Here is a 62170-nt window from a genome sequence, read left to right as displayed (position 1 = left end):
TTAAAGAAGCAACTGCTGAGAATCGGAAATTGGCTGAAGCAGCCAATTTAAATGCTGATCAAGCAAATCAGAAAGTTGAGGCCATAAAAGGGGAGGTAAGGCCACTCCACAAGCACATCAGTGACCAACAGGCCTACCTGTCTATGGTGGAATTGAGAAATCGGGAAAATAATTTGAGACTAAGATCTATCCCAGAGCTCGAAAAAGAAGATTTGATTGGCTACCTGACAATAGAATTTTCTAAGTTCTGGGGCATAGAAGCAGACAAAGATTTTAAAATAACAACTGCGTTTAGACTGGGAAGAGCTGCAAGGAGGGACAGGCCCAGAGACTGTTTGATTATTCTGAGATCTAAACAGGAGAGAGACAAAATATTAGACCTCCATTTCAAGAAATCATTGGATATTCAAGATAAAAGGGCGGAAATCTACAAAGATATACCAAAACAACTTTTGGACCTTAGAACCGAATATACTGATCTAGCAAGACTACTGAGAGGCAACGGGATCCCTTACAGGTGGGAGTTTCCCCAAGGTTTATCTTTCAACTACAAAGGAAAGAAAGTTAAAATTAAAACAACAGAAGACAACCAGAAGTTCCTGCATGACCACGGAGAGGACTTGCAGAAGGGAATAGCAGGTCCTTGGCCACCGCCACAATCCGGAATAGTACCAACTCCTACACCTCCGGGTCCGGACGAAAAGAAGGACACCCCTTAAAGAGGAACAACAGATTGATTCAGGATGTCTCTGCAGCTGTACAGCTGGAATATTCATGGAGCAAACTCCCTGGAAAAAAGAAGAAGGATCTTCCATATTTTGAAAAAAGAACAATTGGACATTATTTGCTTGCAGGAAACACATGTGACTAGACTCCACAGGAAAGTGTTAATCAATAAAAGACTAGGCCAAGAATTTATTTCTTCAGACAGAGTTAAAAAGAGAGGCGTTGTGATCTACGCAAAGGAGAACTTGTCGCCGAAATTTTTGTTTAAAGATGAGCAAGGAAGAATCTTGGCAATTGAAATACAAACTCAAGGAGAAAAATTTTTGATATTAGGAATTTATGCACCAAATGAGGGGAAATCGGAATTTTATAAGAAGCTACATGAGACATTGCTGGATTATCTGGACTATTCCAACATCATTATGATGGGCGATATGAACGGGGTGGTCTCTACTCATATGGATAAGTCACAAAATCAAAATCTAACCAAAGATGGCAGACTACCAAAAACTTTTTTTGAATTAACTGACAATATGGATTTGATTGATATTTGGAGGACAAGGAACCCCTTAGGTAAAGAAGGAACATTCTTTTCTGAGGCCCACCTGTCATGGACAAGAATCGACCAAATTTGGACAACTAGAGGGCTGGCACCTAAGACTAGAAGAGTGGAAATCTGCCCAAAGACTTGCTCCGACCATAATGCTTTGAAAATGGAATTGAGACTTACTCCGGCCGGTTCCTTCAGATGGAAAATGAATGACAGCCTACTAAGAGATCAAGAGATTGTAAAGAAGGCCCAAAAAACCTTAAAGGACTATTTTGAAATCAATTTGAACACCTCGGTGGAAAAGAGAACAATCTGGGACGCAAGTAAAGCGGTAATGAGAGGGTTTCTGATACAACAGAATACGATCAAGAAAAAACTTGGAATGGAAAAAAGGATAAGATATTAGAGAAGATAAGAGATGGAGAGAAAAAATTGAGACCAAAACCCAAATCAAGAGATCTTAAGAGAAATTAAATTCCATCAAGCACCATATGCGAAACTGATAAATCAAGAGGTGGAATGGAAAATTAAACAAATGAAACAAAGATCATTTGAATCGGCGAATAAATGTGGAAAACTGCTAGCATGGCAGTTGAAAAAGAGACAAAAATTGAACTTTGTTACTAATTTAGAGGTTGAAGGGAGAAACATTCAGAAACCAGATGAAATTAGAAAGTGCTTCCAGAAATATTTCAAAAAACTATACACGCAAGGGCCTGAGGAAGTGTCTGAGATAGATCAATTTTTAAAAGGTAATGGCTTACCAAAACTATCTCAGGAGAAGAGATCAATATTGAACTATAAAATTACACAACAGGAAATCGAGGCAGCCATTCAGAATATGCAACTAGGCAAATCTCCAGGCCCAGATGGACTTACCTCCAAGTACTATAAGATATTAAAAGACTATTTGACACAACCATTACTGGAGGTTTGTAACCAGATTATGGAGGGAGGGAGGGCACCGGAAACGTGGAAAGAAGCTTTCATCACATTGATACCTAAATCGGAAACTGAGAAGACCCAGCTTAAGAACTACCGTCCCATCTCACTCCTAAATGTGGATTACAAAATCTTTGCGGACATTTTAGCAAGTAGACTTAAAAAGGTATTAAATGAAGTAATCCATAAGGACCAGGCAGGCTTTCTCCCAGGCAGACACTTGTTTGACAATACTAGGAATATTATTGATATTCTGGAACTTTTGCAAACCAACATTAACACTAAAGCAGTGTTAATTTTCATTGTTGCGGAGAAGGCCTTTGACAACATTTCTTGGAAGTTTATGAAGAAAAATTTGGAAGGGATGGGAGTGGGACGGGGGTTTGAAAATGGTATAGAAGCAATTTACTCAGAACAAAAAGCTAAGTTGATAGTGAACAATGTGGTGACAGAAGAGTTCAAAATTGAAAAAGGAACACGACAGGGGTGCCCCCTATCTCCCCTATTATTTATCTCAGTCCTGGAGGTGCTTTTGAATATGATTAGGGAGGACCGGCTGGTGCAAGGAGTACGGGTCGGAGTGAAACAATACAAACTGAAAGCTTTTGCAGATGACTTGGTTTTAACACTACAGGAGCCAGAACCCAGTACAAAAAGAGTTTTAGAACTGATTCATGAGTTTGGTCGGGTGGCGGGATTTAAGTTGAACAAACAAAAGACTAAAGTTTTGGGGAAAAACTTGACACCTTTAGAAACAGATGGGTTTCAGAAGGAAACAGAGTTAAATATGGTCAAAAAAGTGAAATACCTGGGGATTAACTTGTCTTCCAAAAATTTGAATTTATTTAAAGATAACTATGAAAAATGTTGGTCAGAAGTTAAAAAGGATTTGGAATCTTGGTCAAGACTGAAACTTTCCTTGTTGGGTCGAATAGCAGCTATAAAAATGAATGTGTTGCCAAAGATGTTGTTTTTGTTTCAAACCCTACAGATCGTGGACAGAGTGGAATGTTTTGGAAAGTGGCAGAAGGATATTTCAAAGTTTGTTTGGCAGGGCAAAAAGCCCCGAATAAAGTTTAAAATACTAACAGATGCAAAGGAAAGAGGGGGGTTTGCCCTGCCAGACTTAAGGTTATATTATGAAGCTGCAGCCTTCTGCTGGATGAAAGATTGGATGCTCTTAGAGAACACGGATGTCCTAGATCTGGAAGGGTTTAATAATTCGTTAGGATGGCATGCATATTTGTGGTACGACAAGGTAAAGACTCACAAAATGTTCAAAAACCATATTGTTAGAAAAGCAATATTTATGGTCAGACAAAATATAAAGACTTATTAGAGAGTAAGACCCCGAGGTGGGTATCACCAGTGGAGGCCAAGGCCTGGAAAAAACCCAATATGGAGGCCGGTTGGCCGAAATATGGGGAAATAGTAGAAAAAATTGGAGATAACTGGAGGTTACAGAGCTATGAAAAACTAAAGAATAAGATGCAAGATTGGTTTCATTATGCTCAAATTCAAGAGGTTTTTAAGTTGGACAAAAAAGCAGGATTCCAGGTGGAAAATTTGAAACTAGAGACAGAATTGTTAGAACCAAAGACTAAGGTACTTTCGAGAATGTATAACTTGCTGCTTAAATGGAACATTCAGGATGAGACAGTTAAATCAGCCATGATAAAATGGGCTCAAGACATCGGGTACAACATTATGTTTGAAGACTGGGAAAGGTTATGGACCACCGGTATGAAATTTACGGCATGTAATGCCTTGAAAGAAAACATTATGAAAATGATATACAGGTGGTACATGACCCCAGTCAAGCTTGCTAAGATATACCATTTGTCTGATAATAAATGCTGGAAATGTAAGGAGGCTGAAGGGACATTCTTTCACCTGTGGTGGACCTGTCCAAAAGTGAAGGTCTACTGGGAAATGATCTACAATGAGTTAAAAAAGGTGCTTAAGTACACCTTTCCTAAGAAACCAGAGGCCTTTCTCTTGGGCATTGTCGGCCAAAAGGTGTTAAAAAAGGATAGAACGTTTTTTATGTATGCAACTACAGCAGCAAGAATTCTTATCGCAAAACATCGGAAGATTCAAGATTTACCCACACTGGAAGAGTGGCAGACGCAATTGATGGACTATATGGAATTGGCTGAGATGACTGCCAGGATCCGAGATTTGGGAGAAGAAGCAATGGAGGAGGATTGGAAAAAATTTAAGGACTATTTGCAAAAATTTTATAAGTTATATGAACTATAAGAATCCGCATGATTTGGAAAGGTTAGCTCCAGCAAAGAGAGTGGATGATATATGAAACTAAGTTACACTAAATGAAAGGATTAATGTTTAAATGTTTAAAATAACATCATATTTGTCTTTAGAGTAAATTAGTATTAAGTAATTTAAACTTAAAATGCAATAATTGGAAAGTACAAAAGAAACGCATGAAACAAGGTTATAATTTGCTGATATTTTTATTGTTAAGAATGCACGGTGAGGGAGATGTGGGGAAGTCCGGTAGAAGATTGAAAAAAGCTTGGAAATGATATATCTTTTTTCTTTTTCTTTTCTTCTTGTTCTTGTTTCTTTGTATATCTGACTGTGTATTTATATCTGGAAAAAATGCAATTAAAAATATTAAAAAAAAACAAAAACAAATACACCTTCCTGAAGAAACCAGAGGCCTTTCTCCTGGGCATGGTCAGCCAATTGGTGCCAAAAAAGGACAGAACTTTTTTTATGTATGCAACAACAGCAGCAAGAATACTCATCACGAAGTATTGGAAGACACAAGATTTACCCACCCGGGAAGAATGGCAGATGAAGTTGATGGACTATATGGAACTGGCGGAAATGACTGGCAGAATCCGAGACCAGGGAGAAGAGTCGGTGGAAGAAGACTAGAAAAAGTTTAAAGACTATTTACAGAAATACTGTAAAATTAATGAATGTTAGAAAAATGTTGGAATGAAGTTATATGGCTTTAGTAGAAATGTTATAAGGAATTAAGTATAAATAGATAATAGAGTGTTAAAGGAAAAAATAAGGTTAGAATGTGTTAAGATAATTATAGGATAGAAAACAGAGGAAGATGGAAAGGAATTGCTGAAACAGTTAATAGAAGTGGAATACAAAAAGGGAGGTGTGAGGAGGTCGTGGAAATAAGTGAATGAAAGATAAGATATTGAAATGTGATGTGTTTTAAACTGTTTTTGTTTTCTTAGTTTAATGTGTTAATGTTATGTATTAGTATTAGTGTTATGTAGTGTTTTTGTGTTGTATTGTATTGTCCATTTTTTTTTTCTTTTTTGTAGTGTTTAAATTGTTGGAAAAGCAATAAATATTATTTTATTTTTTTTAAAAAAAGAGCTTTCTGTTCACGCTCAGGGAAACTCATGAGGCAGGACCCCTGAGGAGGGGGAGAAGGGGGAGGGAACTGGAGGGGAATATATGCTCTGTGCAAATGGCTGTGAACTCGTGCTTGTTTGTGAAGTTATCACTCTAGCTCCTTCTACCAATCCCGGATGGTAGAAATAAAGCTTTTTCTCTGAAATTATCCCTTGAGTGCCTGTTTGACTCCCCTTTCCCTCTCTCGGGTGCAGTGCTCTTCCCACCCGAGGGCAAAGCCTGAAAAGGCTACAGGAGTTGTGGTGTCCTCAGGCACAGAGGTTTTCCAGGTAGCTAGTCCCAGGGTCCACTTCTGCAGGCAGCGCACCTCCACCCGCACACAAGACAAGCCGCCTGCAGGAGTCGACTCCTGCAAAGTGGCCCAGCAAGGTGCGATCCTTCCAGCAAGGTTTCAGGGCAGACCTTCAGCCAGACCTAGTCTGTCCTGGGATCCACCCATAATGAGAAAACTAAAACAAAACTATTCACACAAAAGGCAGGCCTTACATCCAGGCTTTTACTGACCGTACATTAAAAGAACTTTTCACAAGAGATATTGAAGATAATAAAAAACAGCACCCAGAATTAGGAAGAGATAACCAGGCTGGAATAGTAGATCATGTCAGATCATTTTCCTCCATAAATTTTACAATATTCTTCCGCGGTATCCACTTCCTCCCCCCTTGGATCTACACGAGCTTGCTATTTCCAGGCCTGTCAAATATTTGGTCATCCTTCTCACTCTGAGTAAAAAGACTTCCTCATTTCAATGTTTACAAATAAAAATACCATACCAAATACTTTGAATCATTCCCAGATTCTGTCAATATCCAGGGTAATATTTCCCAATTGCTAAATTTCCAGCAATCAAAACTGGAATATCATATTCCAGTCTTAACAGATTACCTAAAAATGACAATTTCTTATCCAGAGATTCTATTTATTTTTTTAAAATAATTTTTTATTGATTTTTCCATGGATTCTACTTCTAACACTATATCTTTAACAATTTTTCATATTTCGACCCTCCTCCCCTGGACTTCCCTCGTACTCACATTTGTTTTATTTCCCTATTGTTCACCTTGCGTATTTGATGTTTCCCCAAAATTTCCTCAATACATATAGTCTTATTTTTTGTTGTAGACAAACCCTGCCAATGAGTCCATTTCTTTATGTTGCCTCTTCATATATTGTCAGAGCTGCTTGAAGATCCTAGCTCACAGAGGATCACGCTAGCCAGCGATCATTAAGTAAAAGTCTTTATTGAGTTACAGTTTCCATTCTCACGCTGCTGCGCGCAACTCTACGTCTAGTAGCTAGATCGGCGAGGCTCCGTCTGAGTCTCTGCCCCGTGTGCACCAACTTAATATCCTAGCCCGGCTCCACCTTTTCCGCCTGACTGTCCTCCTCTGGGTCCCTCTACCCCCCGGGGTCTCTTCCTTCCGGGATTCTTCTGACGCTGACCCCCCGGACCCTCCTGTCTCCTTGCGCCGGGCTTTAGGACCTGGCTCCCTTTCCGGGCTGCTTACTGCGTCACCTTCCTCTGCATTAGAACTTGGCGCGCGCGCCCAACTTTCCACTTTCCGCTTAACCGTTTCTTCACTCCCCGATGGAGGTGTGGCCACTCCTGACTCGTGCCCTCCCTCCTGTGGTGAGCTGCCAGCGCTTGCCCCCTGGCTCCCTTCCTCTTCCCTGCTCTCTGGCGGTGACGCTGGTCCCGATCTCCAACTGCTCCCCCCTGAGTCCCCTCTGGCTCTATCTTCCTGGGGTGCCCCCCTAGACTCCCCCCTTGCCCTGGCCACTGGTGCTCCTTTCTGTGAATCCTCTGATTCACTGGAAAGACTCGGAGATCTCGGGTCGTCGTCATCACTCATCTTTTCTTCTGCCTCCTCCCCTTCGCTCTCTGTTTCCTCCCTTGCCCTTGCCTCTGCTCCTAAACCCCTGACATATATGTTGTAAATGGTTCCCATTCTCTTTTAAAGTCTTTGTTGTCCTTTTCATGTAATTTTTCTGTTAGTTTTGCCGGTTCTGCATATTCCATAGGTTTCCCTTGCCATTGTTCTTTCGTGGGTATTTCTTCTGTCTTCCAAGTTTGTGCTAATAAAATTCTTGCCGCTGTTGTTGCATACATAAATAATTCCCAGTTTTCTTTTTTTACATCTTGGTCTAAAATTCCTAGAAGGAATGCTTCTGGTTTCTTAACAAAAGTCTTTTTACACAGTTTTTTCAATTCATTATATATCATTTCCCAATAATTCCTAATCTTTTTGCATCTTGCAGGATGGCTTTTTTTCTAAAAAGAAAAAATAAAAACAAGATCTATCCCTCAAATGAAGATGAGGCCCCTGCCCTACTGCCGCCATTGGCAAAGCCATCAACATCAGCCACAGAGGGCAGGAGGAAAAATCAAGTTGCACCCAAAAACAAGATCTACCCCTCAAATGAAGAGGAGGCCCCTGTCCTACTGCCAGCATTGGCAAAGCCTACTCCATCAGCGGCAGAGGCCAGGGCGGCAGAGGCCAGACCACTAGTCTTGCCAGGGCTGGTCCAGCCTCGGACCAGCAAGCAAGAGCCAAGCCAGCAGCGGCCCTCAAAAAAGAAGAGCCTTGAGGACTCTGGGTCAGCGTTCCCAGGTGAGTAGGCAGAACCAGATCCCTTTTGGGTTCCCCTTGGCCTTAGACTTGGTGTTTACCTCTACGGATGTTGGTGATCTGACACTAACTAAAAGCGAAACAAAAGAAGTGCCATGGTCAGATCACTTCCTGGCGCAACTGGACTTCTCCGCGACCCTTCCCCAATGCAGGGAGGTGGGACCGATTTGGATGGTCCGACCCGCTACTTAATGGATCCAACTGGTTTCCAGAGAGTGGTAGGGGATGTTTTATCCCAAGTTGATGGCCTCTCAGCTGATTCCCTGGTGGCCCGCTGGAATGCGGTTAACCAGGGCTATTGACTGTCTGGCTCCGAAGCGCCCTCTCCGATTGCATGGAGCCCAGACAACTCCATGGTTTTCCCCAGAGCTGAGGGCGATGAAACAATCGTTGAGACAGCTAGAGCACTGATGGCGGAAAACTCACTCTGAATCAGACTGGACACGGGCTAGAGCTCAACGTCGAGCCTACCAAGTGGCAATGGCGACGGCATCTGCAGAAAACAGCAGCAGGAGACTTTTTCAGGTGGTTCGCAATCTATCGGAACCACCTCCGTCACCGGGGCCTGGTAGGGACCCCAAGATCTCCTGCAATGCTTTTGCAAAGTTTTTTTGCAGATAAAGTCGCTCAGATTCATAAGGAGGTAGACTCCACCGTGGGAGCAGGGCCAGGGCGGAAGAGTACTAGAGTTCTGTCTGGTCCTGTTACATGGGATCAATTCCAATCTGTTACCTCCGAGGATGTGGACAGGCTGCTTGGACAAGTGAAACCGACCACCTGTCTCCTTGAATCTTGCCCATCCTGGCTGATAAAAGCGAGCCGGGAAGAGCTGGGCGATGGGCTCTGCGGGGGGTTGAATGCTTCTCTCTGTGAGGGAGCCTTCCCAGACCCGCTGAAAGAGGCGGTCATTAAACCGCTTCTTAAAAAAACACCGTTAGACCCAGCCAATTTGGCCAACTATCGCCCAGTCTCAAATCTGCCATTCTTGGGCAAGGTGATTGAGCGGGTGGGTTGCCAAACAACTCCAAGCACGCCTGGAGGATGCAGACCATTTGGGTCCCTTCGAATCGGGATTCAGGCCTCACCATGGGACTGAAACTGCCTTGGTCGCGCTGGTTGAAAATCTCCGGTGGGCTAGGGACAAAGGTGAGAGCTGTTTCCTAGTTCTGCTGGATTTCTCAGCGGCCTTTGACACCATCGACCATAACATCCTTCTGGACCGTCTAGAGGGGCTGGGAGATGGTGGCACTGTTATACGGTGGTTCCGCTCCTTTCTCCTGGGCCGTGTCCAGAAAGTGGTGTTGGGGGATGAGTGTTCAGACCCCTGGGCTCTCACTTGTGGGGTGCCTCAGGGTTCTGTCCTCTCCCCCATGCTTTTTAATATCTATATGAAGCCGCTGGGAGAGATCATCAGGGGGTTTGGGCTGGGTGTTCATCAGTATGTCGATGATATCCAGCTCTACCTCTCCTTTAAATCAGAACCAGTAAAGGCGGTGAAGGTCCTGTGTGAGTGCCTGGAGGTGGTTGGAGGATGGATGGTGGCTAACAGATTGATGTTGAATCCTGACAAGTCCTGTTTTTGGGGGACAGGGTGCGGGTGGGTGTAGGGGATTCCCTGGTCCTGAATGGGGTAGCTGTGCCCCTGAAGGTCCAGGTGCACAGCCTGGGAGTCACTTTGGACTCACAGCTGTCCATGGAGGCGCAGGTTAATTCTGTATCCAGGGCAGCTGTCTACCAGCTCCACCTGGTACGCAGGCTGAGACCCTACCTGCCTGCGGACTGTCTCACTAGAGTGGTGCATGCTCTGGTTATCTCCCGCTTGGACTATTGCAATGCGCTCTACATGGGGCTACATTTGACGGTGACCCAGAAACTGCAATTAATCCAGAATGTGGCAGCTAGGCTGGTGACTGGGAGCGGCCGCCGGGACCACATAACACTGGTTCTGAGAGATCTGCATTGGCTCCCAGTACGTTTCCGAGCACGATTCAAAGTGTTAAAGCCCCAAACAGCCTCGGTCCTGTATACCTGAAGGAGCGTCTCCACTCCCATCGTTCAGCATGGACACTGAGATCCAGCTCCGAGGGCCTTCTGGCGGTTCCCTCACTGCGAGAAGTAAGGTTACAGGGAACCAGACAGAGGGCCTTCTTGGTAGTGGCGCCCACCCTGTGGAATACCCTCCCTTCAGATGTGCAGGAAATAAGTAGCTATCCTATCTTTAAAAGACATCTGAAGGCAGCCCTGTTTAGGGAAGTTTTTAACATTTAACGCTGTATTGTTTTTAATACTTGATTGGGAGCCGCCCAGAGTGGCTGGGGAAACTCAGCCAGATGGGCGGGGTATAAGTAATAAATTATTATTATGATGATGATACAATGCCGGGGTCTCTCTTGGTTTCCTTGATGTCTGGGTGCAAGTCCCCCCCACCCCACCCCTCCTTGTTATGAGGCGTGTAACATGGAGCAGGGACTTCCGGGTGGCTGCCCCATTTCTGCATTGCTGGGGGTTGGACTAGGTGACCCCGCAGGTCCCTTCAGACGCTACAGTTCTATGATCCCTGTTCAGATATGGCATGCACCCGCTCATTGCAACAGGCGAGAAGCCCCCTGAGAAAGAACTTGCCGTCTTTTCTCGTGTATAAGACGAGGTTTTTTACCCCCCAAATCAAGTGTCAAATTGGGGCTCCACTTCTACAGGGGGAGTGCTGAGGGGGGACGGGCGCTTGGTTGTAGCTGCCAGGAGGAGATTCCCAGCCATGATTTCTTTGCTGTGGAAAGGGCTGTTGTCGACTGGCAGACGATAGGTGACTTGGTGGTTGATGCCTGCAACTGTGCAATTTGATTAATTGCTCCCTCCCCCCAAATAAAGCTCAACCACTCTGGGCAACCCCTCCCCCAAAAAGCTTAACAAGTCTTGGCAATCTGCCCCCATTTCTAAATTTTGAGTGCCCAAAAATATGGAGCGTCTTATATATGGGGGCGTGTTATACATGGAAAAATACGGTACCTTTCCCTCTCATCCGCCTCATTTACTCACCCCTCTCTCTCTTTCTTTCTGAAGAACTCTCTGATGAAAACTTCAAGTTCCTGTGGATGGGTAAGAAAATGCTGGGAGGAAGAACAATCCCAGAAGTTTTGGAGAGGATGGATGAAAGGGAGATTTTGGATACCATCCTCCAACACCTCCAGACATCTCCCCAGGTGTGTGTGATGCAGGGTGGATTTGATTGAAATCAAATCAATTTAAAACATATTTTTACATTCTTGCTTGTATAATCTTAATATTTACAACCAGATGAAGGTTTCATTTTGGGAATAATAAATTTCCAGAGTAGTTTTTACTACTGATTTGGTTATACTGTTAGAAATGCATAGACAGATAATTATGAAATTATTGTGGGGTATAATAAGTTAACTGTGTACAGACGCTTCAGGTTACATACGCTTCAGGTTACAGACTCCGCTAACCCAGAAATAGTACCTCGGGTTAAGAACTGCCATCGGCTCAGGGGCGAGAGGGGAAAAGCCGAGTGGATTACAGAGAGCCCCCAAAGATCGTGGGAAGCAGCACTTCCTCAGCGGAGGAAGGAGAGGAGATGCAGGGGTCGGAGGAGGCAAGGCGGTGCCTGGACACCTTGCCTGAGCAAAGCGGGGAGGAGGGGGGTCCCCCATTACCCAAGCCTTCCTTGCGCAGTAGGCTTCCGCGCAGAGAGGGGAGGCGCAGACTGGGCGCCAAGAAATTACTCTGCTGGGGAAGGTTGAAGGGCCGCCCACTCTCAGATTCTGCCCGTGAATGAGCAAGACAGGGAATAGAGGTGCTCTGCATTCTAAAAGTTTTGATCACTAAGAAGAAAGCTTGAAAACAGACTCTTGAGCCATATTGCCTGATTGCTCTCAAGCAACCAACCGATACCTCTAACAGTGGTGCTTCAGGTTAAGAACAGTTTCAGGTTAAGAACAGATCTCCGGAACGAATTAAGTTCTTAACCTGAGGTACCATTGTATATTTGGACAACTTTTCTGCTGTACCTTATTGGAAGGAGAAAAATAATCATTTCCTTAATAAGAATTTAAACAATTTATTTAACTAAAACAATAACATTATAGCTTATATATCCATGATGTAGTTAAACATTTTTTTTAAAAAAAAATCTTAGACTGAATTTTAGCATATATGAAAAACTTAAAATAAATCCTTACTTCCCAGTGAATAGCCTTTGGACTATAATGCAACTTAAATAGAAAAATATATTCCGAAAGATTTTTCCTCTAAAAGCATTTTATTTTAGAAATCCAATTTAATTTTTTTAAAAAATGTGATTTAAATCAAAGAAATCCATTTAAAAAAATAATGGGTCATTGATTTTTATCCACCCTGGTCTGATGCATGAACCAGGATTTCCCAACCTGGTGCCCTCTAAATGTTCTGGACCATATGCTGCCTGGGGCTGGTGGGAGCATGTAGAAGGGTTCAAGTTGAGGGGAACTGCCATTAACTATCACAGACAAAGGCAAACTCGGCCCTCCAGCTGTTTTGGGACTACAGCTCCCATCATCCCTAGCTAACAGGACCAGCAGGTCAGGGGTGATGGGCATTGGAGTCCCCAAACAGCTGGAGGGCTGTGTTTGCCTAGGCCTGAACTATTGGGAGCCCAGCTTGGAGGAAGGTCCTATTTGCACATGCAGGAGACGACTTTCCGCTGGTGAGAAGGAGTGGTAACCGCCAGTCTGGGGGGGCTTGAAAAGAGGACCAGGCAAACTTGGGGAAGCAGAGAAGACGATCAGTGCAGGATCTGTAGACCGGAAGAAGAACCAATCCATGAACTTGATTTGGTGGGGTGACTTGGACCCCAGGAAATGTTGCATGTTTTTTTCTTTATTCAGAAGCATTCCTGCCTCCAACAGTGGAGGAAGAGCAATCAATGCTGAACTTGTCAACTTTCAAATTCCCCAAATGAGGAATACTAAAGAGTTGTAATAGGGACGCGGGTGGCGCTGTGGGTTAAACCACTGTGCCGCTTGGGCTTGCCGATCGGAAGGTTGGCGGTTCGAATCCCTGCGATGGGGTGAGCTCCCGTTGTTCGGTCCCAGCTCCTGCCCACCTAGCAGTTCAAAAGCACATAGTGCAAGTAAGTAAGTAAGTAAATAAATAAATAAATAATAATAATAATAATAATAATAATAATAATAATATATTTATATCCAATCCCTCCCCAGCCGAAGCCAGTACTGCTCCGGCTGGAAGGTAAACGGCATTTCCGTGTGCTGCTCTGGTTTCGCCAGAAGCGGCTTAGTCATGCTGGCCACATGACCTGGAAAAACTGTCTGCAGAAGCGGACAAATGCCGGCTCCCTCGGCCTTAAAGCGAGATGAGCTTTAAGCCCAGAGTCATTTGCGACTGGACTTAATTGTCAGGGGTCCCTTTACCTTTACCTTTAAAGAGTTGTAACATGACTTGGGAATTCAGAAGATGTGTAAAATTGCATACAAATCATTAAAACAATTGCCTAGTACTTGCAATCTATTATTATTATTTAGTATTACCCGACATTTTCAGACGCTAAAATTGAAATTCTTTGGTTTTCCAAAAGCAGTTGATGTAGCTGGTGGGGTCTCCTCCCTGTGACTCACCCAAACCTTCCCCAACCCTTAGAATGCCCTCTATAGATATTATGGACTCAAGCTGCGGGATTCCAGGAGCGCAGAGACAGTCCACCAGTACCTGCACTTACTCCTGAGGTTGGCTCTCGAAGAGGAAGCAGACAGAGAGGTGAGTGAATGTGTGGGATGTCAGGGGGGGAGGAGAGCCAGCGGGACTGGGACTGCGCTCACATGGAGACTCTCCACCTCCAGCAGTTTCCTGGAAGAGCCTCCTCCTTCTGAACCCTCCTGCTTCAAGCGCCTCCCCAGGCTGCTCCCCAGTGTCCCACCACCACAATCCAGGGTCCCCCACTCTTACTCATCCAGCCAGTCCCTGACATTACCCCACAGACCCCACCAGCCCTCTGTCCTGATTTCTGGATTGGTCTCTGCTCGTGCCCACCCAGTCACCCCCTCAAAGCCTCTTACAGGAGGAACAGCTTTTCAGCATTCAACATATCTGGGGCAGATTTGTTTAGTTTTGGGTTAGATCAGAGCAGCCAACAAGTGGCCCTCAATGCCTTTCTTGGCAGCCCTCAGCAACCTTGGAGGCACCCATACACACCTGTAGGCCTTGCACCGCCTTCCCAAAGCTGGGTAAGGAGGTGCTGGGCTTGGGGAAGGAGGCAGGTGTGATCTGTCAGGGTCCTAGAGTCCCCAGTTAGCTCTTTCCCACCTTTGGCAAGAAGGTGGGAAGGCGCTAGGTCCCACCAGAGCCTCATGCCTCCTTCCCAAAACCCAGCGCCTCACCTGCCTACCTTTGGGAAGGCAGCATGCAGGCCGGGGCGTGTGTGTCAAACGTTGGCCTTGCTCCCCTCTCCCACATGACAAGTCAGTGTGCAGCCCACAGGTTCTGTGCTGAACTACTCTTGTGGCCCACTTGGTATGAGAAATTGGAGCACCCTGGTTTAGATGGTGCATATTCCTGCTCTGGCGCCTTTGGGTGAGGGGTGGATTACAAATACTTCCAGTGTATAAATGATGCATTTTAATGTAGTTGGGTGTTTAATGAAGCCAAGAACTGTATCACAAGATTCGAAAATGTCAGAATGCAAGGCATCCTTGCATTTCAAGCTGCACATGAGTCTGGGAGGTGTGGTCTGGTCAGTTCACATCAGAATCCACAGAAATATCGTTCTTCAAACCACCCCTATTATTATCCGGGATGAAAGGATCTGTTCAAATTGGTTCTCTAAGTGTCTCATTTCCCCACTCTTAAATTTGGTTCCCCACATTTTGCAGCAATCTGCTTACAGAATCACATTTATCCTCCATCCCTCATGATCAGCTTAGCTTAATGGTTGCCATCAATTTCATTTTAATTGATTTTAATTAATTTTTATAATGAAATGTTTTTAGAATGTTGTACTATTTTATTGTTGTTAGCTGCCCTGAGCCCGGCTTTGGCTGGGGAGGGTGGGATATAAATAAAATTTATTATTATTATTATTATTATTACTAATTGCAATCAAGAAAACGACATGTTTGACGTGCCTCATTCTCCCTAGGGAATTTCTGAGGCTATCGGTCTGGCTTCAAGCACCCATATTTCCCAGGTGCTGATGGCAGTGCGGGATTTTGGCCGCGCAGCCATTGCAAGGAAGACTCAGACGTCTGAGGTAAGGGTGTGAAGTGAGGAAGGAGCATAGCAAGAGTGTAGGTCAGCCATCCCCAGCCTGGTGCCCCTTCCCCATCCGGGTGTTTTGAATTGGAACTCCCATCAGCCCCTGACAGCATGGCCAATGGTTAGACAAAGATCCTGGCAAATTGGATCCTTAGCAGCTATTTACATCCACACCAAAGCATGTGAAGCAGCCTCTGGGTTCCTCTGATCTAGGAAAACAGAGCTGTGTTGGAAAAGAACAAATCCTGCCCCATTTCCAAATATGCTCTTTTTCAAGGGATGGGATCCTTACCATTCCAAAAAGGCAATTAGATCTGCTCATCCTCTCAGTATGGAAGCCAGACAACTTCCTCTGTGGGTATGTCTCAGTCATTCTTCTGAAGTGGGCTCTAGCAGTCCTGTCTCTGTGGCTCCAGATCCTAGATCTGATCTGATCTGATCCCTTGGCTCAGTCAGTCAGTCAAACGGAATCGTTAGAAACCATTGGTCATCCCCAGAGTACACGCAATACAAAAGTACACTGGCCCATGTTTTTAGGTTGGTTGTCAGATGGTTGGTTGGCATTTCTTCAATAGTGGAAGCTAATGGGGGACCCCAAGGGTCATCTAGTCCAACCCCCTCCAATGCAGGAATCTCAGCTCAAGCATCCCTGAGAGATGGCCATCCAACCTCCAACGGAGAGTCCACAACCTCCCAAGGGAGAGTGTTCTGCTGTCAGAAAGCTTTGAATGAAGAACCTCTTAGAGTTTGGAAGAGGGGACACCTCTCCAACTGAGGGGAGGGAGCAGAATCCAAGAGAGAAGGCAGTCGGCAGGCTGGGAGAGGCAGAGAGAAAGAGGGGAGAGGTTTCAGCTGCATCCCGGGGCAGGGGAGCTGCCCAAGTTGCTCTCGTGCAAGGGTTCTTCTGCGTACAGGAGTGCCTGCTGGCCCCATTCAACTATGTTCTAGAGTAGACCCATTGAATTTAATGAAGATGACTAAGTTAGGCCCATTCATTTCAACAGGTCTACTTGAAGCAAAGCATAGTTGAGTGTCACTCTCTGTGTTCACCTCCATATATTTGTCATTTAAGCAAATTATTACAAAGGCATAGTAACTGCGTGCGGATCTAACAGTTCCATAACCTGAGGGGGCCTTGGGGTCATGTGCCCCCAACTCTCCAATTCTCCAACCCAGCTGGAAGGGGATCAGAACCTTTTCCTTCCACTTTCAGTTAACTTCCCTCAAGCTTCTGGTCTCCTTTTTGCAACTGTGCTAGAGGAGAAGGGAGCAGGAGCCGATGAGTCCAAGGCTCATTCACACAATAATAAACCATAGTTTATCACAGAGGTAACCAAAATGGTGCCCTTCAGATGCTACAGACTGCAACTCCCATCCCTCCTGACCACTGGCCATACCGGCTGAGGCTGATGGGAGCTAGAGGCCAACCTATGTTGATGCCTTCTGGTTTATTGTTACACCTGAACGCAGCCCTGAACTCTCTTGTGCTCTGCCATCCAAGAGAAATGAAACCCAGGAGTGTGGTACCCCTGGATTTTTGCTGTGAGTTGGGAAATGACCAAGGAAATTTCCCAACCCTCACTATGGAGAAGATGAGCAGATCCACCCAGTTCATTTTAATTTTAAAAAAGCAGCTCCCATGGAAAAGAGCACCAGTGGTCAGCCTACCCTACACTGTCCTGCACTTTCTCCCTGGTTGACTGACCAAACCCAAAGAGAACACCTTCATGGTTCCTCGTCATCCTGGGGAAAAATTGACCAGTGGGGTGTCACAGGGTTCTGTCCTGGGCCCGTTGTTGTTCCACGTTTTTTTAAAATAAATGACTTGGATGAAGGAATTGAGCGGATGCTCCTCAAATATGCAGGTGACACCAAACTGGGAAGGGTAGCCAATGCCACAGAAGACAGAATCGGGATTCAAGATAACCTTAACAGATTGGAGAACTGGGCCCAAACTAACAAAATGAAATTCAATAGGGTCAAATGTCAGGCTCTACATTTAGGCAGGAAGAACCCGATGCACATATATAGGATGGGGGAGCCCTGGCTTGCCAGCAGTTTGAGTTTCCTGGAGGAAAAAAAAATACAAAATTTGTAAGTCTGCACAACAACTTCTTGTTGTTGCTTAGTCGTTTAGTGGTGTCCGACTCTTCGTGACCCCCTGGACCAGAGCACGCCAGGCACTCCTGTCTTCCACTGCCTCCCGCAGTTTGGTCAAACTCATGCTGGTCGCTTCGAGAACACTGTCCAGCCATCTCGTCATCTGTTGTCCCCTTCTCCTTGTGCCCTCCACCTTTCGCACAACAACTTACTGACTACTAATATTTTCCCTGCTGCTAAAAGGTCCCAACTAAATGGTGATTTGTCTCCAATTGCACTTAAGGTTCCCAAACTCACTTTCCCCATCCTTTCCCTCCAGAATACTAGCGAGACCAATGCCAGCATCACCGTCATCCTTTGCTGCGGGCAAATGGCAATTGGGGCACGGCAGGATGAGCTCCCGCTTTTTATAGACCAGTTAACACAGGAGCTCCTCTTCCAATTCCAGAACAGCAGGAAGGTATGGCTCTGATTATCACACGGACTCCTGTTGTTTGTTCTCTCAGCTATACCATACTTTTCCGTGTATAAGACAAGGTGTTTTTTATTATTATTAAAAAATGATGTTTAAAAATGAGGGTCATCTTATACACAGATAGTGCATAGGGGGGACATGGGTTTGGTTGCCGCTGCAAGCCGGAGATAGTCAGTGGCTATTGTGCGTGTTATTGGTGGCTGCGGCAAGGGGTGGTGTTGACTGGCTGTCGCTGCAGAAATTGGGAAGGCGATTGGCGGTTTCTGCCGGCGAGGGACAGACAATAGGTGGGTTTTGCGACGTGTGTGAGTGGCAGCATAGGTCCAGCGGGTGAGCAATTTTTGGAATCCCCTCCCCCCAAATAGCTGAACAACTGTGGGTAATCCTCCCTTCCAAAAGCTCAGCAACTCTGGGCAATCCTCCCCCCCATTTTCTTAATTTGGAGTCCCCCCTAATAGGGGGTGTCTTATACACGAAAAAATACAGTATATACTGCCTTTCTCCTGTCATACGACTCCAGGAGGTGTGCAACCATTTCCCCCGTGGTCACCATCCAGGCACTGAGCAGACCTCCTGAGCTCCGTCAAGGTCCTTGCACCACATGCCTTCAGACTGTGCCCTAGGGCAGGGTCTTTGGCTTCATCCACCAAAGGGTTGTAGACTGGGGTGTATACTGGCTCCACCCTTAGGACCAGATGGGGCATTACAGTGGTACCTTGGTTCTCAAACTTAATCCATTCTGAAACCAAAGCGTTCCAAACCAAGGCACGCTTTCCCATAGAAAGTAATGCAAAATGGATTAATTCTTTCCAGACTTTTTTTAAAGAAACCCTAAAACAGCAATTCAACATGAATTTAACTATCTAACAAGACCATTTCTGGGTTAATTTTTGGATTGGGTTAGTGTTAGGGTAAGGATTAGAATTAAGGTTAGGGTCAGTGTGGCTTTATGTTTCCTTGTGATTTTGATTCAAACTCAATTTTATAAAATCCCTTCTCCTTTCAGAACGAGGATTTGAAGAAGAGCTTTATGAAGGCAGCAACTTTAACAACCAAGGCGCTTGTGCAATCAAATGTGGGACATGTCACCTTCCCCCACAAAGAGGAGCTCACCTTCTGCATCATAGTGAGTAAAAAGAAAAAGAAAAAAAGAGGGGGAATCTCCTGGGGTTTCTTTTCAGAGCGTTTTTTCTTAAAAATAGCTGTGTAGGTCTAGCTCTGGGTTGCATGTTCTGACCATCTGGCCCCAAACCATTTCTGGGTGGTCACGTTCTGCTCCAGCTCAAGTTTCCAAACCCTCTTGAAAGGCAGCCCTACATTGTGGCAACCTCAGCAGGCTGTCACCAGCGCCTAAGTAAAAGAGGCTAGGTTCTCCCAGGAGGAGAGGGCTGTCGATGGCTCCCAGCCATGATTGCTATGTTCTACCTCCACAGAGGAAGGAAGCAATGTTTCTGAATATAGTTGCTGGAAGCCACAGGCGGGGAGAGGGCTCTTGGGCTCATGGTCTGCTCCCTGGTTTCTCACAGACGTCTGGTTGGCCACTGTGAGAATGCTGTGAGGATGCTGGACTAGATAGGCCCTTGGCCTGGTCCAGAAGGCTGATCTTATGCTGTTCTTATGGGGTAGAGCTCTGCCCAGGAGAAAAAGGGATCTTATTCCCAGATCCAGGAAGCCCACTCTTCTCCTCTAGGAGGACCCACTTGCCAATTGCAAAGAAGTTGTCAAGTGGGCTGGATAGAGAGCACACCTCAGGGCTTGGTGTGGTGGTGGCAGGGATGGCGCCTCCAGTTCCCTGACATGCTGTGTGCTTCCCCACCACAGGAGGTTATCAAACAGGAGCCAATGGCATCCATCAGCAACCTGCACGAGGCAATGGAAAACATCATTCGCCTGACGTAAGTACGGCCGGGCACAGTACATATTTCTTCACCAGGTTTATGGACTGCTGGGTGCTGATCCTTTCCTCTCCCCTTCTTTCTCTTCTCAGGGCCTTGAGACCACAGATGGACCCTCTGACCCGCTCTCAGCTGGTACAAAAAACCACGCATAAGGTCTTCCAGTTGCCATCCTTGCAGGTTATGAAGATCAAAGCTGGGAGCTCGGTCAAAGCAACACCGAGCCAGGTGACTGGACCTTCTGCTTTTGGAGGAAAATGGGGTTGCCAGGTTAAAGGATTTGAGGGCAAAGAGTCTGAGCCGTGTAAGCCGCAAAGAATGCTGCCTGAGACACTTGACCCATCACAATGATGTAACAGCCAGAGACTTGGGGTGTATATTTTTGATTTTAATCATGTTTCCATATTTATTACATTTCACCTTTGCTAGAATGCATCCACGTATGATTCCTGCATGCCTGCATTTTGTGACTCTCATGCCTCCCTCCTACGCTGCATTTAATTTTATTTGTTTGCTTGTTTGTTTATATGCTGCCCATCTGACTGGGTTACTCTAGCCACTCTGGGCGGCTTCCAACAAATTAAAACACAGCCAGACATCAAATATTTAAAACTTCCCTATGCAGGGCTGCCTTCAGATGTCTTCAGACGGAAGTATAATGATGTATCTCTCTGACATCTGATAGGAGGGTGTTCCACGGGGTGGGCCCCACCACCAAGGCGGCCCTCTGCCTTGGAACACCCCAAGGAAGTTGAGCCCAGTGTGGAGTCCTGTATCTTTATGTCGCATGACCTGTAACCTTACATACATCAAGAAACGTTTGATGTTTATGACTCTTTGTGTGCCGTGCTTGAACCCCTGCATAAGCTTTGTTACAAATTTGGACTAGAAGGCTCCAGAGCATATGGGATTTCCATGGGGGTCTTCAGCTTCTAAGTGCTTTTGCTTCTCTCCTTCCAGGACTGTTATGAAGAAACAGTGTACATCTGGCTCAACATGCTCACCAGCTTGCTGTCAGAGGCCCCCTCTCTGAAGACGCTGCAGGAGATATTAGTGGTAAGGGAGCCCCCAAGGTGTCAGAGCAGGGGGAAGCAGCAGCTCCCATGCCGGAGGACAGACCCTCTTGAAATGATTGCACGGGGGGCATCTGTGGCCAACTCACTGGTTGTGGGTGCTGATGGTCAAGTGGGCCTCTGTTCTGCTAGCAATGCTTGTGCAAGGCACACAAGATATGTCCTCTGCTGATGGCGTATGGGGAAGGGCCGTGGCTCGGGACAGAGCATCTGTCTTGCATGCCCAAGGTCCCCGGTTCAGTCCTCAGCATCTCCAGGTGGGGCTGGGAAAAGGCTCTCTGTCTGAAAGCCCAAAGGGCCAACTGCCAGTCCTCATTACCTGTGGATCAATGGCTGGGCTTGGTCTAAGGATGCTCAGAACAGAAAATGCATAATAAAACAAAAGCAACCCAAGAGCCAATTAATATCTAATTCTACTAATGCTTTTTTTAAATGGCTTCTTTTTTCTGTGTCTTTAGTTGTTCTTCTTTTGTTTGTAAGCTGCCTCGAGTCCCTGTCTGGGAAAGAGGTGGGGTATTATTATTATTATTATTATTATTAATAATAATAATAAACAAATTGCAGCAAACTTTCTCCTTTACAAAACAACCCCTTTTTGCAATTTGTCCCCTCTATGAAGCTTTGTGAATTTGCAAACCTGGATTAAGGGTTGTCCTTCCATGTGATGACGATGATTTCTCTCTCGCAGCACACAAAAGGCTGGATTGACTCCACAAAAATCAGTGAGCGGCAAAGAGCAGTCAAGACCACCAAGGCACTCCTGAAATATGTCTCCGAGCATCTGGACTTTGATGTGAGTGACCAAGGCTTAATGCTGCAATTTCAAATCGTATTGCGTTGGAAAGTTCAGGTGTGAACTAGATGAAAGCTGTATGGCATGGCCATCCCAGGGAAAGGTGCCAGCCAGTGCTATTTTTCTAGAAAAAGAGGTGCCAGGACTCACCATGAACTCACCTCCCTCATTCTCTTATAATGGCAATAGTGCCCACCTGAGAGGTGCCAGTGTTAGCTATTTGCAGTATAGTAGCACTGCAGAGAGCTTGCTGGGGAGACCATGCGTTAAAAAGGGACTCAAAAATAACTTAAACAAGGTTTTAATAACAAAAACAAAAACTCCTAAATACACCAACAACAATCCAGACCCAACCACCAACCCATCCCCCAGGGTAACGGAAGAGCTAGGTGCTGCTCCTTATATACTACACCCAAATGCTGACACACCTTAATCAATACAACTCAGCACCTGCTGTGTTTCACAGCTGTAAAGCTGGGTCTCGTTATCTTGCTCTGGCCCTTGCTCTGGCCCCTGAAAGACATACACAACTGGTGGAACAATGATGAACCTTTACATTTAAAGAAACCATTCAACATTTCCCCTGCGGTTCATCATTGTGGAACAAAATCATAAAGCATATTTTGTACATGTCTTTCATGAGTAACCTTTGGAAGTGCTTTAGTAAAAATGTCCGCAATTTGATTGTCACCTGGAACATATTGAAATACAATCATTTCATCAGCAATTAGTTTCTTTACAAACTGTAAACGTAACCTTAAGACTCTAGTGTGCTGCGTATTGGTCTCTGAACACAGGATAGCAAGTCCGCTCTGGGAATCAAGGTAAACTCTTACTGGTAGTGTTACTTTCATCTGTAGGTCTGCAAATACTTGCAGATACCATTCCACATCATGAGTGGCCTGAACGCATGCACATAATTCACTCTCTGTTGTGGAGAGACAAATAATGGTTTGTGTCTGGGACTTCCATTCAAATGCACAACCGTTATAACAAAACACCATACCAGACACATCCCTGCAATTATTTTGTTCCACTGCATGAGATGCATCGCAGAAAATTTCAAAATCTTTGTCAATACATGATGTAAACTGCAACCTATAATGTTTGGTATGTTTAAGATACACTACCACTCTCTTAAGAGCAGAGAAACATTGCGTAGTGGGCTTTTCCACAAATTTTGCCAGAAAGTGAAAGGCATAAGTTATATCTGGTCTTGAGATTCTTTGAATGAAATTTAGCTTGCCTATAGCAGAACGATACAAAGTTTTGTTAGGAAATGGCTTATCTTCACCTGTAAAGGTGAAACCACACACCATAGGCGTATCCTTCCCATTTGCATTTTCTTAAACCCATTTTGAATCAATAAGTCTCATATCTGGGTTCCAGTAGTAGATAGGTAGCCGTGTTGGTCTGCCATAGTCAAAATAAAAAATTCCTTCCAGTAGCACCTTAAAGACCAACTAAGTTAGTTCTTGGTATGAGCTTTCGTGTGCATGCACACGAAAGCTCATACCAAGAACTAACTTAGTTGGTCTTTAAGGTGCTACTGGAAGGAATTTTTTATTTTTTCTCATATCTGGGGTTTGTGGTAAAAGAGACCAGGTGTTATGCTCTTTTAAAGAAGCTATCTCAGAGTTGATAGCTTTATACCAATTTACAACTTGGTGCTTAGGTAAATTCTGAACATCATTGTAGCTTTTTGGCTCAAAAACCACCTTATTGGCATACACAGTATTTAAATGTTCATCTGCAAAACGTTGTGGCTTCTGTCTCTTTCTATCTGAACGTCTCAGTCCGGAAGGAGAGTCAGACTCCTCAGACTTAATGGGACTAAGTGAACTACTAGTTTCAGGTTGTAAATCATCATTGTCAGACTGAAGAGGTGCCTGTAGGCTAAGCTCACAGTCAGAAAACTCAAGAGAATCTAACCTCCCCTCGGGTGCCCATGACTTTAAATCATCAAACAAATTATCAGATTCAACAGGCTTTTTGTCTTGTTCCATTAATTCAGAAGCACCATTTCCTGCTGCTGCTGCTGCTGCTGCTACTTCCTCTTCTTCCTCAGTGTCATTTATACCGTTAGTATCTTGGAAAACAGCCATTCCAATTTACAGTTTGTATCATGCTTCTGGTAATATGAAATTTGCCACTTGCTGGTATGTAAATTCTGTACGCCCCCTGCTGGTAGCCCATTAATTTCCCCTGAACACTACGCTCACCCAATTTCTGCTTAGCGGGATAATGCATAATTACATCTGAATCCCAAATGCGTAGGTATTTCAGATTAGGGCGTTTTTTAAACAGCTTCTCATAGGGGGTTGTTAGGATATTTCTGTTCCACCTTAAACAGGGAGCAGGCTGTTGTTTGAGTCACAGTCTGCGTACTTCCGGCTCACAGAAAGTTTATGTTTTGTACATAGCTTTTGTTTCTCTCTCTGTGCCTGAACACGCAGGCAAGCAGTCATGTTTTTTCTTTGTTCTGACCAACGCTAAATAAAGTTGTAAATAATGCTCTCCTGAGTGCATCTTTCATTGTGCGAACTCTGCAAAGGTAGTGCACAAGTCCTTGGAATGTGGAAAGCTGTTTCTGAGGCTTGTGTCGCTAATTGACTGATACTGCGTTCCTACGGGAGGTTGATGGATCGTCCGGAGTCGACGTGGGGGCATGATGGCCTTTGTCTCCCTGGCAGTATCCCAACAACAGGTTTCGGGTCCAGATTCACAGCACTTACAGGAGAGTAAGACTGTGAAAGACTGTGAAAGGTATGTGGAGAAAAGTAAGGCTTTTCGTTGCCGCGGCAGAGCCTTTGATGTCCGGCAGGCTAATTTAGCCTGGGAGTCGAGCCAAGCAGGCCTCAAGATTTATGAGCTGCCAAGATAAGGTGTTTTTGAAGGCATAAAGGTTCACGGCTCAAGTAAAAACCTGGAATGGAGTTTTTACAAGCTTCAGATGATGGCACTCAGTGCCCAAAGTTGAATGTCCACAATTATGAGACCTGGGCAATATGCTGTGAGAGCTTGCTGCGACAGTTTGGAGTGTGGCATACTGTGTATGAAGCCCCTCCAGTTCCTCTGACAGATAGATGGAGGGCCCAAGATTCAAGGGCCATAGTCTTATCCGTCTCTCTGGAGGAAATTGTAACACTGGCTGGCAACACGACAGCACGTCAGATGTGGAATGCTTTGAAAGTAGCCCATCTGCCGGTCATCCCAGCCCAGAGTTTGACTGCATCGGAGGTCCTGGCTGTTTCCCAGATCGAGAGTGATTGCAGGGATGCCAAGGGCACCGGTTGCAAGCTGCAGGGGGAGCTAACTGTGACGTCATCCCAGGCAGCGTTCCAGCCTCCAGGGGGAGCCAAGGAGTCGGCAGCTAAGAGCTCTGTTTCTCATGAGAGCCAAGGTCATCCTCACAGATACCGGAAGGCCAGAAGTAAACAGAGACAGAAGCCAGCAGATGGCCCAAAGCAGAAGGGGGGGGTGGAAAGCCCACGCCGGTGGAAAACAAGGTTTTGTTTGCTGGCACAGCTTCACCAAAGGCTAAAGGCAAGTTTGATGGCCAGGAGCAGGGGGGCAAGCAGCAGAAGCCCAAGCCGGTGGAAGACAAGGTTTTGCTTGCTGGAAAAGCTGCTCCAAAGGCCAAAGCCAGATTTGTTGTAGATTTGGGAGCTACACGGCATTTATCAAAAGATAAGCATCTATTTATCTCCTTCACGCCTCAAGATGGAGAGATCCACCAGGCTGATGGAAAGACGTTGCGAATTGCAGGAGTCGGAAATGTGAGACTGGCAAGTCTGCACACAACCATCAGAGATGTACTTTATGTTCCAGATTCTGCAGACAATTTGCTCAGCATCCCACAGCTGACTGGGCGTGGCTTTGAGATTTCCTTCAAGAGGAGCGTCTGTGTCATCAGGAAAGGCAAAGAGGACATTTTGCATGCAAAGTTTATAGATGGTTTGTTCTGTATAACTTATGATGACAATGGTGCTGCTGTGTCTAATGTTGAATCTTGTTGTGTTGCACAAACTAACAAAGTTCTTCATGCAGGATGTATTCACGAGGCGCACCGAAGATTTGGTCACATGTCTTGGCAGGCGCTGGCCAGGATGCCTGGGTTGGTTCAGGGTTTGAACATCAAGTCCTGTAAGTTTCACATGAAATGTGTATCTTGTGCAGAGAACAAGGTGAAGGTTGCTCCAAAAGGCAAGGAGTCTAGCAGGCAGGCTTCCAAACCCTACCAGCTAGTCCATGCAGACCTGGTTGGTCCACTTGCGCCCTCTTTGAGTGGAGCAAGGTACTTCATGGTTCTAATTTATTCTTTTTCCAGGTACATTCATGTGTTTATGCTCGAGCAGAAATCGCAAGCGTTTCCTAGGTTCGAGGCATTCTGTGCTTGGTTGGAGAATGCTCACAGTAAACGTATCGGCTGTCTCTTTACTGATCGGGGTGGGGAGTTCACTTCTCAGCAGTTTGAAGCTTTCCTGACTGAGAAGGGAATCCAGCATGACCTCTCAACGCCTAGATCGCCATGGATGAATGGACTTGCTGAGCGAGCAAACCAAACTTTGCTTCAAGGCCTAAAAACCTTGTTGCATGATGCCAAGCTCCCTGAGAAGTTTTGGGGGAGGCTTTGAACACGTTCGTTTATTCCTATAACAGGAGACTGTCATCACCTGTTGGTTGTACTCCCTATGAGAAGATGTTTGGTAAAAAAACCTTACGTCAAGCACATGAGAATCTTTGGTTCTGGCATGTGGGTACACACCCCACAGAGCAACAAGCTTGGGAAGCGTGGGGCACATGGTTTGTTCATGGGGTACGAAAAAGGTGCATACAGGGTATGGATGACTGACTCTAAGTCCATTAAGTTCACAAAGAATGTTGAGTACAATCTTAAGTGGGGGGAAAATGTGGGAATTTTCCAGAGTTACCCAGAGGAAGATGAAGATGATGTGAAAAAACAGATAATGTTGAGGTAAAAGAGGAAGCTGAGGATGATGATGATGATCAGAGTTCGGATTCCAGCTCAGTGGGCAGCGCTGCTGCTGATGTCATAGAATCCTAGAGTTGGAATAGACCACAAGGGCCATCGAGTCCAACCCCCTGCCAAGCAGGAAACACCATCAGAGCACTCCTGACATATGGTTGTCAAGCCTCTGCTTAAAGACCTCCAAAGAAGGAGACTCCACCACACTCCTTGGCAGCAAATTCCACTGTCGAACAGCTCTTACTGTTAGGAAGTTCTTCCTAAGGTTTAGGTGGAATCTTCTTTCTTGTAGTCAGCGACAGTGATGACACAGCAGACTACAAGAGCGCAAAGGCCTCAGTCAGACCATCTGATGCATCTGACAATGAACTGGAAGAACCACTGTTCACCATTGGTCACTTTACTCCTAAGAAGGAGGAGATGAGTCAAGAAGACTTGTGTCTAGTACACAGATCTGAAAGGGCCACAAGAGGCAAACCTCCAAAGAGATTTGCTGATGAGTTTGCTAAGACAGCAACTGCTGTTCTTAGTAGCTCAGAGAAGGTGTGGGAACCTTCAAGCTTCAAAGAGGTTCAGGAGTTGACCTCTAAAGATGCTCAGCCTTGGCTTAATGCCATGAAGGCTGAAGTTGATTCCTTGAATAGGAACCAAACTTGGGAGCTGGTACCGGTAGTCCCAGGAATGAGGCTGGTTGGCAGCAAATGGCCAAGACAGACCAGAATGGCAAGGTTGTCAGACACAAAGCCAGATTGGTTGCCAGAGGTTTTTCACAGGTACCAGGACAGGATTACCACAAGACCTATTCACCCACCGTCAAGTATGAGAGCATTCGGCTGATGCTCAAGATTGCTGCAGAGGAGAAACTGCATGTTTCCCATCACAACATTAATACAGCTTTTTTGTATGGGGTTTTGGGGAGGAGCTGTTTATGCTTCCACCTGATGGAATGCAGATACAGAAGGGAATGGTCTGTAAACTGAGGAAATCCTTATATGGTCTCAAGCAGAGTGCCAGATGTTGGAACACAAAACTCACTGAGACATTGCTTTCTCTAGGTTTTCACCAGGGCAAAGCTGATCCATGTGTGTTTGTCAAGGAGGAGGGGCAAAACAAACTGTATTGTTTATGTTTTGTTGATGATCTTCTGATGTTTTGGAAGAATCAGGCTTTGAACCAAAGCACCCTAGCTCAGCTGAAGGAGCACTTTGACATGAAGGATCTTGGTGAGGTATCCAACTATCTTTCTCTGCAGGTGGAAAGGGACCAAGCAGGTAATTTTCTGGTACACCAAACACAGAAAATTGCTGATGTATTAACCAGTTTGAATTTGGTTGATGCAAACCCAGCAGACACACCGATGGTGACAGGTTACCAGGTAGACGGTACTGCTGAAGCGTTTTCTGACACTACAGTGTATAGATGCATTCTAGGCAAGCTGAATTTCATTGCTAGATGTTCAAGGCCTGACATTTGTGGGAATGTTCAGGGGTGCAGGAGAGGATATATTGTGAGATTATATCCTAATCCAATTTGTGCTAACAAGTTCCCAAAATATCAGCAGAGTTTATAGACATTCCCCTTTAAGTTCGCAATGGTAACGGACTTCCGGAGGCGGCGCGAAACGGCAATGGCGGTCCTCTTTACTCTGTGAAGAGGGGCTCCGCGGAAAAGGGTCGTCCGCTATGGCAGAGCGGAGACCCGCTAAGAAAAACCACAGGTAGAGTGAGCCTGTGGTCGTGGGACTCGGCGGGCACCAAGAGCGACCTCGGAAACGAAGAAGGGACCCCGTAAGGGGCTCCGGAACGTGGAGGGGGTAGCGGTGCTGTGAGTTCATCGCTCTTTCCGCGGAAGTGAAGCCGCGCGGCTGCTGCTGATGAGCGCTGACCTTTCTTCTTTGAACATTCGATTTGAAACAACATACTCGTGAGTAAGAAACCCGAGACTTTTGAACTTAAATTTGTGAAATTCGGCTGAAAGCGGGAGACGTTAAAAAGGAAGTCCGTCTTCCAGCTCTGCTTAAAGTATTGAGCAAAGAACTACTAAAGCGGAAGCGCTGAAAGGGAGTTTAAAAGAAGTTGGAATATACCTTGCAAATTCGGATTTGATCGTTTAAAAGTCAAAAAAAAGTTAAAACTGCACTATAAGTGGACATAGACTGTGATTTTTCTCTCTTCTTCTTGTGGATTACAAAGTTACGAAACCCAGCTCTCGGGCTGTCTAGATACAAAGAAACATCAGACTGCGGTAACTGTATATAAAAGCATAAAGTTACATTGGGCTACTTTGTAAGTTACAAGCAAGGAACTGTTGCATGCACCATTGTTAAGAACTTTTACTCTCTGCAGTTTAAAGTGAACTTAGAGGGTTCTCCCCCTTGTTTTGGATTTTACCTAACTTTTTATTTGGGAATTTAATGGTGGAAACTTTTTATCCGTCTCCCTAATTTCTGGGGAGCTCCCCCTGCTGGATTGTGGAATTTTTAGTCTCTGAGAACTGCTGGTTGTTTTGGAATTTTTACGTCTGGATGTTTACATTCTGGATTGCTTTTCCCATGGGATTTACAATTTGACCTTGATACTTGGACAGCTGTGGAATGAGTGGTGCAGCAAAAACAAGGGCCGCCAAGAAAGCAAAACAAACTGAACTGTTGCAATCAACTTTGCCTGTGCAGCCACGTAGATCATCTGTCCCAATTGTTACAGGTCTGCAAGAAGGACAACCTAAACAGCCAGCTTTTGGGGATATGGCTGCAGGAGGGCTCGACCCTGTCTCTAAAGAAATATTGGACCAGCTGGCAGCATTAAACAAGAAAGCTGATGAACAAGCGGCTAAATTTGACCAGGTGACAGCCACAATTAATAGACTGACAGATCAAGTCGCTCAAAATACACAGGCAATAGGAAACCTTCAAACAACTACAACAGAAAATCGAAAAATAGCCGAGGAAGCAAATACAAAAGCAGACCAAAATAAAAAGAGGATAGAGGAATTAAGAGGGGAAGTAAGACCACTGAGCAGACAGGTCACTGAACAGCAAGCGTATCTGTCCATGGTGCAATTGAAAAACAGGGAAAGTAATCTCAGGCTTAGAAATATCCCAGAACTAGAGAAAGAAGATTTGATTGGTTTTTTGACAGCAGAAATATCCAAGTTCTGGGGTCTGGCAGAAGAGAAGGACTTTAAAATTGTCACCGCTTTTAGATTGGGAAGAGTGGCCAAGAAGGACAAACCAAGAGATTGCTTGATCATTTTGAGATCTAAGCAAGAAAAAGATAATATACTAGGCCTACATTTTAAAAATTCATTGGTGATTCAGGGAAAGACAGCAGAAATCTTCAGAGATATACCAAAACAGTTGCTGGATTTAAGAACTACATATAAAGACCTTGCAAGTTTATTGAGAAACAACACAATCCCCTACAGGTGGGAATTTCCTCAAGGACTATCTTTCAACTTGAAAGGGAAGAAGGTAAGAATCAGAACAGCTGAGGAGCAAGAAAAGTTCCTAAACGACTACGGGGAGGACCTTCGGAAAGGAATAGCAGGTACTTGGCCACCTCCTCCGCCTGGCGCAAAACCAGATCCACTTCCAGACATAGACGACAAGGGAGACAACCCTATCGGTTGACAAATTGATTCAGGATGTCTCTGCAGCTTTTTAGTTGGAACATTCATGGCGCAAATTCTCCCGAAAAAAGGAAAAAGATTTTTCATATATTGAGGAAAGAACAATTGGACGTTATTTGCCTGCAAGAAACACATGTGACTAGGCTCCATAGGAGAGTGTTAATCAATAAGAGACTAGGCCAAGAGTTTATTTCATCAGATAAGGTAAAAAAAAGAGGAGTAGTGATATATGCAAAGGAGAGCCTAGCACCAAAGTTTGTGTTTAAAGATGAACAAGGAAGAATTTTGGCGATTGAAATACAATCACAAGGAGAAAAATTTTTGATAGTAGGAATATACGCACCAAACGAGGGGAAATCGGAATTTTATAAAAAGCTGCACGAGATAATGCTGGACCATATTGACTATACTAACATCATTTTGATGGGAGACATGAATGGGGTTGTCTCCACTTACATGGATAAGTCACAAAATCAAAACCCGACTAAAGATGGCAGACTACCTAAGACTTTCTTTGAATTAACAGACAATATGGACTTGATTGATATTTGGAGGACGAAGAACCCACTAGGTAAAGAGGGGACATTCTTTTCTGAGGCCCACCTATCTTGGACAAGAATCGACCAAATCTGGATAACTAGAGGACTGGCACCTAAGACTAAAAAAATAGAGATCTGCCCCAAAACCTGCTCCGACCATAACGCCTTGAAAATGGACTTGAGACTTACACCAGCTGGATCCTTCAGATGGAGAATGAATGACACCTTGTTTAGAGATCAGGAGATTGTGAAGAAGGCCCAAAAAACGTTGAAGGACTATTTTGAAATAAATCTGAACACTTCGGTGGAAAAGAAAATGATCTGGGACGCGAGTAAAGCTGTTATGAGAGGGTTCCTGATACAACAGAATACTATCAAGAAAAAACTCTGGAATGGTAAAAAGGACAAGATTTTGGAGAAGATAAGGGACGGAGAGAAAAAGTTGAGACTTAATCCAAAATCAAAAGAAGTTTTAAGAGAAATAAAATTCCATCAAGCACAATATGCGAAATTGATAAATCAAGAAGTTGAATGGAAAATTAAACAGATGAAACAAAGATAATTCGAATTGGCAAATAAATGTGGGAAGCTGCTGGCATGGCAGCTGAAAAAGAGACAAAAATTGAACTTTGTTACCAATCTGGAGGTTGAAGGAGAATGTATTCAGAAACCAGAAGAAATCAGAAAGTGTTTCCAGAGATACTTCAAAAAATTGTTTACTCAAGGACCTCAAGCAGAGACCGAGATAAACCAATTTCTAAAAAGTCATGGCCTGCAAAAATTATCTCAAGATAAACAAACAGCCCTGAATTACAAAATAACACAACAGGAAATTGAAAGTGCCATTCAGAATATGCAATTAGGCAAATCCCCAGGCCCAGATGGACTTACCTCCAAATATTATAAGACATTGAAGGAATATCTGGCCCAGCCGCTAATGGAGGTATGTAACCAAATTATGGAAGGGAAGGGAGCACCAGAATCGTGGAAAGAAGCCTTCATCACTTTGATACCAAAATTGGAATCTGAAAAGACCCAACTCAAGAACTACCGTCCCATCTCACTCCTAAACGTGGATTACAAAATTTTTGCTGATATTCTGGCAAGTAGATTTAAAAAAGTTTTAAATGAAGTAATTCATAAAGACCAAGCAGGCTTTCTCCCTGGTAGGCATTTGTCTGACAACACCAGGAATATTATTGATGTTTTGGAGCTACTGCAGACAAATTTGAACACGAAAGCAGTTTTGATTTTTATAGACGCCGAGAAGGCCTTCAATAATATATCTTGGAAATTCATGAAGAAAAATTTGGAAGGGATGGGAGTGGGAAGGGCGTTCCAAAATGGTATTGAAGCAATCTATTCAGAACAAAAAGCTAAACTGATAGTAAACAATGTGGTGACAGAGGAGTTCAAAATCGAAAAAGGGACACGACAGGGGTGCCCCTTATCACCCTTGTTATTTATTTCTGTCCTGGAGGTGTTGCTGAACTTGATTAGGAAGGATCAGCGGGTGGAAGGAATACAGGTCGGAGGAAAACAATATAAACTGAAAGCTTTTGCAGATGATTTGGTTTTAACACTACAGGAGCCAGAACCTAGTACAAAAAGAGCTTTAGAATTAATCTATGAGTTTGGTCGGGTGGCGGGATTCAAGTTGAATAAACAAAAAACTAAGGTTTTGGCAAAAAACTTGACATCTTCAGAAATAGATGGGTTCCAGAAGGAAACGGAATTAAATGTGGTTAAAAAAGTGAAGTACCTGGGGGCCAATCTGACTGGGAAAAATTTGAATTTGTTTAAAGATAATTATGAAAAATGTTGGTCTGAAATCAAAAAGGACTTAGAAACTTGGTCAAGATTGAAACTTTCCTTGTTGGGAAGAATTGCAGCTGTTAAGATGAATGTATTGCCAAGGATGTTGTTTTTGTTCCAAACCCTGCAGATCGTGGACAGAGTGGAATGTTTTGGAAAGTGGCAGAAGGACATCATGAAGTTTGTCTGGCAGGGCAAAAAGCCCCGGATAAAATTTAAAATACTAACAGACGCAAAAGAAAGAGGGGGATTTGCCCTGCCGGACTTAAGGTTATACTATGAAGCTGCATCCTTCTGCTGGATGAAGGATTGGTTCTTGTTAGAAAACACTGATGTCCTAGATCTGGAAGGGTTTAACAACGCTTTTGGGTGGCATGCATATTTGTGGTACGACAAGGTAAAGTTCCATAAATTGTTTAAAAACCATATTGTCAGGAAAGCTTTATTCATTGTCTGGACCAAATACAAGGACTTACTTGAAAATAAGACCCCGAGGTGGTTATCACCAATGGAGGCTAAGGCCACAAAAATACTCAATATGGAGGGTGGCTGGGCAAAATACTGTGAGATAATAGAAAGAGTTGGAGATAATTGGAGGTTGCAGAGTTTTGAAAAATTGAAAGGCAAGGTGCGAGACTGGTTCCACTATGCCCAAATTCAAGAGATTTTTAAAAAGGACAAAAAAATTGGTTTCCAGGTGGAAAAATCGAAATTAGAGACAGAACTACTTGAACCTAAGACGAAAGTGCTTTCAAGAATGTACAACTTGTTGCTCAAATGGAACACTCAAGATGAGATAGTTAAATCAGCCATGATAAAATGGGCACAAGACATTGGGTACAACATTATGTTTGAAGACTGGGAAAGGTTATGGACCACCGGTATGAAATTCACGGCATGTAATGCCTTGAAAGAAAACATTATGAAAATGATATACAGGTGGTACATGACCCCAGTCAAACTTGCAAAGATATATCATCTGTCTGACAATAAATGTTGGAAATGTAAGGAGGCTGAAGGAACATTCTTTCACCTCTGGTGGACATGCCCGAGGGTGAAGGCCTTTTGGGAAATGATTTATAATGAGTTGAAAAAGGTATTTAAGTATACCTTTCACAAGAAACCAGAGGCCTTCCTCCTGGGCATTGTGGGCCAGAGAGTGTCAAAGAAGGATAGAACCTTCTTTTTATATGCAACTACAGCAGCAAGAATCCTTATAGCCAAATATTGGAAGGCACAGGAGCTACCCACGCTGGAAGAGTGGCATACGCAACTGATGGACTATATGGAATTAGCCGAAATGACCGGCAGAATCCGAGACCTGGGAGAAGAGGCAGTGGAAGAGGATTGGAAAAAATTTAAGGACTATCTACAAAACATTATAAGCTATATGAATGTTGAGAATTTGCTAAGTTTTGGGAAAAACATGCTTCAGTATTGAGATTTGAAAATGGTGGAAATTAAGTTATGACAGTGAAAAGTCTAAATTTTAGAGTATATAATTAGGTGAAAGCACAAATACGCATGAAACAAGGTATCAATTTGCTGTTTATTTTTCTTTATTGTGAAGAATGCAGGGGTGGAAGATGTGGGGAAGTCCAGTAGATTATGAAAAATGATCTGGAAATGTGAATTTTCTTTCTCTTTTTTAACTTTTTCTTTCTTTCTGTAAAATCGCTTTTGCTGTGTTATTGATGAAGTATCGGACCTTGGAAAAAAAGCAATAAAAAATATTATTACCAAAAAAAAAAAAAAGTTCGCAACGGTAACGCTTGCACAGGTTCGCTAGAACCTCTATAATAATTACTCTCATAATTTCCCCTTTTATTCCCTCTTAAAATACAAGACACGACACAGTCTTTATAAAAGAGTTTACTCACGTTCTGTTCACAACATGATCCCAGAAGGCAGACAGCTTAAAAAGGTAAAATACACTCAGAATCTATCTTGTAGTAAGATAGTCCCGTCCTCTCTTGGCTGAGAGCCAAGAGGGCATCCTTGGATGTTTCCTCATCGAAGGAAGATGGCAGAGAGAGAAAATGGCTGGCTGCCCTGTGCCTTTATCATTTACCTGCACAGGTGAGGCCACACCCACCTCTGGTCACATGCGGAGGAAGTCCGTCCCCAGGAAGTTTACCTGCTTGCTACACTGACATCCCTCCCCATGTTCTAACATGTACACTCTAGGAATGTTGTCATTGACTGCTCCTGTGTTTACATCCCACAACATAGCTGTAAGCACTAACCTGCTTAGCAGACATGCTAACAATCCTACTGTTCAGGATTGGAAAGCTCTGAAGCACATAGGCCGCTATTTGAAACAGACTTTGCACTACAGGCTGAGGTTCACCAGTCAGAAGACTGGAGGTCTTGAAATCTTTGCAGATGCTAGTTATGGAAGTGACACCACGGATGGTACAAGCACTTCTGGAGTATGCTACATGTACAACCACTGTCTGTTTGGTTGTGCAAAAAGCAGATGACAGTAAGCCTAAGTTCCTGTGAAGCAGAACTCAATGCTTTGTCATTTTCACTCATGGATTGTGAATGGTTGATGCAACTGTTTCAGGACATCAGAGTTTCTGTGAAATGTCCTATACAAGTGTATCAAGACAATAGATCCTGTTTGGCTTTGCTGAACTCAGAGAGTTGCAAGCAAAGAACCAAGTACTTGCAGATTAAGCTACATCGTGCAAGAGAGTGTATTCAGAAAGGACTCATTCAGGTGTCCTACATGCCAGGAAATGAAATTCCTGCTGATCTGTTGTCTAAGGTTGTTAACAGAGAACAACTTAAGGATTACGTACAGAGGTTGCAATTGGGTTGAACCACAGGTACTACAGGTTACACGGAAAGGGGGAGGATGTTAGGATATTTCCGTTCCACCTTAAACAGGGAGCAGGCTGTTGTTTGAGTCACAGTCTGCTTACTTCTGGCTCACAGGAAGTTTATGTTTTGTATATAGCTTTTGTTTCTCTCTCTGTGCCTGAACACGCAGGCAAGCAGTCATGTTTTTTCTTTGTTCTGACCAATGCTGAATAAAGTTGTAAATAATGCTCTCCTGAGTGCATCTTTTGTTGTGCGAACTCTGCAAAGGGCGTGCACAAGTCCTTGGAATGTGGAAAGCTGTTTCTGAGGCTTGTGTCGCTAATTGACTGATACTGCGTTCCTACGGGAGGTTGATGGATCGTCCAGAGTCGACATGGGGGCATGATGGCCTTTGTCTCCCTGGCAGTATCCCAACAGGGGTGACATCTAAACCAGAATGATAACTGCGATTTCTAACGTAACAAAAGGCATTGAGCGCTTCAGCCCAAAAGACTTTGGGCAGATTAGCATTGTGCAGATAAGTTTTAACCCCTGCCTGCAGGTCACGCTGCACAACTTCAACAAGCCCATTTTGCCAGGGACTTCGGGGGCAAGATAACTCATGAGTAGTCCCCTGCGCTTCCAGGAAATTCTCAAAATCCCCAGAAACAAATTCCCCGCCCCGGTCAGTAAACAGGTTCTTAATTGGTTTGTTAAAATGCGTTTTTACCCAGTTGCAAAAAGCTCTGTACTTCTCAAATGCTTGGGACTTCTCAGCTATTGCATAAGTCCAATAATATCTAGTATACTGGTCTATCAGGGTAAGCCAGTACTTAGAACCTCCTAATGATGGTGGGAGTGGCCCAACTAAATCACAATGTACACGCTCAAATGGCTCAGTTACTTTCCTATCTGAGCACCTACCCTTGAGTGCAACCTTAATGTTATTCTTGCAACAGGATAGACATTGCGTAAAGAATTTACATGGTTTTAAGTTTAGGCCATTAATAATATTCTTTGTCTTAGTTACATCAGCAAAATTCAGATGTCCCAGAATTCTGTGTGCTTCATGGGCACACCCAGAATGTGGCCTTACATTCCTCAACCCCTGGCTTGACTGTGCTGCTCTGCAATTTATAGGCAATTGGGAGTAGGTGCGAAAATACAGTCTATATAAACCATCAGATTCCCGGGCATACAATAGACGTTTGTTCCCATCGAAAAACTCACACATTGACTTTAAGAAACACACAGTTATGCCTTGACGAGCAAAACATCTTACTGACAATAAATTGTCCACTGACGGGCAGTAAATGCAGTTCGCTATCGTAATGTTTAAAGAGTCTGCCAAGCGACTGCAAGACTTGTGAATTGGCTAAATGTACATTACGAATTTCCTATTCAAAAGAAATAAACAAGCTTGGATCGTTGCAAATGTGCTAAGATGCTCCAGAGTCCACAATAAAAGATTTCCACTTGGCACCTTTAATTCTTTTACGATCTGTAGTCCGAGCATGAAAAGCTCGCGGCTCGTTTCTGTCTTTATGGTACGGTGTCGGCTGCTGGGCTGACGACCGTGACTGATGAACAGAAACAGACTTGGGAGTACTTTGCTTTCTTTTGGATCTGCAGTCCTTTTGCAAAATGTCCCTGCTTATTGCAGAACCAATAATGCTTTGCAGCTTTAAATGCAGTCGTATCACCACAAGTTTGCATATGGCGTTTCTCATTGTTTCTGGAAATAGGAGTGCTTATGGCACAAGCCTCCCTTCTATCCAACTCACCCATTAATCTTGCCGTTACCCCTTCCACAGTTAATTGTGCTGGTGGAATGGCAGATATCTGGCTAGCTACACCATCAAAGTCCTCATTAAGGGAACAAAGAATGATAAAAACATACTGAATATCAGGTATCTCCATGTCCCTTTGAATTAATTTGCAGCGTATTGCCTCCAGACATCTCAAGTGTGCTGCCAAATCACCACCAGGCTGCAACTTGGTCTGGTACAGCTGCTTGAAAAACATCAAGGCAGACGCTGACTCTTTTCTAATATGCACTGCTGCAGACTGTCCCACATTTCTTTGGCAGTTTTCTTATTTCTTATATAGACTACTTGCTGGTTGCTAACTGCCAAATTAATTATTGCCCTGGCTTTTGCATCTCCTTTCAACCAAGCATTAGTTACAGGGTCAGGAGGGTCATCAGTTACATAGGTCCATACTTCTCTTTTTTTAAAAAGTAATATTTATTAAAGTTTCAAAAGGTACAAAAAACAAAACAAAAAGACAAAGAAAAACACAAAAAAATCCACCTTTAAAATCTCATTTTCAATAACTTCTTTTCACAACTTCCCCTCACCTCCCCTTCTTTTATTCCAGATCCAATTATTTGTTCAACAAGTTTTTATCCCTAATGTCTTAACCTTAATTTGTTAATGTGTTTATTTGTATTAGATTTTAACCCTTAATTCATTATTATATTTAGTTCAGTTTATAAATCAACTTTTAATTTATATACCTTAATCATATGTAAAAAACTTTTTCTAAGGTTGACCCTATTTCCCTTCCACGAATTCCCCATTCTTATAATGATAAACAACATGAAATTTGACACAGCATAAAAAAGATCAGGCCCCCTTTGGATTTCCAAACCCCACCCTTCTCTCCCCGGTTTCAATCCCAAACCATAGTCCATTTAGTCCATCTATTTAGCCTGGTGACCTTATGTCCGAGGCTCTCAAATCTCTCTCAGTCCCTTTCAGCCGGCTTCTTTGAAAGTCCCTTATGATTGACACCCAAACTCGAAGGGGCACTCTCTCTATAATGTCCATGATCCTTCCAGCCAAGCCTACTTGTTTAAAGGTGGAGCTCAAGCTCTGTTTCTTAAATCCAAATATCCCAAAGACTCCAGCTTCCACCTTGGTCGAGCTTGTAGCCATCTTGACAGGCCTCCGGCTCTCGTTTACCTTCTGTGACATTTCGGCCGCCCCTCCTTTCTGCTCCTCCTGTTCAGCAAGTATCTTTTCCTCCTCTTCAGTCTTTGGTTTCTTTTCTTGTCCAGCTGCCTGTGTTTTGAACATCAAGTCCTTTTCCAGCTCAGAAGGTATATTTACTGTTGACCTCGGTTTTGTAGGACTTGTAGACAAAACATGGCCTTGCTCATACATCTTTCGCAGCTTTCCCATGAGAAAGACGACCTCATCCAGATCTGCCAGAATTTTCCGACCTATTTCCATTCTTGTAATATCCGTGAATCCCCTCTAGAGGGATTCTGGTTACTTAGTATTCCTTTCACTTCCAATCCAAAAGTCAAATTTATTTGTATCAATCTTTCTTTACTTTCAATACCTTGTAACGATATGACCGGCTAAACCAAAACTTTCAGTTTTTTCCGACTTTGACAGCTAATTTGACAGCTGTCAAAATCTTCTGTAAACCCTCAGCAGGCTCCTTTCACGGGTTACTCCCGGTCTCAGGAAAAGTGGCACTTAATCAAAGCAAATAAACTCTTGTCCTCCAGCACAGTAACTTAGACTTTTAAATCCGTGGAAATTAATAACTTTTATCCAATCAGGAAAAAAACCAGCTCTTCTCTCAACCTTAGTTGGCAAATCCTTGCTTTAAACTGTTTACAATGGGGGGGGGGGAGACGGACTTCCTTTTTGCACCTCCCCCGCTCGTGCCAGATCCACAAAAAAAGAATAATTTTAGTCCAATTTCCAAAATACTCACGGGTTGTTGTTCTTGATTTTGAGTCCAATTTTTTTAAAGGAAGAAGTCAGCGCTCTCCGACAAATGGCATGCGGCTTCGCTCGGCAGGGGAAGCAGTAGACTCACAGCACCGCGCCACTCCCCATCCCCCGTTCCGTAGCCTTTAAAAAGGCTCATTCGCGGGTTGGGAGGGCGCTAACGGTGCCCGCTGAGTCACCATGTCCACGGGCATCTGCGCCTGTGGTTTTTAAGGGTCCCCGTGTCGCCGGCGCGGCAAGACCCGACCCCTGTCGAGCAGATTCCCTCCGGAGCTCGGAGGGAATCCGCCATTAACCGATTGCGCTAACCCGGAAGTCCATAGGTCCATACTTCTCTAGAGGTCAAAAGCGCCTCCACCCGAAAAGACCATAAACTATAGTTCTCATCTGTTAGCTGTGGGAACACCAGAGCCTTCTCAGCTTCTGGAACCCGGTCAACCATTCTGGAACTCTTCCAGACCCACAGAAACTACACTAACAGGAGAAGGAGTTTTCAAACCTTTCTCAGAGTCCAAAAATATGCAGTCATCCACTCAGCAGCTGGGCCCATAACCAAAGATGTTAGCTATTTGCAGTATAGTAGCACTGCAGAGAGCTTGCTGGGGAGACCATGCATTAAAAAGGGACTCAAAAATAACTTAAACAAGGTTTTAATAACAAAAACAAAAACTCCTTATACACTAAATACATCATCATCAACATCAACAACAACAACAACAACAACAACAACAACAACAACAACAATAATAATAATATCTTTATTGTCATTGCCCCCTCTCGGGGACAACGAAATTACTTGGCTGCTCCATCCACCCAGGTAGGGCACTCCACACAAAATCAAAACAACTATAAAAACACTAATTAAAACAATACAGTATAATACAGCAAGGAAGATTAGATGACTTTCAAATCCCATTCAGGGCTTCCCATTCAGGGCCGAGATCGCTCTGGAGAAGAAGCTGTTCTTAAGACGGCTCGTTCTTGTCTTCATTGTCCTGTATCTCTGTCCCGACGGCAGGAGCTCGAAGAGACAGTGACCAGGATGCGATGGATCTTTTACTATGTCCAGTGCCTTCCTATGGCACCTTGTGGCATAAATCTGCTCTAAGGTGGAGAGTGGGCAGCCAACAATGCTCTCTGCTGCCTTAACAACTCTGCACAACCCCAACCTGTCCCGGGTAGTACAGCTTCCGTACCACACACATAAGCCATAAGTGAGCACACTCTCAATGGCACAGTGATAGAAGGCAAGCAGCAGTTTCTGCGGAAGATGGTTTTTCCTTAGAATTCTCAAAAAGCACAGTCTCTGCTGCGCCTTCTTCACAAGCCCCCTTGTGTTGACACTCCAGGACAGATCAACAACAAACCAGACCCAACCACCAACCCATCCCCCAGGGTAATGGGAGAGCTAGGTGCTGCTCCTTATATACTACACCCAAATGCTGACACAGCCATTCAACATTCAACCATTCAACAGCCAGAACTGAGTTCCAGTGAGTTCTGGCTGGGGAAAAAGCCCTGGGGCAAGCCTAGGGTGGGCCACCTAAGCACAGCTCTCTTGCCCTGCGCCCCTCTGCCACCTTTGCCGACTGAAAGCATGCCAGGTGGTTTTCTCTTGCTGGGCTCTGTGGGACGAGGGCTGACTGTGCATCTCTCTCTCTCCACCTCCTAGGTATCCCAGGATTTCCCCCTTCTTGGGCAGCTGGTGGCGCTCTTGTCCCTTCACCTCACAGACAACGTGAAGGAGATTGGCCTGCAGTCAGCGGAGGCCTTGTACCATCTCCATTACATCATGATAGCCAAAATGGGTGAGGGCGATGCTGGGAAATGGCTTGTTTCTTGTAAGCCGCAGGGTGGGAGGTCTGTAGCCCTCCAGAGGCTGCTCCAACCCCCATCATCCCTGAGTGTTGCCCATGCTGGCTGCTGCTGGGGTTGATCAGGGAGTTCAGGAGGGCCAGAATTCGTGCCAGCACTGGCCTAACGCCAACACCCTGTTGGCCAGAGACGAGAGGGCAGTCTTGGGGGAGGGATTCACTGCTGAAGAACATCAGAAAAGCCTTCTGGCCCAGCCCAGTCCAGCATCCTGTTCCCACAGGGGTTGACCAGATGCCTGTGGGAATCCAGCAAGCAGAATTCAAGCTCTTTCTACTCCTGTACTTTGCTGCCTCTGACCATGGAGGCAGAGCATAGCCATCCTGGCTAATAGCCATGGGTAGCCTTCTCTTCCATGAATTTGCCTCATCTTCTTTGAAAGCCATCTTGGTCCATGGCCATCAGTGCCTCCTGTGGCAGGGAGTTCCAGAGTTTAGCTGTGCACTGCAAGAAGAAGGACCATCCTGAAACTTCAGTTTCATTGGAGGTCCAGTTGTTCTCATGTTCTGACAGTGAGAGAGAAAGCTTTCTCTCTCCACTTTCTCCATGCCATACATTGTGTCTCCTCTTCCTCGCCGTTTTTCTAAACGGAACCCCCCCCCCAAATGCTGCAACCAGCTCCACAAGCACCCCAGTCCTTTTGGTTACCCCCTTCTGAACCTTTTTCCCAGTTCTGAATTATAATTTTTGAGGTGAAATCGATAATTGTTTTTGTTGGTCCCAGTGGGAAAACTGGAGGTTTTGAGCAGGGAGCACTAATGCTGGTTTCTTTTGCATGCATATTCCAAAACCCGACCCTGCTTAGGTAAGGAACTGGAGAAGAGGGGGAATAAAAATAAGAAAGGCAAGATGGTCAGATGGGTCCGAGAAGACTTCTTCATCCCTGGGCCCTCCCTCTTCCACTACAACATCGCAAAAGTGGCCAAGGTAGGGGTGGCTTTTTGTACTCTTTATTGCTAAGACCGCAGCCACTCCCAGTTAGCAAAGATTTGCTCATTCGGGCCAATGGGGCCCTGCCCCACTAACTTCAGCCTGCCCTCAGGCAGCCCACGCCTGCTAGGGATGAGGGAGAGATTCAGAGCAGTTCACACTGGAAGCCAAACTATCAAATCGAGGCTTTCAGAAACAATAGGAGAACTGAAACACAACCTGCCTTTGAAATTCACATGTCCTTGAATTTCGCAATGCCAAACAGTGTGCAAAAAAATACATGCGCGAGCTATTAGTGTAAAAAACATTCAGAAATGCATTGTATTAGAATCAATTGCTCAAAGACAAGTGCCCGGTAGCCTAAACTGCATGCAGAATTCTACTTATTGAAATTCTACCAGGTGCTGGGAGACCTAGGGTTCAGATCCCCACTCAGCCCTGAAACTCACAAGTCAGTCACAGTCTCTCAGTCTAACCTACCTCATGAGACTAAAACGGGGAGGAGAGAGAACCATGCATGGGCTCCTCAGGGCGGAAAAAGAATAGGAAAAGTTGACTCATTTGGTGCATCTTTCACGAGGCACTGCCAAGCCAATGAACTATGCCAACCTTGTGGTGGGTGTTTTTTGTTGTATATTAAGAACTAAGCACACAGCCGGCAGGTTCCCACCCAGTCTGTTTGGCATTGGTTATATAACGGATAGCCACTATTATTCACCCTCTCTGTTCCTGCGAGAATTTTTTTAAAATTTTCTAGTCTGATTTTAGATTGAACCTCTTCATGTTCCAATGTCATAACCAATTTAAGATGTGGATCGAAAATAGCAAGGCGTCACCTGACTTTTAGTTTTGTTTGTTGTAAAATCTTTCAGCTACTTAAATAAACACATAAATAGAATCACCGAATTGTAGAGTTGGAAGGGACGCGGGGGTCACTTAGTTCAACCCTCTCAAGGCAGAGTGGAGATGTCTTTCACTTGGTTTGTGAAGGCACCCTTGGACTACTGAAACGTGGTCAGAGTGTGGAGCAGAAGAAAACTCCCTCTTCTTTCTTCTTTGTGCCAGGCTTTTGGGGAGCACCTCACGCCCAGCCAGATCAATGAAGTCGTGTTGAAGGCGATTGACAACCTGACAGTGGAAGACAGAGCCGTCTCTCAGGCTGCAGGAAAGCTCCTAAGGTCCTTCCTTGAGGAATGCGGAATTGAGATGGAAAACGTAAGGCTCAAAACGGAGGCAGGGGGAGCGGGTTTCTTCTAAATTAAAACATTCTCTTCGGACTTAGAATTAGCTTCTTTCTGGGAAGTAAGAAGGCATTGTGTGGGAAGTAAGAAGAGCCAGTGTGGTGTAGTGGTTAAGAGCGGTAGTCTCGTAATCTGGGGAACCGGGTTCGCTTCCCCGCTCCTCCACATGCAGCTACTGGGTGACCTTGGGCCAGTCACACTTCTCTGAAGTCTCTCAGCCCCACTCACCTCATAGAGTGTTTGTTGTGGGGGAGGAAGGGAAAGGAGAATGTTAGCCGCTTTGAGACTCCTTAGGGTAGTGATAAAGCGGGATATCAAATCCAAACTCTTCTTCTTCTTCAATTTCCGTGTCTGTGGCTCGCGCCTCTGTTTCCATCCTGCTGCAGTTCGGCTTCCAAAAATCAAACACCCTGTTTTTCATCTCGCTGTCTGCTTTGGCAGTATTTTAATTACATTATTCCACCCTGTTCATTTCAGTGCAAAGGAAACACAATATGGGCAACACTGAGGTCAATTAATAAAACTTTGCTATGATCAAAATGATACCCTCCCAAAACTAACCTACCTATTCCAAACCCTCCCAATCTGGATTCCCCCAACACAACTCCGCAGAGGGCAGAGAAAACTACACTCTTTTATCTTCTCACATAAAAAAAACAAAAATAAGCCCCAAATACCTGACCTCCCCACCTCAGAAGGAGGATGGGGAATCCCCAACATAGAAGCATATTACATTGCCAGCCAAATACTCCATATAATCCCATATATACTAGAAGATGAGACAAAACAATGGGTACACCTAGAGAGGGACATAATTGAAAATACCAACCCCATCCCCACTAATCCCCCTGCCCTACCACCCATTATTCCACCATGCAGCACAAAACCTCCAGATAAAAACCTGGCAAACCAAAGGCTTATATCGCCTAATAGACTTCTGTAAAAATAACAAACCTTTGTCAACACAAGAAATACAAGACAAACTAGAAGACACCCAAATGCCCTGGTTAACACATCCCCAATTACATGCCCTCTTAAACAATCCAACAATAAAATCAGCAGCAACTAGGCCCCTGATAACCTTTGAAAACCTCCTCCTAGCAACAAAGGGAAACGGTAAAGGGATGGTATCCGCAATATACAAAATACTACTCCAAAATCCCACAAACCCCCTAGACGGAATAAAAAAACAATGGGAGAATGACATAGGCTATGAGATTAACCCCACTCAATGGATCAGAATGTGGTCTAAACCCCCCCTTTAAATCCACATCAATGAAAAGAACTCACTCTGAAACTCACCTACAGGTGGTACCTAAGACCAAGAAAACTAGCGCTAATATGCCCAGGAACCTCACCAAAATGCTGGAGAGGGTGCACCTCCACAGGCACATACCTCCACATGTGGTGGGAGTGCCCCCAAATCCAACTATTCTGGACAACAGCCATACGAGAAATATATAAAATAACTAAGCAAGTATTAGACATCACCCCAGAACTGGCCCTACTAAACATCTTCCAAGACAACAATGCCCACTTACACAACAAAGAACTCATAACCCACTGTCAGGGGCTGCCTCAGGACTCAGCTCACAAAAGACCAACGCCAAGATCTTCTTATATACAAGGATGTTTATTGCAGTTCATTATTGGTTCCACAACCGAGGCGTGCAGCCCCGCGTCTCTTAGCCTTAGACATTTGAAGTCCCCTCTGAATCGGTCCCGCCCCTACACCAGTTTAAGAGGCTTGTGCTGGTCCACCTCTTCCTGTCTTTCCTTTTCCGCAGGGTCTTTCTGCCCCCCTGGGTTCCTTCCCTCCTGCTTTCCCCTGAAGCGGATTCCTCAGATGCCTGCTCCCCCCTCCTTCGTGCTTTGGGGCCAGGCTCCTCCTCCGGGCTCTCTGCATTTCCGCGCGCCTCCACATTTGAACTTGGCGCGCGTTCGCTACCCCTGACCTTCCTCTTGACACTCACACTACTCCCTGTACTACTCTCCGCCCCTTCCGGCAGGACGTCCTGCCCCGATCTCCTTCCCCTGTCTCCTTCCTGCTCTGCTCCGTGTGTCACACTGGGAACTCCACCCTCTTCACTCCGTTCCTGCTGGGAAGCCGGCCCCGATCTCCCACTCCCACTCGGGGTTTCCCTGCTGCTTCCCTGCTCCTGGCAAGTCCCCCCTGTGACCCCCCTTGGCCTGACCAGGGGCGCCCCCTTCTGGGAATCCTCCGATTCATTTGAGAGACTCATGGAAGACCTCAAGTCATTGTCATCCTCTTCCTCACTGTCCTGGGATTCTTCCCCATCGCTCTCCGTCTCCCCCCTCACCTGTGCCTCTGTCCCTGAACCCCTGACACCCACCTACTTTCAGCAGCCAGAAACACCATAACCAGACACTGGAGAGACTTGTCAGGAGTAAGCATGGACCAATGGTACCAAATAGTATGGGAAACAGCCCTACTAGAAAAATTAACCAATAAACTGAAACTGACACAGGGACAAACAGAAGAAGACGCCTTCACCCCGGTATTGCTCCCCTTTATCACATACACAGCCCAACAAGACAATGACAATAATCCACCAACAGCATGCAAATCAATATGGCTAACCTGATCCAAAACACCCACCCACCCCACTCTCACACGAAAACAAAGATCACCACAGCCAATCACAAACAAACAACTACACCCTAGGCCAACCCCAACCTCTCTCACCACCAAAGGAACACAAGTGGAGAAACAATTTACATAGTTTTCTGAATCGAACCAGTCAATGTCAAGAATAGATCAAATATGGCTTTCGAATGAACTGACTCCAAGAATACTACAAGTTGAAATACAATCTAAAGTAATCTCAGATCATAATCCAATAAAATTGGAACTAAAAGGCTTTGAAGAAAGAACATTTAGATGGAAAATTAAGGGTTATCTTTTGGATGACCAGAAAATTGTAGGAAAAGCACAAAAGAAACTAACTGAATACTTTGTTGAGAATTGCAACAAGGGTACAAAGATGAGCGTAGTATGGGACGCAAGCAAGGCTGTGATGCGAGGTTTTTTTATCCAGCAGAATTCATTGAAGAATAAAAACAGAGAAAAGGGGGGAAAGGAAATTTTAAAGCAGATAATGGACAATGAACAAAAATTTATTAGAAAACCGAATAACTCCAAAATAAAACAAGAAATTAAGACCTTGCAATCACAATTTGCAATGATAATAAACAAAGAAGTGGAATGGAATATTAAAAAGTTAAGACAGAGAAACTTTGAATTCGCTAACAAATCAGGCAAATGGCTTGCGTGGCAAATAAAAAAAAGAAAGGAGCAGAACACAATTAACAGAATCATTGTGAATGGCGAAGAGATAGATAATCCGAAAGAAATTAGAAAAGGATTCTTGGACTTTTACAGACAACCATATAAAAATAAAGAAAGGAATAATATGAGGAAAATTGAGAGATTTTTAAAAGGGAAAAAGGTGCAAAGGATCCCGGCAGATAAAAAAGACCAACTGAATGCCCTAATAGAGGGGAAAGGCCCCAGGGCCAGATGGATTTACATCAGGTTATTATAAAGAGTTAAAAGATGTTCTGATGATACCTTTAAAAGAAGTTATGAATAATATTTTAAAGGAAAGAGACATCCCGGAAACGTGGAAAGAAGCATTCATTACACTTATCCCAAAACAGGACTCGGATTTAACCCAAGTTAAAAACTATAGGCCTATTTCATTGCTGAATACAGACTACAAAATTTTTGCAGGGATCTTAGCAAGAAGAATGAAAAAGATATTATTAGAAACTATTCATAAGGATCAAGCAGGTTTCATTCCAGGTAGACAGATGAAGGATAATGTAAGGAACATAATTAATATTTTGGAATATCTGACTGCCAGGAATGAGAAACAAGCTATACTTATGTTTGTGGATGCAGAAAAGGCCTTTGACAACATAGCATGGGACTTTATGTTGAAAAATCTGGAGTATGTGGAGGTGGGAAAAGAGTTTTTCAATGGGATAAAGGCAATATATACAGAACAGAGAGCTAAATTGATTGTAAATAATGTGACTACGGAAGATATTAAAATATCTAAAGGAACTAGGCAAGGATGTCTGCTTTCGCCATTGCTGTTTATAATGGTCCTGGAGGTCTTTCTTAATGCAGTTAGACAAAACAAATTAATAAAAGGGATAACAGTTGGCCAGAATGAATATAAAGTTAAAGCCTTTGCAGACGATCTGGTAATAACGATTGAAGAACCAATAGAAAGTGTAAAAGAACTATTAGAGGAGATTGAACAATTTGGGAAAGTGGCAGGGTTCAAATTAAATAAGAAAACTAAAATAATTGCAAAAAATATGGAGCAAAGTATGATAGAAATAATGCAACAACAATCGCGAAGTATTGGAAGACACAAGATTTACCCACCTGGGAAGAATGGCAGATGAAGTTGATGGATTATATGGAATTGGCGGAAATGACTGGCAGAATCCGAGACCAGGGAGAAGAGTTGGTGGAAGAAGATTGGAAAAAGTTTAAAGACTATTTACAGAAATACTGTAAAATTAATGAATGTTAGAAAAATGTTGGAATGAAGTTATATGGCTTTAGTAGAAATGATATAAGGAATTAAGTATAAATAGATTAATAGAGTATTAAAGGAAAAAATAAGGTTAGAATGTGTTAAGATAATTATAGGATAGAAAACCGAGGAAGATGGAAAGGAATTGCTGAAACAATTAACAGAAGTGGAATACAAAAAGGGAGGTGTGAGGACGTCGTGGAAAAAAGTGAATGAAAGATGGGATAATGAAATTGTTTGATTTATTTTACTGTTTTTGTTTTGTTTTGTTAGTTCAATGTGTTTAATGTGTCAATGTTAGGTAGTGTTTTTGTATTGTATTGTATTGTTTTTGTAGTGTTTAAATTGTTGGAAAAGTAATAAATATTTTTTTTAAAAAAAAGAAATAATGCAACAACAAACAGAGATAGAGGTGTGAAAAAGGTAAAATATTGGACTCGATGGGTTGGACTCGATGGCCCTTGTGGTCTCTTCCAACTCTATGATTCTATGATTCTATTTAGGAATTTGGTTAACTCCTAAAAACATTGATTTGTATCAGAACAATTACATACCGGTTTGGAACGGAATAAGGAAAGATCTGGAGGTGTGGGGTAGAATGAAACTATCTTTTTGGGGCAGAATTTCTGCGATAAAGATGAGCGTCCTTCCAAAGATGTTATTTTTGTTTCAGACTATCCCCATAATAAAGGGGGTAACGATTTTTAAAGAGTGGCAAAGAGTGATCTCAAGGTATATCTGGCAGGGCAAAAAGCCGAGAATTAAATTTAAGCTACTAACAGATGCGAAGGAAAGAGGAGGCTTTGCCCTGCCAGACCTGAAGTTATATTATGAAGCAGCATGTCTTTGCTGGTTGAAAGAATGGATAAAATTAGAAAATAAAGAGTTACTGGACTTAGAAGGCTTTGATAACAGATTTGGATGGCACGCGTACTTATGGTGTGGGAAGAAGAAAATTCACAAAGGCTTTGGGAACCACATCTTCCGGAGTGCGTTAATAGAAATATGAGATAGGTATAAAAACCTATTAGAACCAAGAGTTCCACACTGGTTATCTCCGTTAGAAGTTATGAGTGTAAAGAAAATTAATATGAGAGGTAAATGGATTACATATGGTGAACTGATAATTAAAGAAGGAGGAAAATGGAAATTAAAACCATATGAACAAGTTAAAGAATATGATTATGATTGGTTGCACTATTTTCAGGTTGAATGAAATGTTTAAAAAAGATTTTAAAGAAAGTGGTTATGCAGAAAAAGATTCTAAGTTTCAAATCGACATAATAAACAATGATTGTAAAATTCTGTCAAAAATGTATAAGATATTTTTGGAATGGCATACGAAAGATGAAAAAGTGAAATCGGTAATGATACAATGGGCCAGAGATTTCGGTTATAATATACAATTTGATGATTGGGAAAAACTATGGAAAGAAAACTTAAAATTTACTGCATGCACGGCTGTCAGAGCTGCTTGAAGATCCTAGCTCACAGAGGATCACGCTAGCCAGCGATCATTAAGTAAAAGTCTTTATTGAGTTACAGTTTCCATTCTCACGCTGCTGCGCGCAACTCTACGTCTAGTAGCTAGATCGGCGAGGCTCCGTCTGAGTCTCCGCCCCGTGTGCACCAACTTAATATCCTAGCCCGGCTCCACCTTTTCCGCCTGACTGTCCTCCTCTGGGTCCCTCTACCCCCCGGGGTCTCTTCCTTCCGGGATTCTTCTGACGCTGACCCCCCGGACCCTCCTGTCTCCTTGCGCCGGGCTTTAGGACCTGGCTCCCTTTCCGGGCTGCTTACTGCGCCACCTTCCTCTGCATTTGAACTTGGCGCGCGCGCCCAACCTTCCACTTTCCGCTTAACCGTTTCTTCGCTCCCCGATGGAGGTGTGGCCACTCCTGACTCGTGCCCTCCCTCCTGTGGTGAGCTGCCAGCGCTTGCCCCCTGGCTCCTTTCCTCTTCCCTGCTCTCTGGCGGTGACGCTGGTCCCGATTTCCAACTGCTCTCCTCTGAGTCCCCTCTGGCTCTATCTTCCTGGGGTGCCCCCCTAGACTCCCCCCTTGCCCTGGCCACTGGTGCTCCTTTCTGTGAATCCTCTGATTCACTGGAAAGACTCGGAGATCTCGGGTCGTCGTCATCACTCATCTTTTCTTCTGCCTCCTCCCCTTCGCTCTCTGTTTCCTCCCTTGCCCTTGCCTCTGCTCCTAAACCCCTGACATCCATCCCCCCCTCGAAGCCCCCCATTCCCCCCTCCCCTCCTTCCGGTGCTGGAGCTGGGTGCTGCTGTTGCAAAGGGACGAACGTCGGATATCGTTCGCTTCCCGTGGCGGGTCTCCATCTGAAGTCTCCCGGGTCTTCCCCCCTGCTCTCGTTGACGACGGTCACCTCCGCTTCCATCTCTGTGCCGCCGTGCTCGAAACCAGGGTCGTCCCCGAAAATGTCCATGTCCGTCCCTCACTTCCTCCTGGCGGCGTTGCTCGTCCTGAGCATTCCAGCCACTTTCTGCGGAACTGCTCCTCTGGCCTATCGTCCCACCAATACGAGGGTTCTGATGCAGATCCCGAGGGTGACCCCTCCGGGGAACGGACGTCTCGTGTCGGGTCCTCGTCCGAGTCGAACCCCCGGAACGTGCTGGCCGAAAGCGTGGGCGTGAAAAGCCAGTCGTCGAAAAAGTCTGCTGGCATAGGCCTATGTGGGAAGAGGGCATGAAACTCGTCTTTGAGCAGAGGTTCGTCCAAGGCGTAGCCCGGCACCCAGCTGTTCGCACTGGCCGGGGTGCCCTCCTTGGCGAGAAAGTATTCTACCCCCTCTTCCCCCCATCTGGAGTCCAAAATCTCTGTGACTTCGTTGATGCGCTCCTTCTGTGCCACTCCCGCGTGCCCTGTTCTGTCTCTGACCGGACTCGGCGCCGTTCCGGGTTCCTGGAACCTGTGCGGTGCCTTGTAGGGAGTGAGCACCGATCTGTGGAATACCGGATGCATTCTGGAACCCTCCGGAAGTGCCAGTCTGAAAGCTACCGGGTTGACCTGCTCTTCGACTTGGTAGGGCCCCAGTTGTTTATGCCCTAGTTTCTTCTTGGCCAACGACCTGGCCGGCACTGCGTGGGCTGCTAACCAGACCCAGTCTCCCACGTGGAGCTCTTCGCCAACCCTTCTGTGTTTGTCCGCTTGTACCTTGTATGCGTGCTTGGTCAGCTCCAGGTGGCGCCTCAGCTGATCGTGGACTTCCTGCAGCTCCGACGCGAACGCATCTGCTGTCTGCGGCTCCCCCTCCCCCATCCTTTCCAGTCCCGGGAAGGTTCTGGGGTGCCTCCCGTTGTTGGCGAAGAACGGCGTGACCCCCGTGGACACGTGCTTCGTGTTGTTGTAGGCGAACTCGGCAAGCGGCAGGTAATCCACCCACGTCGCAGGCTGTTGATTTGCATAACATCTCAGGTACTGCTGCATGATGGCATTGACCCGCTCCGCTTGCCCGTTGGTCTGCGGGTGTCTCGCCGACGCCAGGTTGATCTTGACGTTCAGGAAGCCCATCAGCTTCTGCCAGAAATTCGAGATGAACTGCCGCCCCCGGTCGGACAGAATAGACCGTGGCAGACCGTGAACCTTGAACACGTGGTCTATGAACAGTTTGGCGGTTTGCTCCGCCGTGGCCAAATTAGCACACGGAATGAAATGTGCCATCTTGGAAAACAGGTCCACCACCACCAGCACTGCCGTCTTGCCTCTCAAGCTGGGCAGATCCGTGACAAAGTCCAGGGCCACCCTTTCCCAAGGTTCGACCGGAGTTTGCAGCGGTTCCAACAGTCCGGCCGGTGGTCTGTGCACTGGCTTGGCCCTCTGGCAGGTGTCACACCTCGCCACGTAGTCTGCGACCTCCCCTCTCATTCCAGGCCACCAGAAATCCCTGGCTACTAATTCCACCGTCTTCTCCTTGCCGAAGTGCCCGGCAGTGGGCGCGTCGTGCAGCTGCTGCAGCACCTTGGCGCGAAGGTCGTCTCCCGGCACGTAGATGGCCCCTTTACGGATGAGCAAACCATCTCGTAGCTGGAAACCGTCGGCCGCTGCCTTGCCCCTTTGCACCTCTGCCATCTTCGCTTGCGCGAAGGAGTCATCCTGCAACGCTCGTCGCACCGCCTCCAGGTCCACGGTTGCCGCGGCGCACGCCCACACTGTTGGTGCGAAGATGTGCATGGCGGCTGCTGGCGTTGCGTCCTCCAGATACTGCGGCTTACGGGAGAGAGCGTCCGCCATGATGTTGGTGTCCCCCGGGACATACTCTATGTGGAAGTCGAAGTTCGCAAAGAACTCAGCCCAACGTATCTGCCTCTGGTTTAGGAACTGTGCCGTGCGCCAGTGCTCCAGATTCTTGTGGTCCGTGCAAACCTGCACCGTGTGCTTGGCGCCGATCAGGAAGTGCCTCCACGCTTTGAACGCTGCATGAATGGCCAGCAACTCCCTGTCCCAGATGGTGTAATTCTGCTCGGACTTGCTGAGCTTCCTGGAGTAAAACGCTCCCGGTCGCCACACCCCCTGCGGGTCCTTTTGCAGCAGGACCGCCCCCACGGCTCTGTCCGAGGCGTCTGTCTCCACCCTCATCGGCCTGCTGGGGTTGACGTGAAGCAGCTGCTCTTCCGACGCGAAGAGACGCTTGAGTGCCTGAAAGGACTGCTCCGCCTGCTCTGTCCAAACGAACTTCTTTTTCTTGGAGCTAAGCGTGTCTGTGATGGCCGCCGTCTGCATAGCGAAGCCCTTGATAAACTTGTGATAGAAGTTCGCAAAGCCGACAAACCGTTGGACCTCTTTCCGGTTGCGTGGACTCTTCCAATCCAATACCGCTCGAACCTTGGCGCTGTCCATGGCGAGCCCCTTGTCAGACAACTTGTAGCCCAGAAAATCCACCTCCGTCACGTCAAATTGGCACTTCTCCAGCTTGGCGTAGAGCCTATGTTGCTTTAGCCTGCTCAGCACTTCCTTGACGTGTCCGTCATGCTCCTGCTGCGATTCCGAAAAGATCAGGATGTCATCTAAGAAACAGACGCACGTCTTGTAGAGAAGTCCCGCCAACACGTGATGCATGAAAGCTTGAAAAACGTGGGAGCCATTTTGCAATCCAAAAGGCATAACTCTATATTCGTAGGTACCCAGTGGCGTGAACATGGCTGTCTTCCACTCATCTCCCTCCCGCATGCGAATGAGGTTGTACGCCCCTCGCAGGTCTAACTTGGTGAACACTTTTCCCTTGCGTACCTTTGCGAGGAGGTCGTCGATTCGGGGCATGGGGAAGTCCGATGGCTTGGTCCCATTGTTTAAAATGCGATAGTCCACTACCAGTCTTTTTTGGGGGATGTCTCGCTTTTTAACAAAGAATACAGGACTGCCCCCCGCTGCCTTGGACTCTCGGATGAAACCGCGCTCCAAATTATGATCTATGAACTCTTTGAGTTCCTGCAGTTCGTCCTCTGACATGGAATACAGTTTCCCTTTAGGCAGCGCTGCCCCCGGCAGCAGGTCAATTTTGCAGTCATATGGTCTGTGAGGGGGTAGCCTGTCTGCCTCCTTCTCGCAGAAAACTTCCAAAAATTCTGCGTACTTGTGGGGAATCGCTTGCAGCGTGCCTAGCAGCAGCTGTGACTCCTCTTCCTCTCCTTCCTGCCGGGGCACGATGCAGTGTTCAGCACAAAAGGAAGAGCCGAAGATCAGCTGCCTCTGGTACCAAGCCAGCGTCGGGCTGTGCTTGTCCAGCCAACTCATTCCCAATACAATGGGCGTATCCGATAGTTGAGTGACATTGAAGCTGATGATTTCTTTGTGATTCCCAAGTCGCATCGCCATCGGTGGCGTCTGCTTCACCACTTGCCCCCCTAGCAACTCCCTGCCATCCACCGTGACAACCTGCAGGGGCAGTGTGGCCGGCAGCAACTGTATAGCGTGTTTGTCGACAAAGTCCTGCCCTATAAAGTCCGCATTGCTGCCCGAGTCAACTGTGATTGGCACGTCCATGGTGCTTCCATTGGGCAGCTGGAGAGATGCGGTGAGCCTCACTACTGGTTTGGGCGGGAGGGGGTTCACGGGCTGTAAAATCTCTGGGGACTGCGTCACTAACACGTCTGGCTGGGCCCCAGGGCCTCTTCCTCCAGCCAGACTGCGTCGTTTCCCTGCTGTGGTCCTCCTTGCTGCGTTGCTGCAGTCACCATTGCTGAGGCTGCAGTGAGCTTGTGGAGCCTCTGGGGACACTCTTTCGCCATATGCCCTGGCTCCTCACAGACGTAACACTTCCTGTTCCCTCTAGGAGGCTTCGCTTTCACTGCTGCCAGTGCTAGGGCTCTGGTTGCTGACTGAGCCCTAGCACCTCCAACCTCCATAGGTTCCACTCCTCCTCCTGGCGGAGATAATAATAATAATAATAATAATAAATTTTATTTATATCCCGCCCTCCCCAGCCGAAGCCGGGCTCAGGGCGGCTAACAACAATAAAACAGTATAAAAGTATAACATAAACAACACTCTAAAATCATTCATTGTAAAATTAATTAATTCAGGCCACTGGCAACCATTGGGCCAGAGCTCCGCGAAGATTGCCGAGGGAGGGAGTCAGGCTGTGCCCTGGCCAAAGGCCTGGCGGAACAACTCTGTCTTGCAGGCCCTGCGGAAAGATGTCAAGTCCCGCAGGGCCCTGGTCTCTTGTGACAGAGTGTTCCACCAGATCGGAGCCACAGCCGAAAAAGCCCTGGCTCTAGTTGAGGCCAGCCTAACTTCTCTGTGGCCTGGGACCTTCAAGATGTTTTTATTTGAAGACCGTAAGTTTCTCTGTGGGGCATACCAGGAGAGGCGGTCCCGTAGGTACGAGGGTCCTAGGCCGTATAGGGCTTTAAAGGTTAAAACCAGCACCTTAAATCTGATCCTGTACTCCACCGGGAGCCAGTGCAGCTGGTGTAGCACCGGATGAATGTGATCTCGCAGCGAAGACCCCATAAGGAGTCTCGCCGCGGCATTCTGCACCCGCTGGAGTTTCTGGGTCAGTCTCAAGGGCAGCCCCACGTAGAGCGAGTTACAATAATCCAGTCTGGAGGTGACCGTCGCGTGGATCACAGTGGCTAGGTCAGGGCGAGAGAGGTAAGGAGCCAACTGCTTAGCTTGGCGGAGATGGAAAAATGCCGCCTTTGTTATAGCTGCAATCTGCGCCTCCATGGAAAGGGAGGCGTCGAAGATTACACCCAAACTCTTAATAGACGGTGCTGGCACTAATTGCGCCCCCGCAAGAGATGGGAGTTGCCCCCCCAATCCCATATCGCCCCGCCCTAGCCACAGGACCTCTGTCTTCGAAGGATTTAGCTTCAACCGGCTCCCACGTAACCATCCAGCCACAGCTTCCAAACATCTGGTCAGTGTGTCTGGGGCCGAGTCAGGATGGCCATCCATCAACAGATAGAGTTGGGTGTCATCGGCATACTGATGGCAACCCAGCCCAAAACTCCGAACAAGCTGGGCGAGGGGGCGCATAAAGATGTTGAAAAGCATCGGGGAGAGTATCGCACCCTGAGGTACTCCACACACCAAGGAGTGGCGCGATGACAATTCCCCCCCAAGCGCCACCCTCTGTCCCCGACCAGAGAGAAACGAGCGCAGCCATTGAAGGACTGTGCCCTGGATCCCCACGTCGGCAAGGCGGTGGTCCAGAAGTTCGTGATCGACCATGTCGAAAGCTGCTGATAGATCTAGAAGAATCAGCAGCCCCGACCCGCCTCGATCCAGCTGTCTACGAAGATCATCTGTTAGGGCGACCAGAGCCGTCTCGGTCCCATGACCAGTGCGGAAGCCGGACTGGAATGGATCCAAAGCCGATGTTTCATCCAGAAACCCACCAAGCTGTTCGGCAACCGCTCTCTCAATCACCTTACCCAGGAACGGAAGATTCGAAACCGGGCGGTAATTGGATAGATCTAAAGGATCTAATGATGTTTTCTTTAAGAGCGGGCGCACCACTGCCTCCTTCAGTTCCCCTGGGAATGTCCCCGTGCCAAGGGACAAATTGATGATATCCCCCAGGAGGGCCCGCACCTCGTCTGGACACGCTCTAATCAGCCAAGACGGGCACGGGTCGAGAGGACAGGTGGTGGGCTTTCCAGCTCGGAGGAGTCTGTCCACATCGGCTGGGGATATCCGGTCGAAGTGGTCCAATACTGGACCCGAGGACAGTCGAGGGGCCTCCAGTTCCTTTATTGTATCCAAATTGGCAGGGAGGTCATGGCGGAGCAACAAGACCTTCTCCGCAAAAAAGCTCGCAAATGCCTCACAGCTAAGTGTCAAATTGTTATTTAAATTTGGCTGTCCCACAAGGGACGTTAAAGACCTGATTATACTAAATAATTGCGCTGGGCGAGAGCTAGCGGATGCAATGGAGGCCGAGAAGTATGACTTCTTAGCAGCCTTCACCGCCATCTCGTAGGTTTTCATAAAAGCCCTATAAGATGTTCTTGAGGCTCCGTCACGGGCACCCCGCCATACTCGCTCTAGCCGTCTGAGGTCCCGCTTCATTTTCCGGAGCTCCTCGGTAAACCAGGGAGCCCGGTTTTTGCGGGGTCGCAGAGGGCGCTTAGGTGCGATCTCATCGATGGCTGCCAGGAGCTGGATATTCCAGCCCTCAACAAGCTCAGTCAATGAGTCGCCAGGGGGAGCAAGGTCCCGCAAGGCCTGACGGAATCTATCAGGGTCCATCAGCCTCCGCGGGCGAGCCCAAATTGGCTTGCCACCTAAGCAGGGTGGGGGCGGAAAGTCAATCCTGGCTTTCAGAGCGTAGTGATCAGACCATGGCACCTTCATCGAAGGAGACATGATCACATCTATACCTACGCCAAAGATCAAATCCAGCGTGTGGCCTGCTTGATGCGTGGGGCCCGAAACAAACTGGGAGAGCCCTAGTGTCGCCATGGAAGACACCAGGTCCAGAGCCTGTGAGGAGGGAGTGGCATCAGCATGGATGTTGAAGTCCCCCAGTACCAATAGGTTAGGGAACTCCAAGGCCCAGCCGGCCACCGCCTCCAATAGGCCTGACAGGGTGGATGCTGGTGCGCTAGGTGGCCGGTACACCAGCCAGACAGCCAAGCTCTCCTCGGAGCCCCACACTAGGCCAACACATTCAATGCCGGGGATCGATGGCGATGGTAGAGCCCTGAAAGGACAATCTTCCCGGATTAATAATGCCACCCCTCCCCCCCGGCCCACAGTCCGCGACTGGTGGAGGACGGAGAAACCCGGGGGCGCCATCTCTCGTAAGGTAACTGTTGCCCCTTCGCGCACCCAGGTCTCCGTCACACAAGCCAGGTCGACCCCCTGCGAGATAAAGAAATCTCGCAGGGTGGCGGTTTTATTGCCTATAGACCTGGCATTGCACAGCACCAGTGACGGAGGTGAGTAATCCTTGCTCACCCTACCCTCGTCCCTCGGGATGGGGCGCAGATTGGAAGGGGTACGAGCGTATCCATATCTCGATCCCCTTCGCCTATAACATCTGCCCCCACCGCCATACCTCCCTCGCCCCTCCACGGTAGCAATCGCAGGCCTCATACTGGCCTCCATTGATGGCAATTAATGTTATTCTTTCGCAGCCTAAAACAATAAAACCTTAAAACAATAAAACAAAAACAACCCAGAAAGCAATAAAACAATACAAATAAAACTGCAAAAATTACAAATTCATCAAAATCTAACAAATTCCCAAGCCCACCCAAACATCCATCCCACCTCCATATATAAAAAATCTAAAATCTAATCTAAGGCGTGGATTGCGCACGCGCTGCTTCTCTGGGAAGGAAGGAGGAGCCCCTGGCTGGTTCGCGCCCTCCACGCCCTTCGTCCCTGCTCCACGGACGTTCTTCCAGCCGCACCCCCACTGCCAGTGCCCTCTGAACGACCTCCTGGGTGGTCCGGGGTCTCTCCCCCCTCGCGATCTCATCTTTAATCGAGCTGTGCAGCCCCTCCCAAAAGAGGTCTCTTACAGGGGCCGAATCTCTGTCCCATTCCAGGGCACTGACCAAAGCGAAAAAGCGGGCATGGTACTGCCTCACGCTGGCCCTCCCTTGCCTTAGTCCATGCACCTCCTTCCGGGCAAGATCCACGTCAATGCTTGATAAAAAACACCCATCCATCGCTTTAATAAAGGCATCCGCATTTTGGAGCGCCGGATCCTTATCTCTCCATAAATTGCGCAGCCATGCTTTAGCATCCCCATGCAAATGGGACATGATGAATCCCACTTTCTCTTGCTCATCTCTAAAGTCTTTATTCAGCAGTTGCAGTGCGCACAGTACGTCTGCTCTAAAGTTGGGATACTGTTGCAGGTTCCCATCGAAGTGAGAGACCAGACCGCCTGTTCGTCTCGCCAACCCAATTCCCTCCTGCCTGGGTGTCTGCTTTGTCAGCACGTCTAACCTGACCTGGAGATCCCTGCAGGCGGCAGCTGCCTCCTCCTCTCTCTTCCTGGATGCGAGAGCCTCGGCATTCAGTTGCGACACTGCTTTTCTGAGTTCCTCTATCTGCTGCTCAGCCGTCATGTCGTCTGCCGTTCGTGAGCTCGCTAGTAGGCACCTGCTTCTCTCCCCTCCTCGAGGCTGTAGATGCCCACAATTGTGAGACGGAGCCTACTGTCAGAGCTGCTTGAAGATCCTAGCTCACAGAGGATCACGCTAGCCAGCGATCATTAAGTAAAAGTCTTTATTGAGTTACAGTTTCCATTCTCACGCTGCTGCGCGCAACTCTACGTCTAGTAGCTAGATCGGCGAGGCTCCGTCTGAGTCTCCGCCCCGTGTGCACCAACTTAATATCCTAGCCCGGCTCCACCTTTTCCGCCTGACTGTCCTCCTCTGGGTCCCTCTACCCCCCGGGGTCTCTTCCTTCCGGGATTCTTCTGACGCTGACCCCCCGGACCCTCCTGTCTCCTTGCGCCGGGCTTTAGGACCTGGCTCCCTTTCCGGGCTGCTTACTGCGCCACCTTCCTCTGCATTTGAACTTGGCGCGCGCGCCCAACCTTCCACTTTCCGCTTAACCGTTTCTTCGCTCCCCGATGGAGGTGTGGCCACTCCTGACTCGTGCCCTCCCTCCTGTGGTGAGCTGCCAGCGCTTGCCCCCTGGCTCCTTTCCTCTTCCCTGCTCTCTGGCGGTGACGCTGGTCCCGATTTCCAACTGCTCTCCTCTGAGTCCCCTCTGGCTCTATCTTCCTGGGGTGCCCCCCTAGACTCCCCCCTTGCCCTGGCCACTGGTGCTCCTTTCTGTGAATCCTCTGATTCACTGGAAAGACTCGGAGATCTCGGGTCGTCGTCATCACTCATCTTTTCTTCTGCCTCCTCCCCTTCGCTCTCTGTTTCCTCCCTTGCCCTTGCCTCTGCTCCTAAACCCCTGACAACGGCGTTAAAGGAAAATGTGATGAAAATGTTTTATAGATGGTATATAACACCAGTAAAATTGGCAAAAATGTTTAAGACGTGTAATAAGTGTTGGAAATGTAAAGAAAAAGAAGGAACGTTTTATCATATGTGGTGGGATTGTAAGAAAGTGAAAAGTTTCTGGGAGAGTATATATAATGAATTGAAAAAGATGTTAAAATATACGTTTTGTAAAGAAACCAGAGGCTTTTCTTTTAGGGATTACAGGAAACGAGATAAGAAGAAAAGACTGACAAATACCCCTTCCTCTTGGTTCATGTGGGAACCAATGACACTGCAAGCAATAGCCTCCAGAAGATCAAAAGAGGCTACGAGGCTCTCGGCAGGAAATTGAAGCAACTAAATGCACAAATTGTCATCTCATCTGTCCTCCCAGTTGAACGACGTGGCCCAGGGAGAGAGGGAAAAATAGTGGAAGTGAACAGCTGGCTTCGCAAATGGTGTAAACAGGAACGGTTTGGATTCTTAGATCACGGACTGCAGTTTCTTGAAGATGGACTTCTGGCAAGCGATGGGCTGCACCTCACAACGGTTGGGAGAAATGTTTTTGCCAAAAATCTCAGAAACCTCATCAGGAGGGCTTTAAACTGACTAATGGGGGGGGGGAGGGAGACAGTGCTCCTGAAGGTAGGAGTCTATCAATTGATGAAGATGATCATCCAAATGTCATAGACCAAATGGAGCAAACAGCACGCAGACCTAGTGGTGGGAGGAAAAAGTCCTTAAATAAGAGACACGGGGGAATGATTAATGGACTTCAATGTCTCTACACTAATGCGCAAAGCATGGGAAATAAACAAGATGAGCTTGAGCTCTTGGTACAGCAAACTAAATATGACATAATAGGCATCACTGAAACCTGGTGGGATAAGTCCCACAATTGGAATGTAATAATGGGGGGATACAATCTATTTCAGAGAAACAGACCAGACAAGAAAGGAGGAAGAGTGGCGTTATATGTCAGGGATGTGTATACCTGTGAAGAGATCCAAGATTTAGAACCTCAAAGCCAAAGTGAGAGCATTTGGGTCAAAATTAAGGGAGAGAAGAATAACAGTGACCTCATTGTGGGAGTTTACTATAGATCCCCAAGCCAAACGGAGGACATAGATGATGCCTTCCTGGAACAGATGGCCAAGCATGCAAAAGGAAGGGAGATAGTAGTAATGGGGGACTTCAATTACCCGGATATTTGTTGGATGTCAAACTCAGCCAAGAGCATAAGGTCAAACAGATTCCTCACTGGCCTTGCAGACAACTTCATTGTCCAGAAAGTGGGAGAAGCAACAAGAGGAACAGCCATTTTAGATCTGGTCCTAACCAATGTTGATGACCTGGTTAGTGGGGTAGAAGTGGAAGGATCATTAGGCGCGAGTGATCATGCTCTTCTGAAGTTTACTATACAGAGGAAAGGAGCAGCCAAGCATACTAGGACTCACTTTCTTGACTTTAAGAAAGCCGACTTCATAAAACTTAGGGAAGTGCTGGGTGAGATCCCATGGACAGTAATACTAAAAGGAAAGGGAGTTCATGATGGCTGGGAGTTTGTTAAGAGGGAGATAGTAAAAGCACAACGTCAGGCAATACCAGTGAGACGGAAACATGGAAGGTGCTTAAAGAAGCCAGGGTGGCTATCTAAAGAACTTTTAACAGAGTTAAGATTAAAAAAGGATGTGTACAAAAAATGGAAAAGGGGGGAAACCACCAAAGAGGAATTCATACAAATAGCCAGCACATGTAGACACAAAGTCAGAAAAGCTAAAGCACAGAATGAACTCAGGCTTGCTAGAGAGGTTAAAAGCAACAAAAAAGGCTTTTATGGATATGTTCGTAGCAAAAGGAAGAACAAAGAAACAGTGGGGTCACTCAGAGGAGAAGATGGTGAAATGCAAACAGGGGACACAGAAAGGGCTGAACTCCTCAATGCCTTCTTTGCCTCAGTCTTCTCCGATAAAGAAAACAATGCCCGACCTGAAGAATTTGGAGCAAATGATTCAGCAGAGGAAACACAGCCCAGAATAACTAAGGAGATAGTACAAGAATACTTGGCTAGTTTAGATGTATTCAAGTCTCCAGGGCCAGATGAACTGCATCCAAGAGTATTAAAAGAACTGGCAGATGTGATCTCAGAACCACTGGCAGTCATCTTTGAGAATTCCTGGAGAACAGGTGAAGTCCCGGCAGACTGGAGGAGGGCAAATGTTGTCCCTATTTTCAAAAAGGGGAAAAGAGAGGACCCAAATAATTACCGCCCAGTCAGTCTGACATCAATACCAGGGAAGATTCTGGAGCAGATCATTAAGCAAACAGTCTGTGAGCACCTAGAAAGGAATGCTGTGATCACCAATAGTCAGCATGGATTTCTGAAAAATAAGTCATGTCAGACTAACCTGATCTCGTTTTTTGACAGAATTACAAGCCTGGTAGATGAAGGGAACGCAGTGGATGTAGCCTACCTTGATTTCAGCAAGGCATTTGACAAGGTGCCCCATGATATTCTTGTAAAGAAGCTGGTAAAATGCAGTCTTGACTATGCTACCACTCAGTGGATTTGTAACTGGCTGACTGACCGAACCCAAAGGGTGCTCATCAATGGTTCCTCTTCATCCTGGAGAAGAGTGACTAGTGGGGTGCCACAGGGTTCTGTCTTGGGCCCGGTCTTATTCAACATCTTTATCAACGACTTGGATGATGGACTCAAGGGCATCCTGATCAAATTTGCAGATGACA

At 45.9% G+C, this 62170-nt stretch overlaps 1 protein-coding gene across 1 annotated transcript; it reads left to right on the top strand.

The window, feature by feature from the left end:
• The first annotated feature begins 7559 nt into the window (after positions 1 to 7559).
• On the top strand, positions 7560 to 44981 carry LOC310712343 (maestro heat-like repeat family member 5). The gene is made up of 11 exons (XM_083515300.1): positions 7560 to 8241; positions 11320 to 11459; positions 13912 to 14028; positions 15407 to 15517; positions 17942 to 18082; positions 19104 to 19223; positions 20953 to 21048; positions 21754 to 21858; positions 41059 to 41194; positions 42064 to 42185; positions 43254 to 44981. Exons 1-11 carry the CDS (start codon positions 7890 to 7892, stop codon positions 43443 to 43445), a joined length of 1632 nt encoding a protein of 543 aa, XP_083371426.1. The 5' UTR covers positions 7560 to 7889; the 3' UTR covers positions 43446 to 44981.
• The last annotated feature ends 17189 nt before the right edge of the window (positions 44982 to 62170 follow it).

This window comes from Podarcis liolepis (assembly GCF_965112155.1).
Source record: "Podarcis liolepis genome assembly, chromosome: 1".
Classification (NCBI taxonomy): Eukaryota; Metazoa; Chordata; class Lepidosauria; order Squamata; family Lacertidae; genus Podarcis; species Podarcis liolepis.
The sequence above is the reverse complement of the archived record's forward strand: the minus strand, read 5'-3'. Positions and strand labels throughout refer to the sequence as shown.

Bases quoted from the DNA above. Each gene is read 5' to 3' on its own strand.
- LOC310712343 (XM_083515300.1), top strand. From the start codon at position 7,890: ATGGCTTTTTTTCTAAAAAGAAAAAATAAAAACAAGATCTATCCCTCA. The intron at 41,195-42,063 runs GTGAGGGCGATG...GACCCTGCTTAG, and splicing joins CATCATGATAGCCAAAATGG to GTAAGGAACTGGAGAAGAGG. The intron at 42,186-43,253 runs GTAGGGGTGGCT...TCTTTGTGCCAG, and splicing joins ACATCGCAAAAGTGGCCAAG to GCTTTTGGGGAGCACCTCAC.